This window comes from Puntigrus tetrazona, chromosome 14 (assembly GCF_018831695.1).
Source record: "Puntigrus tetrazona isolate hp1 chromosome 14, ASM1883169v1, whole genome shotgun sequence".
Classification (NCBI taxonomy): domain Eukaryota; kingdom Metazoa; phylum Chordata; class Actinopteri; order Cypriniformes; family Cyprinidae; genus Puntigrus; species Puntigrus tetrazona.
Window position 1 is genome coordinate 4,018,739 of NC_056712.1, and position 72,089 is coordinate 4,090,827.

Genomic DNA, 72,089 nt, shown 5'->3' on the forward strand with positions numbered 1-72,089 from the left:
TGGGCATGAGTTTAACTTTCCAGTCACATAACACACAAACGAGAATTCGTAATAATGAAACAAAATTTATTAAACAGTACCTACTAGTTGACAAGACTACGCTGAGAAGACTAAACACACACACACACATGCACATACATTCACGGGTTGGAAGGGAAAATGGATAATTGTCTGTCCAAAGTCTGTAAGCTAGTTCTGAGATCGCACTAAGAGCACCAACAAAGCAAAGTTAGGGTTTAGCTTTGCTTATATGTGTCTGCGCCGATTCAGTCAAGAGATGAAAAGGTAGTTTTACCACTCGGCTTGTCTGGGGAAATCCCGGCTTGCTGATTGGGCAGGCTCGTCCGTGGGATGACGTGGTCGGGCTTTCCCGGGCCGTTCGAATGGAGTCTCTCTCTAGCTTGGTGGTTCGCTTTGGATGAACCGAGTTGGTTATGGAAAGAGCAGTGAGTGTCCGTGGAGTGATGTGACGGAGCGGACCGGAGTCGAGGGTATCGGGTCGTTCTTGTTCAGAGTCTTCTAACTTCTCCAAGTTCCGAAGTTTCTCCGTTTCCGTGGCAATTCCTGCAGCGACCCGAATTCCCCTGCGACTCCCGGTGGTTCCGAAGAAGTTCTTCTCGACTCGACTCAGAGAGCTCTGTTCCTGCGTTTTGAGGTGCAAGTTTTGGGCCGTGCCCTGGGCAGTTGTCCAATCCCGAGGTTGAAGGGGCATGTCCACGCCTGCTTTCGACTCCGGTTTCGTGCATACTTTATCCCAGTTAGAATTGACATTCTGCACTTCTGTTCCCTATCAAAAGCTTATAAGTGGAATACACTGTTGTGCATTGCACAAACACACATATTCATTCACCACGATATTGGAAACATCGTAAGCTTCAATTTGATATCAAACATGCATTATCTAGCGCTTATGGAACGCTCTCTGTTAGAGGATTATTTAAAGAGTATATAGCGGTTCCTACATACATCCCAAAACATTTATTAAGCAGTTATTTACAGATGAACCTTTATTTGTTTGAAAGGAAGGCATTTAGATTGTTCGTTTAGTAGTTTTATGTGTGTCCTGGCAGTTCCTTTGTTGTAGCGAAAAGGAAAAGGCGTGCTTTTGAGGAATGTGTCTTGGGACCGAGCAAGCCTCCCTGGGGGGGGGTTGAAAGTGTGAGGCTGTCCTGACCACGTTGATTCACCGCGGGAGTCTTATCACCTTTTGACTTGGTGGCTCGGTAGAACGGGTCCCAGATCAGTGCGCAGAACGGGTTATCGTGCTGTCGACCAGTGTTACGAGCCTCCCCGTTTGTCTAGGGGGCACGTGAGGCTGTAACAAATAAAAGTCAACAAAAAAAAAAAAAAAAAAAAAAAACGTCTGACGGTCACATCAGTCCCCTGATCCAGAAAAGCACAAACGCAATCTTGTATAAATCTTTCATTTATTTAACAAAAGAATGACAGAGGAAGCAAATCTTCAGGAGAGGGCAAGGCCAACATAAACAAAACTCTATAACTACGTTGAATATTATAAATAACCTACTCAAAAGAAAATAAATAAATAACAGAGTCTTACCTTACTCCCTAACTAATAGAAACATAGGCAAAACCTCAATTTCAAAAGAAAATGGCACCCTCTCCCTACGCTTCCAAAAAACAAAGTTTAAAAGAAAACTGAACACAAATCAAACACCAGAGCATCCACATGCTCTCCCATAGTTTGCGAGAGAACAATTCCCTAACAATACCAAGGGATAAAGACCATAATCAGCCACTCTAAGTACACCACTTTCTGGATCAGGGAATAGCGTGAACACGAAGCCGTCAGCGTCCATCATGGTTCCTCTGCGATCTTTATGCAGAGCGCTGATCAACGATGAGCATCAGCTGGGCCCCAATTAACAATCTGCAACAAGAGGGAGAGAGAAAGACATGCAACCCCAAACATGCCCTATAGGTGACATCACCCTCTCAAGATCACACATTACCCAAAACACGTCCACAGGACGTAACACCCCCACCATGAAGACTACAAATATATATAAAAAAAAAAGGTCAACTATTTGACTCTTAGTTAGTGGACAACATTTTGGTAGTTCTCATACTCTCGAAAGGGCATCCGCCATAACATTTTCCACCCCTTTCTTGTGCCGGATATCCAAGTTATACTCTTGTAGAGTAAGGGACCACCGTAGCAAGCGTTGATTTGCACCTGACATACGAAAAAGGAACACCAAAGGGTTATGATCAGTATAAACCACCACAGGGGTAACACTGTTTCCCAAATACACATCAAAATGTTTAAGAGCTAATAATAGTGCAAGGGCCTCTTTTTCGATCACACTATAATTCCGTTGAGCTCCAATGAACTTTCTAGAAAAATAGGAAACGGGATGTTCAACACAATCTTGATCTTCCTGTAACAACACTGCTCCAGCACCATTATCGCTTGCATCCACCTGCAACTTAAAAGATCTTGAAAAATCAGGAGCAGAGAGAACAGGAGCCTGACAAAGGAGATCCTTTGCGGCTTCGAAGGAAAGTTGACAGTATAAAACGGGAGTTTGTGTGGTCCACTGACTAAGGAGGTCAGTGAGTGGACAGACCAAAGTAGAAAAATTCGGACAGAAGGCTCGATAGTAACCACTCATCCCCAGAAAACATCTCAATTCACTCTTATTACATGGAACTGGGAACTGGAGTATGGCTGCTATCTTAGCATCAATTGGTTTCACATATCCCTGACCAACTTGCTTGCCCAAGTAAGTTATCGTACCTTTAGCAAATTCACACTTTGCCAGGTTCAGTGTTAATGATGCTGTCTCTAAGCGTCCACAAACATCTCTAAGAGTCCTCAAATGTTGTTCCCAATCATTTGAATGAATCACAATGTCATCCAGGTACACTTCACAATCTGGAACTCCAGACAATACGTGGTGCATCATCCTCTGAAATGTAGCAGGTGCATTTCTCATCCCGAAAGCTAAAACTGTATATTGTAGAAAACTATCGGGGGTTACAAATGCAGATATTTCAGAGGCTCGTTGAGTAAGAGGCACCTGCCAATATCCCTTCAATAAATCCAGCTGAACCAACCTTATCAACACAATCCTCGATTCTAGGAAGAGGGAAAGAGTCAGGCTTTGTTATACTATTGACTTTACGGTAGTCCGTACAAAATCGAAAGGTTGAATCAGGTTTAGGTACCAACAGACAGGGGGAGCTCCATGGGCTCTGACTGGGTACAACCATACCATGCCTTATCAAGTAGTCAACTTCTGCTTTCATAACTTCACGTTTTCGTGGATTTAATCTGTATGGATGCTGCTTGATTGGATTAGCAGTCCCCACATCAATGTCATGGGCACAGACAGAGGTTCTACCAGGCACATCACTAAACAAGGTCGAAAAGTTACTCAACAACTCCAACAAGTCCTGGGACTGTTCTGCAGTAAGATGTGAAAGAAAACTAGAAAGATCTTGCAGTATAACAGAATTCTGAAGGCGGGCAGGGGAAATAGGGCAGTCTCCGCCTGGGAATTCACCTTCCTCTGCAGAAAACTTAGCCACTGTGCTCACCGTAACAGCAGCACAAGTGAAGGGAGGATCAACTAGATTGCTATGGTCGTCACATGAAGTCCTACTCACATACGCTTTAAGCCGATTTACATGGCAAACACGACTCTTGCACCTTCGGTCCGGCGTAGCGACGACATAATTTGTTTCATTCAACTTCCTTTGAATCAAATATGGACCTGCGAACTTGGCATGCAGAATCGACCCAGGCATAGGCAACAAAACCAATACTCGATCACCAGGCACAAAGTCTCGTTTCACGCTTTTAGTTTCAAATCGTTGCTTCATTTCTGACTGGGATTCAGACAGATGTAGCTTAGCCAAATCGCGTGCTTTACATAACTTGTCACGAATGGAGGTAACATACTCATCAACAGGCACAGGCTTAGGGGACTGACTTAACAGTTGATCACTCAATTTTAATGGACCACGCACAGTATGTCCAAAAACGAGTTCAGCAGGGCTGAAGCCAAGAGACTCCTGCACAGTCTCTCTTGCTGCAAACATCAAATAAGAAAGACCCTCAGCCCAATCTCTACCAGTCTCAAAACAGTATCGTCGTAACATCACCTTGAGAGTCTGGTGGAACCTCTCTAAAGCCCCCTGTGATTCAGGATGGCAAACACTGGACATTTGATGACCAATTCCAAGCATCTCCAAAGCTTGCCTGAAAACTTTGGAGGTAAAATTTGAGCCCTGGTCACTTTGAATGACTCTTGGTAGCCCAAAAGTAGTACAGAACTTAAGAAGCTCCTTAACCACCACCTTAGCCCTCAATGTACGTATTGGAATCGCTTCAACAAAACGAGTTGCTGCACACATTATTGTTAAAATGTACTGATGTCCTGCTTTCCCTTTTGGCATCGGCCCGACACAGTCAATAATCAGTCGGTCGAATGGATCATTCACCACAGGAATTGGACAAAGAGGCGCAGGAGGAATTTTCTGATTTGGTTTGCTTGCTATCTGACAAACATGGCAGGATTTACAGTGTTTGGAAACAGAGCTTTTAAGCCCAGGCCAGAAAAAGTACCTAGAAATACGGTAATAAGTTTTTGTTATACCAAGATGTCCCGAAAGAAAATTTTCATGGGCGAGTTTCAAAACCTGTGACCGATAGGTAGATGTCAAAACTATTTGCTGAACCTCCTGCCATCCTAGCTCTTCTTTTGAGGGTTTCCATTTGCGCATTAGCAAGCCCTCTTCCCAAAAATATACCACTCCTGATGTAGAATCATGGGCACCACTCTCAGCAGCCTTTACACATTTCGCCAAAGAAGGGTCTGCTCTCTGTGCTGCAGCTAAAGACTTTCTGCCAACCTTCAAAGAAGTCTCCACATCACCCTCCTCCCCCAAAGAGGGCACATCAGCATCAGAATCTGGTGATACAAACAAGGTACATTCTACAGAATTAGACATGTCCTTAGCTAAAAAAGTTTTCGACAGGTCTACCACTTCTTTAAACTTCTGTGCTTGAGCACGAGTAACCGCACAACAGGGAAACACAGAAGGAAACTTTTCAGCTATATCACCGCGTAAATAGGTATTAGGCATGCGAGTCACAATCGGTGTAGGGAAGACTATGCCACCTGCAAGATCATTCCCAAGAATCAAGTCAACACCATCCACAGGTAATCCACGTTCACGCACAGCTAAATTGACTATCCCACTAACGATATCCGACTTTAAATATACAGCATGAAGCGGCACGTTCACACAGTGCATCTCAATTCCTCGTACCAGTACATCATTACCAGTAAAGGAAGAATCAGAGAACGGCAAGACGCCTGCAGATATAAACGATTGAGCTGCGCCCGTATCACGCAAAATTACTACAGGTTTAAACTCTGAATCAGATGATAACGAGACTGTACCCGCAAACAAAAAAGGCTGATAAGGCTCTTCTTCATTAACAGAGTGTACGGACTCAACAAGAGCGACATTTTTAGGTTTAAAAGCGCCATTCTTAGATTTAAAAGCGCCATTCTTCTGATTCCACGCTTTGCAATCTGCAATTAAATGATTCGGATCGAGGCAAAAGAAACAAACTTGCTTATTATCACCCCCACTTGATTTACGCACCGTTTCACCCTTAAACGAACGTGTAACACGCGGCGTCGAATTTTCTACGTCCCCCACTGGAGTTTTGACCGTCGCACCGAAAAAAAAAAAAATCTTGTGTGTCAACACAAATTCATCTGCCAAAACAGCAGCAGTAGCAAGAGAAGTAACTTTTCGTTCGTTTAAATATACGCCAATATTAGTTGGTACGCAATTTTTAAACTCTTCTAATAAGATTAACTCCTGTAACTCCTCCAATGATGTAACCTTGCTAGAAATGCACCACTTCTCGAAGAGCACTCTCTTTTCTCTCACGAACTCTATATAAGTTTGTTTGACTGTTTTCACATGCCCCCGAAACTTTTGTCTATAGGCCTCAGGGACCAACTCATACGCAAAACAGCAGACTTTACAGTTTCATAGTCAAGGGAAGCTTCAATAGGTAAGGCTGAACAGACCTCTTGAGCTTTCCCTGTGAGGCTGCATTGTAACAGCAAAGCCCACATCTCTTTTGGCCATTTTAGCTTAGTCGCAATTCTCTCGAACGCAATAAAGTAAGAATCGACTTCAGCCTCCCTAAATAGAGGCACAAGTCGAATATACTTACTAACGTCAAACACTTCACCCGAATCAACTTGAGAATAATCCTCAGTCACAGTGCTATCTGTCGTAATTATGGGCGAGGATACCGACCTAGGTTGAGCACATGGAACAGAAATTGGCCCTCGGGCCAACCGTTCAGATTCCAAATCCAATTTACGCATTTCAATATCTCTTTCTGCCTGCTTTTCTAACATACGAAATCTAATCCTCTCTGCCTCACATTCTTGTTTCTTAATTAGGAGATCCATCTCTTTTAATTTTAAAACAATCCTTGGATCCTGAGGTCCAGAATCAAAATTCAAAACTCACCTCTTGTGCCATAACACCCACTGCATCAGTATCCCCTGCCGCACCCATCTGAAGCTCATCATCGTCACCAGATTGCCTAGGTAGAATGCCTGCAGCTAACAATTTCTCATATAGATCTTCTTTAAGCACCTGTTTAGTGGTATCCTTTTGAATCTTAATATCAAAGAACTCCGCGATCAAAATTAAGTCTTTTTTTCTACAACTATTAAAAACTTCGACCGTAGGCGCAAGCGTGAATGCCGTTAGATCAAATTCCATAATGCGTCTCCCTATTCTTTCCCCACCCACAGATGAAAACAGTCAAAAAAGGAAGTACTCACCACAATATGCGGTTTATCAAATCCCGATCGTTACAGATTTCAATTTAGGGCGAATGGAATAAATCGTCCACTTTACGATCCATAACTTAAACAAACTCTCTTTATGAGGAGAAAAAGAGAAACGGACGAGCCCCCACTTGTTACGAGCCTCCCCGTTTGTCTAGGGGGCACGTGAGGCTGTAACAAATAAAGTCAACAAAAACAGAAAAAAAAAAAAAAAAAAAAAACGTCTGACGGTCACATCAATCCCCTGATCCAGAAAAGCACAAACGCAATCTTGTATAAATCTTTCATTTATTTAACAAAAGAATGACAGAGGAAGCAAATCTTCAGGAGAGGGCAAGGCCAACATAATAAACAAAACTCTATAACTACGTTGAATATTATAAATAACCTACTCAAAAGAAAATAAATAAATAACAGAGTCTTACCTTACTCCCTAACTAATAGAAACATAGGCAAAACCTCAATTTCAAAGAAAATGGCACCCTCTCCCTACCGCTTCCAAAAAACAAAGTTTAAAAGAAAACTGAACACAAATCAAACACCAGAGCATCCACATGCTCTCCCATAGTTTGCGAGAGAACAATTCCCTAACAATACCAAGGGATAAAGACCATAATCAGCCACTCTAAGTACACCACTTTCTGGATCAGGGAATAGCGTGAACACGAAGCCGTCAGCGTCCATCATGGTTCCTCTGCGATCTTTATGCAGAGCGCTGATCAACGATGAGCATCAGCTGGGCCCCAATTAACAATCTGCAACAAGAGGGAGAGAGAAAGACATGCAACCCCAAACATGCCCTATAGGTGACATCACCCTCTCAAGATCACACATTACCCAAAATACGTCCACAGGACGTAACAACCAGATGTTGCATTTCAATCATCCCAATCTTGACGTGGGTACGCTCGGATTGGCCGAGCTCACTGCAGCGACAGTCCCTTGTGAACACCTGGCAGACTTTGCGGCGCTCTGCAGACCATTTTGATTGCCTTTATGGTCCGAGGCGTGGAGGATGCACGGTTTTACGATCCGGTTTTAGGGTGATTCCCCCTTTTATGGTTCGTGTCTGTTCATCAAGGCCTCACAATGCTGTGGTGGTCTTTCTTTCTACTATTCAATAAAGTGAATACAATACCATGTGTACTGTGTATCTTATAAATACTTATCGAATAAAAGAATAAAATATTCTGTGTGGTCTCTTCACAATGTGTTTACAATACAAGGTATCACTCAAATAAATAAGGCAAACTTACAAAATTGGGAAAACGTCCCGTTTTCCTCAACAATATATATCAAAAAGTTGATTTATTTCACTAATTCCGTTCAAAAAGTGAAACTTGTATATTAATTACACACAGATATTTCAAATATTTATTTCTTTTAATTTTGATGATTATAACTGACAACTAATAAAAATCCCAAATACAGTATCTCAAAAATATTAATATTACTTAGGACCAATACAAAAAGAATTTTTAGAACTGAAAAGGATGAACATGAAAAGTATGAGCACGTACAGCACTCAATACTTAGTTGGGGCTCCTTTTGCCTGAATTACTGCAGCAATATGGCATGGCATGGAGTCGATTAGTCTGTGGCACTGCTCAGGTGTTATAAAGAACTCTGATAGTGGCCTTTAGCTCTTCTGCATTGTTGGGTCTGGCATACTGCTACTTTCTCTTCACAATACCCCATAGATTGTCTATGAGGTTAAGATCAGGCCAGTTTGCTGGACAATTAAGAACAAGTACTGGTAGCTTTGGCACTGCGTGCAGCTGCCAAATCCTGTTGGAAAATTAAACAGCTGCATTGACCTTAGACCTCAGAAAAAACAGTGGACGAATGCCAGCAGATGATATGACAGACCAAACCACCACTAACTGTGGAAACTTTACACTCTCTTCCTCCAGATTCTGGGACCCTGATTTCCAAAAGGAAATGCAAAATTTACTTCATCAGAGAACATAACATTTTTGTCTTTAGCCCAGACGAGACGCTTCTGAAGCTGTCTGTTGTTCAAGAGTGGCTTGACAAGAAATGTGACAACTGAAACCCATGTCTTGTATACATCAGTGGTTCTTGAGACACAGCTGCAGTCAACTCTTTGTGAATCTCCCCCACATCTTAAAACGGGTTTTCTTTGTCTTCAATCCTCTCCAGGGTGCACTTATCTCTATTGCTTGTACATTTTTTTTCTACCACATCTTTTCCTTCCCTTCGCCTCTGTATTAATGTGTTTGGACACAAAGCTCTGTGAAAAGCCACTCTTTTTCAATGATCTTTGGTGTCTTGCCCTCCCTGTGCAAGGTGTCAACGATCATCTTTTGGACAACTGCCAAGTCAGCAGTCTTTCCCATTTTTTTTTTAACAATCATTAAGATTACAAATAAAAGGGAGTAATGGGGTATAGTCTGAGTACTAGAGAATGCTGCATACTATAATATGTAAGCTCAATTTAAAATCTTAACCCTGTAAAGCCAACATGAAATAACATTGAGAAAGTAACCAGGAAGAGAAAACAGCTCCAATGTAACATTTTGTTCATATCAAGGTCTTGAAAGCATAGTATGTTTAGTAGTTATATAAATGCTATATTAAATAACTGACAATCATTTGGGTCATTCCAGTTTAATATTTATTTTCAAATTAACAAGTCAAAAAAAAAAAAAAAAAAAAAAATCTAAAAGAACGCTTAAAAACAAAACCTATTTAACATTGGAAATTTGTTGTGAACCCTCTCTGAGATCCAAAAAAAATTTGATAAATACAAGAGAAATGTTCACGGAGCAATAAATGGATTACCACAATAGAAAATTCAACAATTACAAGATTTACACATTTACATTTTCTTTTGCAAAGACCCAATAAGGAAAAGATGGAAAGAACATGTTGAATTCAGTGATATGGACAAAGCATTCTCTTTAAGAAGCTGTCAAAACCTGTGCTACCAATAAAACAAGAACCTGTTGAAAGCATTTCACAATAATGCTCCAAAAATAAAGACAAACAGTGTATTAAAACAATTCAGCTGCTCAGAAGCTCTCTCATAGAGCCTTGGACCTCATTGTAGCTGCTCAAGACATTTCAGCATCCTCAATTTTCATCATCTTTTTAGGGGTTCCTGTAAATGAATCCTGTAACACAAGATGACATAGGTAAAACACACAAAAAAATACTTAAAGTAATGTGTACCTAGATCTTTGGTATTGTGACGTCCCCAGTTGTACAAGACCAACCTAATAATTCCCTTTTCCAAAGATACTTTAACCATGTCTTAAGTCTTTGTCTTGTAAGACTTCCAGACTTCAAAAGAGTCTATTAGCCTATTAGACCACCTCGAACCTGGGAGTGCAGCTTGATTCTGTGATGGTTTGGAAGTCAGCAGTTATTATTACAATAAATAGAATCGAAAAAGAATAGAGCTATAAAACAGAATTAGAATAGAGAGTGGCTATGCATTCAGCTGCTCAGATTGAGTTGGGCAGGTCATTCAATCAGAAGGGAACATTTAATAAAAAAAAAAACAAAAACAACAACAACAACAACAACCACAACAACAAACTTAAGGAATTTAAGTAAAGGAGTGCAAACATTTTGTAGGCAAACATTAATTTTTTTTTTTTTTTTTTTTAAAGAGGAGCTATTGGTAGCCAGTGTAAAATTGATAAAAACGGAAGTGTGACATTCATTCTATTTGGCTCTTTAAAAAAATAATCTTGTTGCTGCATTCTGTATTAACTGTAAAGGTTTGATGGAACTAGCCGGAAGACCTTCCAAGAAAACATTGCCAGGACAGAACAAGAGTTTGAAAAAAGGAGTTGTGAAGAATGTTCCGAACAAAAGAGCCTAATCTTTAATCATGTTAAAAAGAGAAAATCTGCAATGTGGTCTGAAAATGTCAGCTGATCAATTAATTTTCTATCTATTTTATGCTTGATAGTTATGGTTGAACTGAATACTGAAATTGCTTGTGATTCCATTAAACCCATAGTTTCATCACTGTTGTCTTGGCAAGGTTGAGTTGAAGGTGATGATCCTTGATCCATTAAGAAATATCTATTAGACAAGCTGAGATACTAGCAGCTATATTCGGATCATCAGGATTGTAAAAGAGATAAGTGTCATTAGCACAGCAGTGATGTAAAAAGGCTTGTTTCTAAACAACAAAAAGTAGTGATGCCATGTAAATGGAATAGAAGTGTTCCAAGAACTGAGCCCTGAGGCACCCCAGTAGTCCGATGTTGCAATTTGGACACCTCACCTTTTTAAGATACCTAAAAGGAGCTCTCAAACGACTGGAGTATGGTCCACACACACACACACACACACACACACAGCTCAAACTGCCTGTTAATCAGGTAAAAGTAAGGCAAAGTTTTGAAATAACTGGGTCTAAGAAAAATAAATCCAGTTAATGTCATATCCTGAACTTTTTAATAAATAATTTGGAGAGACCAATCATGTGGTTTAAACAATAAATATTAATTAAAAAATATATGATCACATTTTTGTCGCTGAAATATCACTGCTAAGGTATGCTTATATGATTTTTTTTATCAGTTTAATGAAATTCACAGAAATAGAGTCTGATAACATGCACTTTTACTTATGTAACCCGAGTTTCCGGAGGGGGAATGGGAAAAACACTATAGGAAACCTCCTTTTTTCGCCTCGTAACGGATTCCTTTTTTCCCAATCCTGCAGTAAGAATAGCATTTGGTTCATGCAGTGATAAGAACTATTAACTAGCGAGAACTATTAACAGGGAACATACTAAGTCAGCTCAAGATGCTATGGTAACACATTCCAATTCACGCCGTGCTACACTAGAAAGACTACCATAATGTATATGTGCACTGGCAGCTTGGGGCCAGGAGAACAAAATCAGTAGTAGGCCATGGGCTAAACTCAGGTCATACCCAGCCCAGATAATCATCATAACTGCTTTTCACACTTGAAATTGTTAACACTGGGTTATCCTAAACCCTGCATAAACCAAATCCTGGGTTTTTGATTATTATCTGGTAAACACGTTTCAAACTGCTCATACTAAACCTACATAATCATTAACAAAAAATGCAAAAAGGCCTACACACTTTCAGTTGACAACAAACATTGGAATTTAAATCATGGAAATTAAGTATCAAAATATTAGATTCCTTAAACTTGAATAAATAGTAAATATACATTTTCCTACAAGTAGAAAAAACAAATGGACAAAGAGCTTTTGAAAAGTAAGGGTGCACACTATTGTAAACATTGAAAAACAATCCCCATTTTGCGGTCAGATCTCCGTTTGCACAAAGGCACAGATTTCTAAACAAGGCCATATCTGCAGATTAAACTTTTAAACCTTTTTTAAAAAATTGAATTAGCACTTCATGACTATACCACGTTATGTACGAGAAGCTCCAAAATACAGTGGTTTTTTTATGTAAATATCATGGACAATATATTACATCACCAAAAATGATTGAGGTCATGTACATATATTGTACGATAAGTCAACATATTGGTTATTGTGACCGCAAGTTTTAGTTTAGTTTCTGAATGACTTTATTGACGTTCCAGTCTTCGGTAGATTGTTGTTGCGTCTCTCATTCTTTTTATTTGCACCTTGTGAACAAACTAATTAATGCCAAATAAAGTGCGATCTGTGCATGTTCTTCCCCCGGGCCACCGATTGAAAAGCCCTGGTTTATGACCACTTGTGTGATTTTAATCATCATGCAGTAATCCAAACAGCTTCACCCCAAAAAAACAAAACAAAACATACAGATCTACGTAAATCACATGGGTCACCAATCAGGTAAAAAAAAAAAAAAAAAAAAAAAAAAACAGAAATCCTTATTTACACAGAAAAGATTCATATCCCTGATACACACAGAAATCCTATTGGCACTGATCTTGCTGGGAATGGACTTATACACTGAGACAATTACCTCTGCCAAAGACAGCAATGCTCCACTGGATGTTGGACACTGCGATTCAGTATCCGCTGAACACTCCACATCCAACTCAAAGTCCATTACTTCACCAAGGTCAATCTCTTCTCTGTTTCAATGACAAGAGGAGTTAAATGAACACTAAATTACATTCAAACTTGTCTTATACATGTGTTTTCAGATGTTATGTTTTACTCATCTTCAAGAACTTTAAGTGTATGTGACTTTTCATTTTCAGGTGAATCCAATCAGAATTATTAAAAAATATGTCTCTCACATGGGGGCCTCCTGCAGTGAATCCTGAAGTTTAAGATAAATATAAATACCCATATTTCAAACGTAATGAGGTTGGAAAGGTTGAATGGTTGGTTGTCCAAGACAGAACTAAAAGAGTGCGTTTACCTTTTACTGTTCTCTTCTCCCTTTAATATATTGCATGCATTTACTACAATCACGAGTTGTGATTAAACATGCCTGTCTTCCCTTCTAGGTCAAATTTCTTCTTTTGCACTTGTTTAAAAACACTGAGGTTACATGATTCAGGGGCGGCTTTAAAACGTGCATGTGGTGTGCCAACTGCAGTCCTGAGGCATAACATCCTGGAGGCCAGATTGGACACCTTTGTGGGCAGTATTCAGCCTGTGGGACACCCCTGGTTTAAATGATTTTGTTCAGTCACAATGACTCACTTATTAACAATGATTACTGCCACCTACTAGTGGTTTTACATTTTATATTTAAAGTATCTTTATTTTTTTTATAATTTTAAATATCAGTATTCAACGTTTTATGTTTACAGTATTAAAACATTATATATATGCATGTTTAACTACAGGTTAAATGTATTTATGTCGTGCATTAAGCAGCATGTAAATGCATCTAAATGACAAACACTTTTGTTGATACTTTTTATTTGCTTGAAAACAACTCAAATGTCTTATTCTAGTTGACTGATTAAATGTAAGAAACAACGGCTTAATTGTAAAAGTAAAAATGTACAAATCCATTTAAAATGTTAAAGAGTTAAAGCTATAATTTTTTGCCAATATCAGTATCAGCCGTTCTGTGCAGTTAGAAACACCATCCTAACTCTTGCCAAAGAGGAGCTCTCCCTCTCTCTCTCTGCATTTAACCAAACTCATATAAACTTAGGTGGTTTGCAAAATAAATCTGTCAGTGTTCATTTTCTCTCTTCTTCAGCCCTTTGCATTTCCTACAGTAGTTAGCTCCTGTCACCTAGCAACGGAAAAGCAGTGACTTGGTGACTGACAGCTAAAATTAACCAATCTGCATTAAATTTAAGTTTTAAAGTTGGGAGCAACAATGCTACCAAGCAAAAATGTATATTTTGAGCCCGAGCTGACTGTGGTACGTGGAAGCAGTTGCGGTGGAAGACGTTAGAAACAAAACTGAGGTCACGAATTGAGGATTTGTGAAGAAAAACATCAGATTTTCATATAGGCCAAGAAGAGACTTCATTGTTTCCTTCTCTCCAAGTATAATTTAACTCCAATTAGATGCATTTGAAAGAAGAAAGTCACATACACCTATGATGCTTTAAAAGAAAGTAAAACAGGCTAGTTTTATTTTCGCATGAACTAAACCTTTAACAAATGATTCGTCTAACATTTTCATTGTGTTAACAACTTTGTGAGGTGAAATAGAATTTTTAAAGGTGCTGTATGAAGGATTGACAATAATAATTGTTGTATATTGTATGCTGTATTGATGTGCGCATGCCCAGTAGAGCCTTACGTTTGCCTTCTAGCCTCAACCAAAATAGAGAGGCTGTGTTTTTTTAGCCAACTGACAACCCAGGGTGCTGAAGTATAATTGAGTAAACTGGCAGTGGGTAGGTTATACAGATCAAAAGACATTTCGACACAACATACATTTTCAAAGTGGAATAGCTGACTGTAGCATTGTTTGTCAAATAAAACAAGTGTGTTAACATATGGTTAATAAATAAAAAAAATACTTGAATCATGTTGCAGTTACACTTTCAAGATGACTATTTACTTTTTCTCCTCATCTCAGTCAATAAAGATAATTATCACGATAAATGCCAATGTGCTGAGTTATACTGTTTCAAATTACTAACATGTCTGTGTTCACTAATAACATCTCTTAGAAACACACATTTGATAGTAGCTTTAGTTGGAATACTGATGCAAATTCATTATATAATGAACATAAGATGTTTTATAAGTCAGTAATATCTGTAAACAAATATTTACAGATGTTTTGATGAAACTACTGGTCTTCTATAGTATCCTACATTTAGTTCTAGAACATTGTAATCACAGCTAAAATCCCAAATTTAGTATAAACATTAAAGACTATAGACTCACTACCGTGGTGCAAATGGTGGCGATTTGTAGATTAAAGTCTTCTGACTATAGTTGCGAACAGAGACCGAGTGAGACTTCTCAGCAATTAAGGAATGCAAGCGCTGTTTGAACTTTGATCAGAGCAAATAAATGGTCCAAGTGGTGCGCTTCAAATGACTAGCACTCTTTTGTTTCGCATTTTCCTCAAACATTACATAGAACACATTACATTATTGTATTAAGGGAATTTAGATCGCTCAATTACTGTTATTGATTTATCAGCCAGCCCTAACTTAGCAGTCAACAGGGCAGTCACAAACCTGTCGGTTTTCATCCAAAATATTTTAAAGATAAACTAAGCTTTTACAGTTTTAGAACGACACGAGGGTAAGTGATTAATGATGAAATTTTGGGGTAGAGCAACCCTTTAAAATGCAAGACAGATCTATATTAAGACCTACTGTAATGCATGCATCTAATACATAGTGTTACACATCAGATTTGTCCCAACCATTGACTAAATGTTTATGCAAGACAACATTATGTGTGACTCTCACCAAGACTTATCACCATAATATACTTGTTATATTGCAATATCCTATATTCTATTCTTTGGAGATTGCATGCTCTTGGAGATGCACATCTCATGCACAAACCTGGAATGCTGCGCTTTGCAACAACAGACTTGTTAATTAAAAGTAATATTAATGTTGCCACTATCCTGGATCATTCATAAAAATGATTGTGCCTTCAGGACATTGTAGCAGCTTAGTTTATATGAAAATCAAGCTTACATCTGCTGCAAGTCGCTTCCCTCTTCTGCAGGGGGATCCCATGCATGAAGTTTGACCCGCCACAGTTTAATCTGCTGGTCCCAGGAGCGTCGGCTGTACTTCTTAAATTTGTTTGGAGTCTTTGGATGAACACCGGGCTGTCTCATATGCCTAAAATAATTGTTGAAATATTGTTAAAAGGTGCATTAAGTAAGATTGTCAGCTAGAAAATTAAATAAGTACTGCAAAAACAGAGACAAGCCTTTATGTGTTTGAATTTTAACAATTATGGATTAAAAAAAAAAAAAAAAAAAAAAAATTTCACAAAAATCATGACAAAGTTCAATATGGCACATAGGGAGCCTACAAACTAGTCAGCTAATTAATGCAAAACACAGTCAGTGATGGTTTGGGGAGTCATGTCATCTGCTGGTGTGGGTCTGTTGTCTGTCCACAGTCTAGCACTTCATGCTTCCCGCTGACAACAAGCTTTTTGGAGTTAAAGATTTTATTTTCCAGCAGGACTTGGCACCTGCCCACAAAGCCAGTACCTGGTTTAATAGTCATGGAATAACTGTACTCGAATGGCTGGCAAATTCAACTGACTTTAAATACCCCATAGATTTTCAATGGGGTATTTTCAAAAAAAAGAAGATGAGGGAACAGAGAGCCCAAAATGCAGATGATCTGAAAGCCAATATCAAAGCAACTTGGGCTACCATAACACCTCAACTGTGTAAAAGGCTGATCACCTCCATGCCACGCCGCCTGATGCCGTAATTAGTGCAAAAGGAGGGCCAACAAAAGTACTGAGGACATAGGTTTTTTTTTTGTCTTTAATCCATCAAAATTGTAACAAATAAAGGCTTGAAGTATTTCACCTTGTGTGTAGTGAACTCACTTTTCAAAACAAATTACTGAATAAAATCAACAATCATGATCTCACTTACTTGGGAACTTCTTTAATGTATCTATCATATGCAAGAGTGTTTTTTCCATAGTTAATCTGTTTTTGTCTCCTAATGAGAGTAGTCTCATCTGTCTCGATGTCACCTTTAGCAGGAGATTCTTTGGAATCTCTTGAGTCTCTGGAGTCAGAACTGGGGGAACAAGAAAAGCTTGGGTTACAACTCAAGACATGACAGTACAAGTGATACCCAATGGAACGGTTTAAAAAAACAAAACAAAAAAAAACAAACACCAGGTTTCCAAAAACTTTCTGGTTTGAAACTGCTCAGGCAAACTGACAGCCCCAGTGTTCCTAAATTTAGCTGGTCAAGATGCTTAAGCACAGCAATTTTTTAATAGCACCACAGTGTATAGTCTTTATGGAAACAATATATACATTTTTCACATGCATAATAGCAGAACATTTAGACACAGAAAGGTTATTCTTACTTTTTGAAATCACAAACCTTTCAGATGAGATTTTTCTGTCTCTTTGAGGAAAATCTGTTTCAAGAATCCTTCTTCTGTATCTGAAAAAGAGCTCACTAATTAACAGTTTATAAAGGATATCAATTATGTCATAATTTACATTAAAAGAAATCCCATTAATATTTACACAGCCATCAAAACAGATAAAATAAAATCAAGAGAGGCAACTAACCGATGCATATCACGTCGGACATTTGAACGCATTTCCTCTGCCTCTACCTCATCTCCCCAGTTTTTTACTCTGGATACAGGCCCCTCACTCTCAGGGGTTGTGAAGCTACAGACAATAAGACAAATCTAAATTTTGCCAGTCAAATCTTTCATTGTTTGTACGCCAGGACCAGATTAGATCTCATCATAGAATAAAACTGATTAATTGTGTTTGTTTTAAGAATGATGCCAACCACAAAATACAAGTCTTTTGAGAAAAATAAGTGTCCATTATGCAAACTATTTGAATCAAATAAGGAACGTATAATGATCATCATTACCTTTCTGGTCTGCGTAAGTTCTGTGAACATTTGCCAGGCTCTTCAACTTCATGCGATTTTCTCAGGTTACCATCTGCACCGCGTTTCCTACAATGGGACCATCTGGAAACTCCTTTGTTCCTTCAAGACAAAAGATGAGTAGCATCTTATTTTTTTATATATATATATATATATATATATATATATATATATATATATATATATATATATATATATATGTATAATATGTCATGTAAAAATGTCTTCTTGCAACAACATGGAACACACCCATTAAAAAGAAGATTAGCAAAATTTGATTTTTTTTAGCAATTCATGCTAAAACGTATTACATGTTTTATACACAACCGTGAATATGTTGTATTATAAATATTTTCTACCAGATTTCTACACCAAAACAGCAACCTTTTCGTCCAACATTAAAAAAATGCTCGTCTTCTAAGTAAGCGAAACTGTTTTCAAGGCGCCAAAACAACCCATTATCAACACACACGAGATCAAGCTGCTCACTAAAACATAAAAAAAAAAACAACAACAACAACTACATTAAACGGCATATTGAGAACTTGTGTAGCCCTAACTGTTAGATTTATAAGTTAGGTTATGTTCTTTATCTTGATGTTGTCGCGGCATCAACATGCTCATTTACGCTCTAAAAACAACACTGGCATGATCCTTCATAGCCCCGTTCTGCAATCAACGAAGTAAACTATTAAAAAGACGTTAAAATGGGTGCAGAAATACGTTTTGAACAGAACCTAAACCTTAAGAGCTCTATAAAAAACTACTTCTCTCTCGCTTTGCTAGCAAACCGCTAAACCAAAGGGTATTAAAAGACAAAACACAAATAACTATAACCACGAAACATTGTACAAATTCTTACCTGTTTTCATCAGGTTTGCTTTTGTTTTCGTATTTACTTTTTTGAAGGGCAGACATTGTTTCGAATAAAAAAAGGAGAAAGATTACGCACAAAATGCTGCCGGGTCTAGATTAAACCGCGCCAATGTCCCTCGGTATACGTCAACATTAAGGTCACATGACACTGGAGGGGCAAGTGTTGACCCGCCCACATCTGCAGATTTTCAAATCATCTGCATTTTTCATTTCTATCAGTCTATTATATGTAGATCACTTCAAGCGTTTTAGCGCATAATGTTACGTAAATCTTTTTTAATGCTGTGGCGGGAATACACACAGACAAAGCCCACTAAACGCCGGCCGGACACAGTACACTGTATGTTAAAAATGTTGAGCTAAAACAACCCAGCTCTGGGTAAATACCTAGACATGCTGTTTTTTTTTGCCCCAGCTGGTTGGATTAAATGTTTTTACGCAATATCCCAGCATACACAAAACCTTTTTACAACGTTTCACAACGTTGTATGTTGCTTACAATTAGGTAATGTTGCAGAACAACGTTTAAAAACTTTTTTTAGTAAAAGAAAGATATATCAATAATAATAATAATGTAACTTCGTGAAAATACCAGCGTTGTACGTTTTCTTAAGTAGTCAAAAAAGTAAGTATAATTTGTCGTAAATGTCGTTTGTCTACGAAAATGAAACCAGACCAAACTGCAACTTTTAGGACGCTTTATGCAGATGTTGAAATAACATAAGATGCACGTATTAAAAACGTTGTGAACATACCCAAATGCAACCTTCTGCGTAAAAACATCAGTAAAATAACAATGAGATTTTATCATTAAAGCAATCCAGTGACTGAGTAACCGGTACCATGAGCAATATCAAAAGGACTTAAAAGTAATAGCATATTTGAATGTTTTTGTTTTTGTTCATTTAATGGATATATTCGAATGTAATAATCCACTTATTTATTATTGTTGTTTCATAGTTAATTGTCATCACGAGCAAAGTATAAACCAGACTATAGCGTAAACCAATGAAAGACGGGGGAGGGGTATCGACGCATGAACAGGAATGTTTACAAAATGTTTATTTATTTATTTAAAAGAAAAACTGCCATTGTACGTACTGTTTTTTGTTCATGTGTTTTGCAATAGATAGCATACTTTAATTTCACACTGTTCACCATTTATGGTATTTTCCTTAGGAAGTAAATATATATTTTATTCTATTCTATTACACAATACGTTATCATATTTCAGAACATTTTATCTGTCGTTCTGATAATTTACTTGTAACATTTTACCACTACATCTAGCTCTTTATTAATGTAAATGGTAGTTTTTTGGCATGCGCATGAAGACGTATTTAAAGGTGCTGTATGTATGACTTTTCTAAAGAAAAAAAAAACATAATATGTTTGTAGATATTTAGGAAACACGTTTACATGGCTGTTACATAACTGTTTCTTAAATAATGCTATATCCAGTAATTCCACAGGAGAGCATGGATTTCCACAGAGCATGCTGCATCTCTCATTTGTTGCGTGTCCTATTTCAAGATTGGAATCCCTCTCCCGTTAATGCATTTCAAAGGCTGCCATAACCCCAGCCTCCCCATTACTGCAGCTCGGTCTCCTTCATATGTGCTCTCTGCAATACTGGCTGCAGATTCCCACATTTGAGGGATCACCATGTCTGTCATTGAGACGTCTCTTCACATTGACATTGTGCATCCTAGGGTGGGCTCAGTACAACCTGTGATAAATTTGAGCAACTGCCATTCCGGGCAAACTCAACCAGGGCACGGACATGCTGTCATGAAATAAAATTCCCTCAAATGAGTGGACTCTTCATCCCCAGATGACATACATCTGAAGGACGTTTGGCAAGGCCAGAGATAGACCTCTTCGCCTCAGAGAGCAATACTCACTTCCCTGCTTTTTTCTTAAATGAGATGAACATGTGGCCCAAGTATGCCCAGCCTCCTCCTCTATGCGTTTCTTCTGATTGCGCTGATCCTTCAGGTCATTTGACGAATCGGAGAGGAACGCCACAAGTCCTGCTGGTAGCCCCTTTTTGACAGACCAGGAATGTATAGCCAATCTGTATCAGATGCTGATAACAGCTCAGTGACCCATCCCCCTGAGATGTGATCTTCTTTCTCAGGCCAAGGGCATGATCTTCATGTCTGTTCGCTCAACAAGAGCCTATTTGCCTCCCAAGCACGTCTTAAATACCATTTTACAAGCTAGAGCCCCATTAACGAGACATGAATATGCTCTGAAACGGTCTGTATGCTTGGTGTACTATCCAAAATGAAAACCCCTTTTCAAGCTATGCATGTTTTCTGCTGGATAAAGGACACTCCCCTTCCACTCTCAAGATCTACGTGGCAGACAGAGCAGCCTCACGCAATTTTATTGCGAGACAACTTCATTGTCTGTTTCATGAGGGGAGCTAAGTGTGTGAGACTCCCTCGCCCCCTCACCATTCCCACATGGGATTTGCCTACTGTACTTAATGGATAGTTCACATTGAAACTAAAATTTTAAGTTTATCAGCTTACCCCAAGGGCATCTAAGGTGTAAGTGTCTTATTTTCCTCATTAGATCCAATTTTGAGATGTTTATTTCTAGATTTTAAGGCAATGAGTGATGTGTGTACATTCCCTGGCAGTCTGTGCCAGCACCAAAATCTCAGAAAGTGCTGAAAAATTTCATGTATGTGTTTTACTCATTGTTTACGCAGAGTCTTACCTTTCAGTGTGAATATCTACACATATTTAGACATACAGGACATTACAATAGAAGACTCTGATTTTGATATATCAACAGACAACGTTGAACGATTTAGATTTAGATTTATGGCAGATCATAAACATTTTTCATAAGAAGATGTTTTAAAACAACAGCATAAGATAGTTGTAGTCTAACACAACAGGTTTAAAAGTAGAGTCTGATGCAGATTAATAAAAAGTTAAATAAAAAGGAACTGACCAGCTTACCATAATTTGAAAACAAAAGAAAAAAGACGATTGTTAAAAACAATAAGAAAAAATAGTAAACATCTATGTTGCAGTTTAAAAAAGTAGTTTGTCACAAATGAGAAAATAAAAGAAAAACAATCTCACCATGATCTAAAAAATATATTTGGTTATTGTTAAAACAACAGCATACTCCACTAATCAAAATCTCGTACCATTAAAATTTAGGAAAAGCTAACCTTTGTCACGAGTTAGAAAAGTTAAACAAAGAGAAATCCTGCAGAGGAATAGTCAGATACACTGGGTTCTCAAAACACAGAATGAACAAGCGTTCGCCCCCAAACCACATCCACTAACTCCTGCCTCTAGCACATAAACCTGTTAAGAAAGACCCGCACAAAGACAGATTTTAAACAAACAGATGTTTTAACATTAGAACAAAGGTTAAAAGGGCAGAAAAAGAAGAAAGTTAGAGCTTTTCATTTTAAAGATAATACCATTTTCTTTTTACACAAAACAAATTTAAACCACAAGAAAATGTTGTTATTTTGTAATGTAATGAAATGTTTTTAGGACTCTTTGATTTTCATGTAACCATTGCACTAGTGTTATCTATCTGTTGAAACAGAACGTTAAAACAAAATGCAAAATATTGTGAATCACGCACCATAATGAAAAGTGAGATTGTTTGAACATGGATGCAGAACTGTAACATGTCAATATCAGACGGTCTATGCTGTAGGAAAACACAATTTCATCATACTTAATTTTGTAATTTCTTTATTCATTCATAGATTTTTCTATGAATAAGCATCAACATGCACACACACAAAATCACAAACAAATGTGAACACAAACACTCAATCACACACACAAACATGCATTTAGAGATGATTTTTACAAATTAAAACTTTATGGAATTACAGAGGGCTATCTCTTCAAGATGATGAAAAGCAATATGAATAAACAATGATATAATTTCTTTTCAACAAAATAATTCTTAAACAAAGTGCTACAAATGTCTTACAGAAGATTTACAACAGATTAGACTTTCTCACTTTTAAAATGGTATGATTAAATATGTTTTTTAAATGCAACATATTCATTGTTCCTGTCACGTCCACACATGAATTCACATTCAAAGAATGTTCTAGTTCAGGAAGTAGTACTTTCCATAACACAGACATTGGTAAATCCTTAAGTTCACAAAGAGTAGGAGTTCCCCGGAGCACAGGGAGACAAGGAGCAAACGAAGAAGAAAATCAGAGCAATAGTGTCAATGTAACTTTGATTTGTAATTAGTACTCAGGTGATGGTTCACGGGTGTGGCGTGTCAGGGACTGAGTGGACAGTGACTGATCCTGGTGACTAGGACTGGGTGAACGTGCTGAGGGTGTGACAGTTCCACAGTATATAGGTTGATTTTTAATAAGATTTTATGAAATAATTGTAAAGACTGAGTTTACTCATTTCTCTTAAATATGTATACTGTAACCAAGTCGGTATCTGAACCAATAATTACTGTGATAGATGTGGCCAGGTGCTCCTCGTCGGTAACCAGGGTGACATTAATGGTCACACTACCCTGACCCCCCACCCCCCTAAACATCGTTCGTCCTGGTCCTGCAAAGCCCGCCAACCCCAACAAAGCTTGTACCTTGGTCTTTGTGAGGGGCCTCTGAGCCTTTCGTACTGCTTCCACCTTCTTTTCCTAGGGCAGGATGAGGCCCCTCCCGACCTGGTAACCCAGGTACTTCGCCTCTGACAGCTTTTGTGAGAGATGGCGGTGAGCCCAGTCCTCCGGAGCTCTGACAGCACCCTCCGCAGGCACTCCAGGAGGTCCTCCCATGCCTCAGAGTGGACAACCATGTTGTCGAGAGTAAGCGAGAGATGTTAGATGTGGTTTCAGTCTAATAAATATCATCATAACCAACAAGAGGTCTGTGCTTCTAGTTTCAAATGTTTCAAATTTAATGATAAGCCCACCAATTTCACTGTTCAACCCAGAAAAATATGTTCAGTCCTGGGCAAGACATCATCGCACTGCAAATGACCCTCAGTCCAGGAATTTAAATCTGTGAATATGACAATAAATAGTAAATCTATTTGGAACATACTGTAACTGACAAAACAATGCATACTTGACAAAATGTATAAAAATATATGCAAAAAAAATACAGATTGTGAATGTAATTCATGTGTAATATAAATTGATATATTCCTAATAAACCAAATAAACGTTTACTTCTGCCATTTTTTGGCCACTTTTATTTCAGACGGGTTTGGATGGGTGGGGGGGTGGTGGGAGTGAATAGTAAACCACTCGTGAATGATTATAAGATTCATTAATAACTACTATGAGACTCATGGTAACCCACTATTAATTACTCAAGTGTTACTTCATCCTTCTGAAAGAATTATCTAAAAGTCCACTATTTAAAAAAATAACCAAAAACCTCAAATGTGAAATTACCTTTTTTTAATCATGACTAAAATTGCTGTAAATATTTGGCATGGAACAAACAACTTTTAAACATTTATTCACTTTATAACTATTTATTAAGTGCCTAGTAGCAGTCTTATTTGTAACAGCTTCAAATAAACATCAAACCATATGATGCCTGAACTGGGGGAAAAAGAAAAGAAGATGTCTTTTTCAATACAACACCAACTGACTAAATAATTAATAGCTTTGACTTTTGTGAGCTCATAAAATTAATAATAATATCCATATTTGACCTTTTGATCTGAAAATAATATTCGAAAACACTAACTAACTTTAATGTTTAAATGAACAGATTCCCCTAGACGTACAAAGGGGTAGGACTTTATTTTTTGTTATATTTTGAACCAAACGATTTAGATTGTTTAAAACTTTAATTATTTAACTCATCATCTTGGCTGTTCGCAATTGCTTTTAATGGTTAATGGTTAACGCGTGAGTGTTGCGGTTCAGCTGGTTGTTTTGATTACGTCTGAGATGGGTGGGTTTTGACCTTTTTATTTATTTAACTAAAATGCATTGACACTAGTTTTAGGTAACAGACATTTTGTAATGGCGAAACAGCAACAAAAAGTTAACAGCAAACATTTTATTCAACAGGCCAAGCGATATCGTCCCCTGACATGACAGGCAGAACATTTCCACATTATATTTAATATCTTTATCTATATTTAATATCACATTTTGGTAAATCATTTGGAGTATTTCTACACTATGGTATGATCTTTACTGTACAAACTGTAAACAATGCCCATCATGCAAAAATTTGCATACAGATATTTTTAAGTAATCTACTCAACCATTTCAAGCTAAAGAAAGGACTATCTCTTTTTTAAAGAATATGGAAATTTAGAATTATATATGACCGCATGTCACTATCATGTTACTTAAGAAAAATATTTATCATACATTTTTAAAGTATGCAAAATTTTGATAATAATATAACATTTAATTATATGTATAACTTATTCTGGGAGCAATGATGTTCATGCCACAAATGAAATGTCTCAACAAAATGAGTTACTCTTACTCACAAAAGTGAATTGTCAATCTGAGCAGGGTGAAACACACACACACGTCGGGTTGTGTTTTCATGTTTTATGGGGACATAGGCATAATGATTTTGTACTGTACAAACTGTACAAGATGACCTGAATTATTAGGACTCAATATATTTTCACCATAAACTTGCACTGGCTCCCTATCAAACATCGAATATATTTTAAAAATCTTATTAATTACTTATAAATCCCTGAATGGTTTAGCTCCTCAATACATGAATGAGCTTTTATCACATTATAGTCCTGCCCGTCCGCTGCGTTCTCAAAACTCTGGCCATTTGATAATACCTAGAATATCAAAATCGACTGCGGATGGCAGATCCTTTTCCTATCTAGCACCTAAACTTTGAAAAAAAATGTAGTGGCTGCAAACAATTTTAACTACATTTTTGTTTAAAGAATAAACAAATTTGTTTAATTGTAGCTAAAATAAATTGATTGCAACCACTTTCTATGAAAAATGGAGCCTAGTAAATTTAATGAATAATTTTCCCAGTGAAATATACATATACTGTATTAAATATATTTACTATTGTTTATGCATTTATTTGATTAGCTTATAAATAGTTATAATAACCTACAGCCATATACTATTTAAGCATATTTTCTCCAAAATGTTATTTAAAACAAAACAAACTAAAAAAAAAACAAAAACAACAACAACAAAAAAAACCAGTAAGAGTAAAAGGTTGCTTCAAGTCTGTTTAATGCAGTCATGTCTGATATGTGGTGTTACATAAAAATTCATTATTTAAATAAAGTGAACAGCATCAAAAATGATGTTGTTTGTACAGTTTAGTGATTATGTCCCACAAACAGATTCTGTGTTTTAGTGTTTATTTGTTTTTTTTCTTTCTTTTTTTGGAGATGTACAGCAAAATATATCCTGACCTGAACATGTATGCAGTGTCTCCTAATGTATTTGCTGTCTATCCACAATCACTCAAATGCAAATTATTAGGTCTATGGACATACTGTGTGTCATTCCACTTCCAAACAATATTGAAATACACTTATACTTGCTTACACTTTTTAAATCATATCACTGACAAAATATTGAGGATCACATAGAAATAAAGACTAATTTAATCATCCTATTTGCTTGAATGTCAAGTCAACATTAATGCTAATTTTGCTTTAAAATGCATGGCTAGAGTTCTAAACGTAAACCACATGATCACAAACGGAAATCACTTCCGTGAAGTGACCATCCCATGGTTCCTTTGCTGACGGACTTCGTAAAGGGGTTTAGTTGCTCGCTTTCGTTTGGAAAAAAAACCCGTCTGGGATTCGCTCCTTATCTCCATAAACGTATTTGTTACCTAAGTATGATTACACCTGTACAACGTTACGAAAGAAATGTTGCTGTCCAAGTAGGCAGTTCACTCGGATTTGAGACACAGCCAGAGTTCTCTTTTCCTATTGGCTCTGGTCTCCTTATGCTATGCTAATTCCTGTATATATATATGTGCTTAACCGAGGATTAACTAACATACTCTTTAAAATAGGTGTCTTCCTATAATATGTATGTTATTGGACTGAAGGTTAATATTTGCGATTATGGAGATGTTATTATTAGCGGGCCTGAGCGCTAACGTTAGTTGTGTAACGTTACTGCCTGTTAACAACAGTTAACGTTAGCCTGTTAGCAATAGTGTAAAATCAGATGATGGAGGATGCAGTGGATGTTAAACTAAATCACTGGAATAAATGACGACCTAAATGTTTTCATGTTACAATGGCAGGTAAGTCTCATCCTAGTGTTATGTTGTCACGTGTGTGCCATTTATAATTGAATACTATTTGTATCTAGACGTTATTCTGCTAATTATTATTCGTTTGTCTTTTTATTTCATAGACTAGACCGTAGTACAGATGTAACCTAAGCCTACTTTGCCTTTGAGATGAACAGGTAAACTCTCAGATTTACTATATTTTTTGTTAACAATATAATTATGTTACTTTCCATATCATCTTTCTAATGTGTATTTTATTTGTTGTCGAGGAGGAATGTTGGTTAGATGTGGAAATGCCTCACGCTTTAGGGGGATCACAGAGGGGACAGACTGACACCAAAACAAACACACACACACACACATGCTAGCAGGTGCCATGTTCACCTTTTAATCTTTTTGTCACGTGGCTTATTGTCTTTAAAAGAGGATACTGTCACTAATGCTACCTTCACGTGCTCGGAAATGTTCTATTTCCCATGTATGAAGTCGCAAAAACGGGCTTGTCGTAATCAAGTGTTTTAATGTCGTAAATAATAAAATGTAGCATCCCATTGTGACAGTCATGAATATTATTCGCGCTTCTTATTTACAATCCAGGAATTTCGGCCAATACATGATTATTTCAGTGCTTTTAAAACATACAATATGCCGGGAATGATCGTTCATATCTAGCCTCTGTAGCGACAAGATAGAGGGATGTAGTTGTTTTTGTTTTCTCTTTTTTTTTATTTGCAGTAATAATAGTGGAACAGTCAAACAACAGTATAAAATGCATCTGTAAAACAATACCATTCACAAATTGCACTTTTTTTTTTTTTTAATCAAAGATCAATCTAATACATCTAGTATCCTCTTTAGTAGGGATGTCTTAACAGCTTTACGATTGTTCTGTACTGTTAGAGATTAAACAAGAATTTAAATTATGTTGTCCACTTGGATATGCATCACAATCCAAAAAGTAACAAAGACATATGGGACCAAAATATTTTAGTATAATTGCAACTGAAAATTGCATTAAAATAGCTTTCAATTTTTCTTTACAAAAACAGCATAAGGGTAAGAAACCTTCTTTTAACTTACTAGTAAAATCATTACATGGATAATATCTGTGCATAAAAAGAATATAAAGGTTATTACTTTTTTCTTTTCTTTTTTTATCCCTGAAAGAAAGTCCCCCGACTGTAAATTCTGAAAGAGAATCAGCCACAGGCTTGTACATTATTTCAAATTTAAAAAGATGAAGTAGTTTTGGAAATGCAATGAATTATTTTTGTATGTTCCCTGGACGATACATTTAATCCACAATTATTAATAAACTCTGTGTGATTATATAAATAACCTCAATGGTTTAATAAATCTGTTAAAAACAATGAACCTTGAAAAAAAGGTCCTTCCTATTATTAAGTAGTATTGCCGTATACTATAAAACAATATGCATTACGTCTATATCAGCTCATATAAGTCAAATATAATTACATAAACAATTATGAGCAAAACAGCATCATGTACTTATGCACTGCTTCATACAAACTGAACAAACAAAGGTTTGTTTATTGTATACTTTTCAAATTCTACAGCAGCAGTATGGTGTGATATTTATTTTCTTACTACCTTTCCTTTCATGACTTTGAAAAACTTGTATCTCGTGTTTCTCTAAGTTGCTTTTTGCATAACTGTGGGTCATTGACACCAAGCTTTGTTGTAATTTCTTAATAGGAAATAATTGCTTTCGCTGAACATTTAAAGTCAAGCGATTGTTAAGGTGCAGATATATCTGTTACAGTTCAGCTGTGTATATAGTGACTTCGAGATGTTGCTTCTTTGCCATACCTCGGCTATATGAGAAACCCCAACTGGGAAGAAATCCTGCAAAGTGAAATTTCAGAATATACCCACTTATTGTGTAATCACCTCGTACCAATGGTAGCGCAAAAGGTGTTTTTTTATTCAAACCGATTTTGTTAAAAAATATGTAATTTTAATTTCTTTTTTTGTTGTTTGAAGTATGTCAAGCCCGTAAAACATGCAAAAGTAAAAGAAAACCAAACTGATCCAAAACGGCTATTACTTCTTGCCCAGCTTGTTAATGAAAACAAGGACATTGAGGAAGTTGTTGTCTACTTAATATCTACTAACACACCACTGTATTGCCGAAATAATTTACAGCATGTTACTTGCCATTACTCTTTTCGTCACTGCACATCAGTGAAGTCTCATGTAAATTTTTTTCAATATTTCTAGAATTAGGAACCAAGATGTTCTCACCTATATATATATATATATATATATATATATATATATATATATATATATATATATATATATATATATATATATATATATATATATATATATATATATATATATATATATATATATATATAATAATAATAATAATAATAATAATAATTAATTTTTTTTGCTGATGTTTGCTTAATGTGTTTTTCACAGAGGATGCAAAGTTACTGTTCAGAAATATTTCCTGGGGAATTTATTTGAAATTACAAATATGATGGTGAGTTTTGTGTTTAGTCTTCTTAAAAAAAATTAATTGATGTTTTATACATCACTTGAATGCAGAGGTCATTACTCTGTTAGTATAATAGTCTAAGTATAATAGTATAAGGAGTAAAAAAAATAAAATAAAATCCAGAGGCCCTGGTCGAAGGTTTAATGCGTGTTCGGTCTTTCCTTGTGCTTTTGACCTTATCAGAATTTAGTTTAAATTTTGATCTTGCTCCATGCTTAATCTGACTCCAATTTCAAGTGATTGTTAATTTTAGGTACCATTCATAATTGCAAATTTTAGAAGAATTTAGATATTTGAAATATTCTAGAAAACTCATCACTTCTTTTTTTTTTTTTTTTTCATTACGGACCCAGTGTCACTTAGGAATTCAGGTGGCCGTTTACTGAACCCTCGACATGGCTGGACAGTTCCAACATTACTCAGAGGTTGAAGGGTGGTTATAATGCCTTAATTGAACTACCCTCTGGCATGTTCTAAACAAAGAGGACATTTAACTATATAACAACAAAATACCAAACACTTTCACCATGTAATTATTATTAGTCAGGTAATGTTGTATCCATTTACCAATTATGCAAACATTTAGAAGCCAATTCAGAGTTACATTGGTGTCAATACAAAACATCAAATTCTCAAAGATAAACCTAGAGTAAAAGATGCATACTTGACCTTTAGAAAGTACATAGTGTGGTGTGTGGAGAGACACTACATAATCGCACCTTGTCAGGTTTTGTCACTCTCCTTATATACTCAGACCAGACCATGAGGTTTTCGGATTGGTTGTAAAACCATAAAACTACCCTTTTGTTTTTTAGGTTCCCGTGCTCCAGGGTCCCAGGGTCACATTTTCAGAGACCTTAAAGGAGATTTTTCAAGATTCAAGAGTTTATATGTTGCATACAATTTGTGCAAGTACAACTTGTAGTGAAATGTTAGTCTGGTACAAGACAAAGAAAGAAAGAAATGTACTTAAATGTAGAGTGTAGAATAAATACTTAAAACAAAAAATATACATCAAAATAACAATAATATATGACAATAAAATAAAATGTTAAATATATGTATGTACAATGTAAACATGTAAATGTTGCTATGTAGAGGTAGACAGTATGTGCAAATGTACAAAAAAGGATGTTATTAAAGTGCAGATGCAATAAGTAGCGCAGTTCTTATAGTGCGGCAATTGTCTATGTAGAGGAGTCTGATGGCCTGGGGGAAAAAGCTTTTTTTGATTCTCTCTGTTTTGGCCAATAGACTGCAGTATCGTCTACCAGAGTGCAGCAGACAGAAGAGAGGATTTGCAGGGTGTTTATTGTCTTTGATGATTTTTGTAGCTTTGAATACGCAACGCCTGTTGTAAATGTCTTGCAGAGTGGGCTGAGCAGAACCAGAGATTCTAGCGTTCAGCTAAGCGAACCACTCTCTGAAGGGCTTTGCGGTCATTGACAGAACAATTTCCATACCATGATGAGATGCACGTCAGTCAGTACGCTTTCTATGGCACCAGTATAGAAAGTTTTCTCAATCCCAGGTGTGATCCCGAGGTGGTATAGACATTGCCTGGCTTTCTTTACCTGTATCTGTGTGTACCGAGTCCAGGTTAAGTGCTCAGAGATATGTACTCCTATGTACTTGACACTACTTACTTTCTCCACCGGTCTCTGATCACTTAGTGGAGTATAGTTTCGCTGTCCTCTCCTAAAGCCACCATTTCCTTGGTTTTGCTGACATTCAGAGAGAGACAGTTCAACTCACACCACATTGTCACCTTCTCCACCTCATCAAGATAAGCTGCCTCGTTGTTGGATATGAGGAAGTACAACTGTATCATCCGCAAACTTGATGATGGAGGTGGAGCTGTGAGAGGACACACCATCATGTGTATAAAGAGAGTACAGTAGTGGGCTTAGGACACATCCCTGGGGCGCACCTGTACTCCGGGGTCTGCTCGACCTTCACAACCTGGGTTCTGTCCAAGAGAAAGTTCAGAACCCAGTCACAGAGGAAGAAATTCAGACCAAGGTTCCTGAGTTTGGATGACAGTCTCTGAGGGTCAGTGGTGTTGAAGGCTGAGCTGTAGTCTATAAACTATGGCCTGATGTAGTTTCCAGGTTTATCAAAATGGGTGAGAGTGGAGTGTACAATGTGAGAGATCCTATGTGGATCTGTTAGGATGGTATGCAAACTGTAGTGAGTCTATGTTGTCCTGGATGGAAGAGCAGACGTTGTTTTTAATGATCCTCTCAAAGACCCTCATGGCAGCTTTCTTGGTGTTCACTCTCTTCAGCGTGGGCCTAGGGAATGCCATGTTATTGCAGCCCAAACCATCACTGATCCACCCCCATGCTTCAATTTGGGCATGCAAGAGCCTGGCTGGTACCCTTTTTTGGGGGCTTCTCCACACCATAACTCTCCTGGATGTGGGAAAGACATGTGAGGTGGACTCATCAGAGAACAATACATGTTTCACATTGTCCACAGCCCAAGATTTTCATGACACAGAGGCCTAATTCTCTTACCCACTTGTCAACATGGCAAAGACAGTAGAACAGTTTATCTTGCCATAACGCACAGTGAGGAGGATGGTAAGAGTGGTAATAAAGATCACTTTCACAGAATTTTATCAAAGAGTGGCATCTTGGTGTCACAAAGTCTTCATAACAACCATCAGGTGCTCTCTACATGCCAACCTTTTCACACTAACACTCACAAATGTAAATGTTTGGAGTTTGCTAAGCGGTACTGGGACCTTATTTGGTGTGTGTGTATAATACAGTGTCTCGTAATCATACCCCATATTCCACATCTTATGTTGCTGCCTTAATAAAAGTTTTAACAGTTGATAGTGCATATCAGAGTAAAAACCATGCATTGAGGTCAAAAGGAACTGCCTAAGGGCCAAGCCTTCAGGAAAAAAAGAATTCAGAAAAAAAATCTGCTTCACTGAATGGTCACAGAAGTATGTAGTCTCTGTTAACCTTAACAGAGAATAGTTGACCCAAAAATGAAAATTATGGCATATTTTACTCACCCCCAAACCATCTTAGGTGTCAGAGCATTCAGAAAATCTGTGTTTACCTTTCAACAGGACAATGACCTTCAAAGCAATTAAAGCAGTTTAACACAAGGCTTCTTTTTGAAGAACCGTTCCATTCCATGGCGATCCGAGCCGGCAAGTACAGTTACAGATTTGTTTTCTACTGCGGGGCTGATAACGGATTCAATTCAAATGCGTCAGTTGTTGCTGTGGTAACACAAATGTTTACACATGATATGAGGTCTTAACTATCATGAGTTTTATAATTGAAGATGTTAGCTAGGGCGTGTGGAACCTGCAGTAAAGTTCTTGGGATGTCTGTCTTTTCTCTGAGCATTACATGGTCTAATCTTTGGGTGAATTTGCTGGAACATCCATTCTTGGGAGGATTGGTGTCTGTTTTGAATGTCTTCCGCTTGTGGATAATCTACCTCCCTGTAGAATGTTGAACTTTAGATTGTTTGGAAATAGCCTTATTACTTTTCCCAGATTTCTTCTCTAAGATAATTGCTGATGTTTACCTGCTTGGCGTTGTGTTAAAGAAAAAAAAACACCACTGTCTTTCCATTAGTGGCCCCTCCAGGATTTTTTTTTTTTTTTTTTTATGGATTGGCCGAAAGGGTTCATTAAAAATATTAAGGTGCCACTGGCGCAATACATGTTGCCATGTCTAAAGCCAATGTTTTTACAATAATTAATTTTGGCGTTACTATTAATTATTTCTGGGAGCATATCACATTATAATCAAAACTTTTTTGAAGTAATTGTAAACAATAATCTACAAATGTTTAACTCAGTGGTGTACTCACCTCATCTGTCATCCTAGGTCGCTGTACTCATATTAAAAAGTAAACATGGCCAACAAAATAGCTTATGCTCAGTACTAGCTGTTAGCCACTCATAGCACTCAGTTGTAATCTTTGAAATTGCTCATAAAAACTTTGCTGGCCTTGTTAACTAATTTAGTTTACATTTCCTTTCTCAGTTATTTTAGTAGATCGACAACAAGCTCTGGTGTGGGTGGCGATGACTGCCGCTATCATTTTCTTTTCATTGAATTTCACTTTTGGTCCTCGAAAATCACTGATTAAAGGGGCAGTCTAATGCTGGGTGAAGCACTGGGCACGTTGCAGGGCCCAGAGGGCGACCTGTTATTGAAAGTCAAACTTTGATTGGCTGATGATTCTGTCACTAATGCTCATCAGGTTTTTTTAGATACAGAGGTCCTAAAATGTATATTGTTAGGGGGGTACGGCGGCATGCTCCAACGAGAAAATTTAGATTTTCCTGCCTTAAATTTGTGTACATTTTAGATGTAACAGAAGATAACAGATTTTTAAACATGAGAATCAGATTAAATGTTGCAATGAATGATCTATGCTACAAACTGGAAATAGAGATAGTTCTCGAAAATGTGAATTTAAAACCATCAATAGGGGGCAGAAAATAATAGTCATTGTGTCAAAGTGAGTCATTGTAATTGAACCAAATCATTTAAACAGTTGATTCAATCAGAAATGAAACACCATCATCTCACTCAGTCTCTCACTCTCTCAGGAATGAGAGACTCAAAACAGTGCTGTGGCTGTGGAATTATTTTTGTTGGCAAAACTGAGCAAAAACAGGCAAAGGTCTCTTAATTAACCTTTTTTGTATATTGATCTGTTGTAAAACATCAATATTACGTTTATAATCCAGTAAATCTTTGGACAAAAATGGCACTCCTCATTGATTCTAAATGGTTTAAATGTTCTGTCCCTTGTCTTGAATTTGTGATCATTCTAAATGTATCTTAATAAACCGAATCATGCAGTGAAAGAACATAATGTAAACGCGCATGCACTACATAATGTAACATTATGCTTGCATGCTCTGTATGCAGCACCAAAGCAGGATTCATATATTTAATATAAGGTAATTATTTTAACAATAAGGCAAATACCAAGGTGCGGATCTCAGGGACCATAATGGTGGGTTCGGCCCTGCTTGCAATGTGGCGTCTTTCAACAAGACACGGTAATTTGATGACATACACAAACGTTCGCTTCAGTGCAAATCGAACAGGCCTACTATCTGTAGTGCTGGATGCAGACTGGCCAATGGGGTGGCCAGTGTCATTTTAGAGGTGGCCGTAGTCCCCCTTGGAGGCGCCACTGCTTTCCATAATTACGTTATGTTCTTCCCTCAATTTAGATGAGTTGAAGTGTTTGCACTTAATCACTCTAGCGGTATGCGGTGGTACTTTTATCTTTTAACTTAGCTCCATTCATTCATTAGGATCCAAATAGGGATGAATGAAAAAAACACCAAATACTTCCACGTTTTCCCTATTTAAAGATGGTTACACAAATAGTTACAGGAGTAAGTAATTCTAATGTATGGCAGAAGGGTACTTTTGCAGTACTTCACAGCACTTCAACCTTGGCGCAGTAATATCATCAGTCCTGGAAACTCCGCCTCTCTCTCTCCCTCTCACTTTTGTCAATACAACCAGCATGACTTTCAGTTCTACTTGTGCTACTATCAAGTTGCTTCAGGACTTTGTGGTGGCGTTTGTGTGCTTTCAACTCATAAATCTGGTGTATCCAGGCATAACTTGAATGCACCATAAGATAGGAGTGGTACTTATCAACTCCTCTAAATTGAGAGAAGAACATAGAGAAATGTGGAAAGACGGTGGATGTTCTTTGTCTTTGATTTTACGGCCTAGTAGTGTATAGTGTATGATACATTATAAAGTTATACATTATAAACACCTTATAAACTAACTATTATTATTACATTATAAAGACCTTATAAAGTTTGCAAGTGAATGATGACTAGCTTTTAAAAATCTGTTTAAATGTCAAACTTTTTTATTAGAATTGAGCCTTTACAGAAGTTTTTTTTTTCTTGTTAAAAGTTTATTCAGCCATTCATTCATTTTCCCAACCACTTTTCCTATATAAATAAAATAAAAAAAACTCCACATATGGTATTTAATTTGACCTCTGCGAATTTTATAGTTTTTTTCTGATGAATTTCAGAAAAAGGACAAAAAGCATGACAAGCAAATGATTTTATTGTTGCAAACCCTGTTTTATATAAGTTTCCACTTAAAGATTGTAGTTTATATTTTGCATTTCTGTTTCCTCCCAGCTTCCTGGTACCAAGGTCCATTCACCAAATCTCTCCAAAGGCCAGAGGCTCTGTTTCACAACAGTTTTAACCCCAGCCTGAAGTGGCTCATGGGTCAGAAGGACAAAGATGGTAGTTGGGACTCTGAGATTGACAGCATCACTTCCTGTTCCTCCAGAAATATCCAACGTCTTGGACAAACTTTACAAAACCTCAGCTCTCAGTGCCACACATTCCATGATTCTGCATCAGGAGACAGGCTATTTGGTAGTGTCATAGGTCTTTCTTCCTCTGCAGAAGATGATTTTTACCACCACCATCAGTTTGCAGCCTTCAGCCAGCATTACTGTCAGCTACAACACCTGATGGATCACAGAGCTCAACTGCTCTTTCTCCATGAGTACAGCCATCGCACACATATGGCAGCCTGCTTTGTGGTACAACTAAACTCAGTATTGGAGAAGACACATCTTCTTTTAACTGACAAGGGGCAAGTAGCTGAGCAGACCAACTCCACATGGAACCTCAGCCTTAGAGCTTTGTGCCAAGAAATGCAGGTTCACATCAACCATTGGGATCTGCTCTGGGCCAATGCACAATCTGACTTCCATCTCCGGCGTGTTCTTTTTAGCCGTGTGAAGACCCTTGCTTCCATGCAGCAAACTCTACACTTGCTGGGCTTCCAGGCCTTGTGTCTGATGGAGCTGTGCATCCATACTGCACTTTCTGCTTTGGTTGCTGTCCAGTTAGATAGTGTGCCCAGAGATGCTTTAGTGGACCTGTTTTGTGCGGTTGAGCTGTACAACCAGATCGTAGAAGACAAGTGGATCCAGAGCACAACATCTGCCTTTGACTTAGAGCTTATGTTTAGCTCATATGGGCCACAGTTAGGACCTGTTTTTCTTCAAAACAGAACTGGTCCTAAAACATTCTCAGTTGAGCAGCTGATGAAGATTCTGGCCCAGAGTCAGGCTCAGAAAGCAGCCAAACAACTTTACACATGTTCTTCCCAGCAGAATAACCACCTCCACATGGCAAAAAATACCAACAAACTTAAGAGTCACTTTGCACGCCCTAATCTCAACAGTCAGCTTTTGTCCTCTCTTGAAATAAACATTCATACAGTACAACTTAAACCTCAAGCTTCTGTTAATGAGGTTCCCCAAAAGCCCTTGCACAGCCTCCGTTCCTTGAATCTTCCATTCTCTTTGTTTATCTTTCAAGACCAAGAGTGTATTGACACCCTCTTTCAAGTCCTAGTGACCTCAACAAATCTCCTAGCTTCACTTATTCACAAAAAAACTCTTTTAGACAGGACATCTGATCTGGAGGAATATGTGTTGATTTGTCGTGGGGCCAGTGAAGGAGAAGATGGACTGCTAAACAGCCCCAGAATGTCCTCCAGGACCCACAGTGTGGCCTCGATGGATCTTAGGAAGTTAGACGCATATATGAAGCTCTCCTCTTATTACAAGAAACTGCTGTGGAGGGAATTTGGAAAAGCAGTTGTAAGACACTTTTACTGTCAGTCATACAACAGCACTCTGGGAAGTATCAACCAGTGGAACAATGAAATGGTGCTTCATTTTGTTACCTGGCTCAAAAATGTGTATATTGAAGGTACTGATATGCAGGTTGAAGTATAAATATTTAAATAAAGTGTTTAAATGTTCAGAAAGGATATGTAATTTTAATGCTTTTATGTCACAATGAATCTGGATCATATTTCACCTCTATAGAAATGTTAAATATCTTTTTACATTTAAGTATAACCATGATATAGACATCCCTACAAAATTTTGCTCAGTGTTGTACTGCTTAAAAATTTTGAGGTAACTTGATAGATTTTTTTTCAGTATACTTGGTTTTAATGTTAAAAAGCACCTTATTTATTTGAAATAGAAATATTTTGTAATAAAATAATAATAATTTATAACATTTTAACAGTTTAATGCTTCCTTGCTGAATGATCCTTGGTGAAGTATTAATTTCTTTCAAAGAAAAAAGATCTTAACTTAAATTCTAGAATGGTATTGCATATTTTCATTGTTTTTTACAAATTAACATCACAAATAATTATAAGCGAATAACTAAAACATTCACATCTCTTAAAGAGACTTGCTATAGAAGGTATTTGCTAACACCTATAGAGCTACTTTATATTGTGCATTTCTGGTATTTTAAGTTGAAGTGCTCTTTCCTGGATTCTGTCTTTTCTTAGTCTGAAGCTAAAGAGGGGTTTTCAAGATTTTTTTCCACAATTTTTTTCACTTCTTTTTTTTGTCTTTGTAGACTTTATTTCACAGGAATGTAAAGGAAATTTGAGCAATGTCTGCTCTTATATTTTATCTGCTGCTGCCTTCACACAGTGGGATGAAAGTGAGTTATAATAACCAAATTATGACTATTCAGTGAAACAAGTAATGGTTGAAGTGTTGATGTTTTTGATTTTGTCTTGTTTTATAGTGATGTGTTTGTCGCTGGGCTCAGGGCTAAAAGAGAGGTGTGTCCTTGGATTTAAACAGGAAAGATGTGCAGTGAGGACTGCCACCATGGATCTCATTCTCCAGCTCTTCCCACCTCTGCATATTGTTCTTCAGCTACTGCAATGCCCAGATGTAGAGTCAGGTACTCAACTTTACCAGGTCTTGTACACTTTTTGCACATAGTACTGGTGCTGCAGAATGTTTTGTAGCACAGGACAAACAGTTGTAGCTCAAGTTATTTTGGGCGATATGGCAAAAATATAATGTTGCCATTTTATTTAAGAACATCACAGCCTAGATGCCCTATTAAATAAAAAAAGCCTTTCAAAGTATGTAAAATAAAAAAAGAACGGCATACAAAGTGGCCAAAGTGGGCCAAGACAAATATTTTTGTTATTAGAAATACACTAGTTTGCCACCATGCAGTTACTGGTCCATAGCAATTTCCAGTCATTTTTTCCTACTGTCATAGTCAGTGTGAACTAGCAACTGTTTGGTTATCCACATTCTTTAAAATATATTCTTTTGTGTTCAGCGCAAGAAAATAATACAGATTTTGGCATAAAATGTGAGGGAGTAAACAATAAATGAAATGTAATTCTTGGGTCAACTATCCCTTTAATAATGGCATGTTTGGTGCTGTCCTTTTAAGACCTGCAAACATCTGTTTCTCTAAAATGTTTACTTTCATTGTAGACATAACTAGCCTTGTTTATATGAAATTATATGTAAACGGAGCTTGTGATTCATGTGTACATCCTCAGGAGTAAATCAGAACAGCACGTGAATTAAATGTTTAGCTTGCAAGGCTTTAAAGTGTAATTCTACTCCTGAGATAACATTTCTTCAAAAGTTTATTGTGTAGACATTTTAAACATCCACTATCAAAAATAGTCATATCACACACTCCTACCATACAAAAGTTGAAGATGAAGTTTTTGAATGTTGATGTTTCTTGCTCACCAGGCATTAAAGTATTCTTAAAGCGCTGTAATGAATGCATAATGCATTATAAATCACTTTATAATATATTGTATCATCTCATTATTATTCATAAGAACCATTTTATTTATTTGTGGTTATAGATTACATTGAATTTCATATTTTGTGACGGGGTGAAGGAAACACACGGCAAGGAGTGCTCAAAATAAATACCCTGGAGGGTGGATTTATTAAACAGAGAAAATAGTACGGTAGAACGGGTGAACCAGTGTCCCAAGGTGCGTTTAGTGCTGCGGTGCTCTTCTCCTTCCTGGGTGATGTGCTGTAGCTGTGAGTCCGTGCCGGAGTGTGGGCTGCTGTCTGTAAGGGAGAAAAGGGGAGAGTCGCATTAATGGCAGCTTGTGCGGAGTTCGGGTTGCCCCTTCCTGGTCAGATCTGTCAGAGGCAACTAAAGAGGAGAAGTTGGGGATAAAACAGCGTTAATAGCCTGCCAACCCAAAGAATGCTCCCCCCGGAGCTCTGAGAGCACCCTCTGCAACTGGTCCAGATGGTCGTCCCATGACTCGGAGTGGATCACAATGTCATCCAAATTGGCCGCTTCGTACGCTTGGTAGGGTCGTAATATGATGTCCATAATTCTTTGGAATGTCGCTGGGGCCCCGCGGAGGCCGAAGGGAAGGGTCTGGTATTGCCAGTGGCCACTAGGGGTAGAGAAGGCAATTTTAGCTTTTGCAGTTTTAGACAGTGGTACTTGCCAGTAGTCCTTGGTCAGGTCAAGGGTGGAGATCTACCAGGCCCTTCCCAGACGGTCCAGTAGCTCATCCAACAGAGGCATGGGGTATCCGTTGAATTCTGACACTCCATTCAGGCATCGGAAGTCATTGCTGAAACAGAGGGTGCCATCCGGTTTCGGGACCATCACTATTGGGCTGGACCATGGGCTGCGAGATGATTTGATTACCCCCAACTTCAGCATTTGTTGAATCTCTTTCTCTATAGCATGCCGAAGAGCACCTCCCGGATCCCGAACAAGATGTACGGGAGCATCAGATCCCAGTCCCTGCGGTCCCAGCCACCACTCTGTATAACATCTGGTCATCCCTGGTCAGTCAAGATCTCTTTTGGGATGCCGACTTGGCTGAACAACAGAAACAGCTCCTTTGCGATGTTCTTCGTGGTGTGGAGAAAAACTGCTTCTGGATACTGGGTGGCATAGTCGACGATCACCAAGATGCTTTCATGTTCCCGGGCAGACTTTGGCAGCGGCCCCACTAGGTCCATCCTGATGTGCTCGAAGGGCACCTGAATTTTTTTAATATCAGTTTTTAATAATATCAGTTTAATTACTTTGATGGTACCCTTTAGACAGCTGTTGACAAGTAACTCTGCAACTATATGCCATTTTCCAGTTAAAAGTATTATTTAGCTAGCATTAGCCTCACAGGAACACAAATTACTGTGCAGATCTTAAATAAACAATGTCAAGATATGATGTAGTCCATTATAAATTAAGTAGACTTAATATGTTGTTCATTATGTATGTAGATATGTAAAAATATGTGAATGGTATAATGTATTTTCATTGTTTTTATGATTATTCATGAGATGGTATAACACATTATAAGGTTTTTTATAATGCATTATGCATTCATTAATACTGCCTAAAAATGCCCTTATTGTGCATTCTAAATATAAACGTGTTACCGCATTTCTTTTTGTTATCAATGTTGAAAACAGCGCTGCTTAATATTTTTGTAGAAACAATTTTTTTTTTTTTTTTTACATTTTAAATTTTTTTAAGAAAAGCTGCAGTCTGTAAGTTTTGCCTCTTTGTTGCCATCTATGTTTGAAAACCTGTAATTGCAGTCCCTTAGGGAATTATATTATATGTGGGGGTGTGCTCTGCTGTGGCTCCAGCGTCTATGAATCTAATGTGTTGAGGTGATTGTGAAGCTGTTAGTCACTGCACCATTGTGAATCCTGTACTAAGTATCACAAATTTTTGTCTGCATCTTGCAATATATGAAGAATTTTCTCAGTGTGCTGTCATATGAACAAGTATCAAGCCTGCTATGCTTTGTTCTGACTAACTGAGGAAAAAAGCATTACCAGAAGTTGTGCTACCAATAGTGATTAAATCTAACCATCAGTTAGCTCGTATTACATATTCTCAAATTATTAATGTTAACAACATCAGCATTGCTTGACTATGTGTATAGTGTGTAGATTTCAATTTATGTACTGTCTAATCTCAAGCACATATAAAACTGGAATTGAATTTAATTGTTTTTCCTATAATCCTTTATAGATTACAATCCACCATCAAAATGATTTTTTATGACATTTAATTATTCCAGCTACTGTGAGAAAAGAGGCTAAAATGAAACAATGCGCCTTCGGCTGGATCCTCACGGGTGAATGAGGTTTACCAGGACTCAGTCTTTATGTTTACAGAATGTGACGTAATGACACAGTGCCCTGCTTGAATTTCCAGAGAAAATCTACTCAAATCTACGTACTACTCAAATTAGAAAACATTTTTCAAAAACTGTTGTAAATGTATTTACTGCCACATTTAATCAGTTAATGTGTACTTGCTGAATGGAAATATTAAATGATTAAATTCTTTCTATTTAAAGTTATTACAATTTTTTTAATACCAGTTTCACAGCAAAAGTAAATAAAATTATAAAAAATAATGAATATGGTTTCATTTTATATTTGTAATATTTGTATATAAGTAGCAAGTACCACTACTTTAATATCCCTTCTTTGGACACTGTTCAAGGTATATAAGATCACATATCCTCATCCTGCTGGTTAATTAAATATGTGATGTCTTTCACTAGTTGACAGTGGATCCAAGAGAGTCGAGAAAAATCATTTGGGATTGCTATGTAGATCTGTTGCAACTGTCCAGTCCTCTACTCTCTGGGTTATGAGTAAAGCTTTCCAGTTTCTGGCTTCCTGGTCCCTTACTAAGTTCTTGCTGGTCACACAAGGCGATCTTAAGGTAAACTGATCTTTAAAATTTACTGAACTGCCCCCATGCATGTATATGCATCTTTTTGATTCCGGATATATTCTGATTTGTCTTTGTTTTAAGGATCTCAAGGAGTCAGTGGAACGCTTGGTCCATCTCACTCTAACTGCTGGCAGAAATTCAGCTCACCCACTGATAATTCAGGAGACAGCCTCCCTCTCTAAGGCACTTACAGATCTACAAGTAAGAAATTCTAGAATCATTTCACAATCTTTGAATAATTATATAACAGATCGCAATGTGAACACAATTGCCCTGAAGGCAACAGAATCTTCTTCTGCACGCACACTTAACAGCGATGCTAACGCTAATGTCAGTATTAAAGTATTATTAAAGTATGCATAAAATCAAAATTGACTAGCAAATTTTTGTGGTGAACAATTCATCCATGCAAGTCAATCCACAAAAAAAAAAAAATTCTATATCTACATTCTCTCTTTTTCTCATTCAATATTCTGAAGTATGTTACAATGGGGAAGTAAAATTGGTTGCATACTTCTGATTCACACAAAATTTAAGTGAAAACACAATTAATTAGCATAGTAACAAGATCGGCAGTTTAAGACATTAACTTGTAAGCACAAAAAACAAGATATTTCTCAATATAAATAAGGATTTATTGTATAAATCTAAGACATATAAAGTAATCTAACACATAAATCCACGCGCTCACACATTCATACAAGTTGCAAGAAGAGAGAAAGTGAGAAAAGATAAGAGGTAGGTTAAGAGTAAAAATGTGAAATCCCAAGTATATAGCAATATATATAATTGTAAAGCCTTGAACAACCATCAACTAGTTAATTAGCTCTCACATTTGAGTTCTCAAATGAAGTTAAAATGTATATTAAATTCACCAGTTTAGCAGGAATCTGGAGGTTTGTACTTTTTTGTGCTGGTTTAAGTTTTGATGCAGTCAAGTTTAAATCGGTCACACAGCAGGCAATAATTAACTTACACATCTCTCACACAAAGAAAAGTAAAGAAATGGAAGTAACAAGACTAGAAAGTGTTCTGACCGGGAACTCTATTGTTTTGCTAGGGGAATTCAACGCTCACGTTTGTGATGCTAGTGACACCTGGAGGGTCGTGGTTGGGAGTATGTTAAGTGGGAAGTGTTTTATAACACCCCCCAACCCCTTTCATGATCTAAACCAAAGGGGTGTTCTGTTGTTGGACTTCTGTGCTAGTCACGGTCCATAACAAACACCATGTTCAAGCATAAGGGTGTCCAACAGTACACGTGGCTCCAGGACACCCTAGGGCGGAGGTTGATGATCAACTTTGTGGTTGTATCATCTGATCTCCAGCCGCATGTCTTGGACACTTGCGTAAAGAGTGGGGCGGAGCTGTGAACTGATCACCACCTGGTGGTGAGTTGGATCAGTTGGCGGGGGAGGAAGCCAGACAGACTTGGCAAGCCCAAACGTACCATGAGGATCTGTTGGGAACATTTGGCAGAGACCCCTGTCAGGGAGATCTTCAACTCCCGCCTCCGGCAGAGCTTTGACCGGATCCCGAGAGAGGCTAGAGACAGTGAGTCCAAGTAGACTATGTTCTTTACCTCTATTGTTGACACGGCCTTCCGGAGATGTGGCCGTAAAGTCTCTTGCCCGTCGTGGCGGCAACCCCCAAACCCGGTGGTGGACACCAGAAGTAAGGGATGCTGTCAAGCTAAAGAAGGTTGGCCCGTGGGACTCCTGAGGCAGATGATAGGTACTGGTGGGCTAAGCGGACTGCTGCCCGGGTGGTTTTGGAGGCAAAAACCCAGGTCTGGGAGGAGTTCAGTGAGGCCATGGAAAAGGACTATCGGTCGGCCTCGAAGAGGTTCTGGCAAACCATCCGACTCCTCAGAAGGGGAAAGCAGTGCCCTGCCAACACTGTATATAGTGCTGGTGGGAATCTGCTAACCTCGACTGGGGACATTCTCGGGGGGTGGAAGAAATACTTTGAGGTTCTTCTCAGTCCCGCCAATGCGTCTTCCACTGAGGCAGCAGAGGCCGGAGACCCAGGGAAGGACTCGACCATAACCCTGGATGAGGTCACCAAGTTTGTTAAGAAACTCCTCAGTGGCAAAGCACCGGGGGTGGACGAGATCCGCCCCAAGTACCTCAGCCCTTGACACGTCTCTGCAGCATCGCGTTCCATACAATAGAATTGCCAAATACTAGAGCACTTTTATCAGGTTTCTTAGTGAGTGCTAAGAGAGAAGAGCTGTGTTTTGACCCGTGACTAGTTTTCCTCAAAGTCACCCAGTTGCCCTGCTGCACAGGCTCTAATGCCCGAACCGAACAATGTAAATGATTCTCTGAACTGGCGTGTCCAATGCAGTGTCTACAGCACTTACATTCTTACTGTGCTCAATTAAACTTTGGATGCGTGTCTCTAATTCTAAAACATTCTGTCATCTTAGCTATTTCCCTGCGTTTATCACATGTGAATCCCTGGTCGCCCTGGTCCCTGGTCAGAAAGAGATGATGGACTATATACATGTAGCAGGTGACAATGCAAGGAGAAGCCATTTGCTCACCGTAAGTGTGAACAAATGAACAGTTCACTTACTACTGTTTAATAAACTTGGAAAAGTGGGGCAAATGGGAAATGAAATGGAGGAGAAAAAAGAAAACAATAGGCACAAAATAGAAATGTGAGTGATACGCAGACGAGCTTAAGGGGTGCTAACACACTGCATGGTTTTTAGATGAAAACCGAACAAGCAACAGTGAAATTAGTCAGATTAGTTTGATAGACAGTATCAGAAATATGGAGGGAATTAAGTTCACAGGAACAATCGAGCTGTGATCAGCAGCAGCTGCATGCAATCATCACATGCTAATGGGCATCCCAATTCGTCAGTCCCCGACTTGACTTGGAGTGACCAACAGGATTTAAATATTGTGATTTAAATCTTTAAAATATTGTCTAATGTCTTTGCGGGACAGAGCACACTCTGCTCCTCTTCCCAGTATCCTCCTTGCAAACGTCCTGTCGCTTTATAAAAAAGATGGACAACCTCAGTGCCAGGATACGTTCTCAACGGGATATGAGAGACTGTAACATCCTTTGTCTGACTGAAACATGGCCGACCCTTGGTCAGCAAAACCAAGGAAATGGTGGTTGACTGCAGTGAGGAAAGGACAGCGAAACTATACTCCACTAGTGATCAGAGACACACCGGTGTAGAGTAAGTAGTGTCAAGTACCTAGGAGTATGCATCTCTAAAGACTTAACCTGGACGAAAGCCAGGCAATGTCTATACCACCTGAGACAACTGAGGAAATTCAGGATCCCACCTGGGATTCAGAAAACTTTCTATACTGGTGCCATAGAAAGCGTACTGACTGCATCTCATCATGGTATGGGAATTGTTCTGTTAATGACTGCAAAGCCCTTCAGTGAGTGGTTCACTTAACTGATTGCATCTCTGGTTCTGCTCTACCCTCTCTGCAAAACATTTACAACAGGCAAAATAAACAAGGACAATACACACCCTGCAAATCCTCTCTTCTGTCTGCTGCACTCTGCTAGACGATACCGCAGTCTGACAGAGAGACTCAAAAGAAGCTTCTTCCACCAGGCCATCAGACTCCTCCATATAGACAATTGCCTAACTCTGATAGCATAATGCCATTGCTACTCATTGCATCTGCACTTTAATCGATAGATTTTAAATTCTCTATTTTATTATTATATATTATTATTTGATGTATATTTCTGTTATTTCTACATTTAAATAATTTTTTTCTCTTTTGCACAGTCTTTGGAATGTACCAGACTAACATTTCATTACAAGTTGTGCTTGTACAAAATGTATGTGACAAATAAAATGTTGAATGTTGAATCTTGAATTGCAATCTCGCGTTTCTCCATTTCCATTGCTGGAAGCACGGTGTCTCCCACCTTTCTTTCCTCTTGTGGAACATTTGCATAGTCTAAACACAAAGTTAGTCAAAGTGTCACTAAAGGTGCATTTCTCACTTACCAAACCATAAACAGAATGCATCTGACAATGTTACAAACACACTGAGAATATTTCTATGAATAAGTATAAGAAGTATGTGTTGTAATTTGCATCAGTAAAAGGTTTGAGAACATAGTTATGAATAGATTTGAATGGAACTTTGTGATCTCTTTGTTTCACCCACTTCTGCTGCATCCAAAGGTTCTAAGGAATTTTTATGGTAGTCACAAGCGGAATCAGTCTGTTGGTAGGTGAAGGATAGAAACTGCATTTTGACCAATGAAAGTCCTTTCATTCCTGGGCTTTTTACCAAAGGTTGTCTTCTTGCCCTTTAAGAGGTATCTGGCCATTGTCCTGGTATCTTTATCTGATGGCGTTGAACAGTGTTCTTATGTTAGTTTGCTAAGATCCAATCAAAATGTAGCAAACATTTGTCCACAATAGTGGAATGTGCTCTTCTCTACAACAGTTTAAACAGTTTTAAATTATTAATAACAATACTAATTCACAGTAACATCAATATTCACTATTTTAGCTGTTTTCAATCAAAATAATGCAGCCTTGGTTATGAAACAAGACTTCTTTCAAAAGTTTTAAAGACTCAAAAGAAAAAATTAACTAAATCAATAGATGGTGAATACAGGTGGCATTAACATTATATTGTAACAACAGGGAATTAAAATGAAAACTAACACATGAAATTAACTCTTTAAAGATCTCTTTCTGTATGTCCAACGCTGTTTGTTTGATATTGCAGGTTTTCTCTGATCTTGTCCTGAGGACCTTTTCTGTAGACTGCAAGAAAATGTCTGTGGAGATCTTTGAGCAAACCATGCCATCAGCAAAGCATTGGAGGATTAATCACAAAACTGGTACAGATGCAATGAATGAAAATACTGTGTACTGTCTGCTTGTAGATTGCTAAATTCTCCTAAAAATATTAAATGCTGTGCATTATTTTTAGAGCTGCCCAGCAGTCCTAGTGATTATGCAGCCTCTGCTGCTCAGATTGTTATTGGTCAGGTCCTGGAGGGGGTTCTGCCTCTGCCTGATGATGCTCGTATTCTTGCTCTCACTGAGACTATGACAGCATTTATGGAGGCCTGGATGGAGCACATCCTTAAACAGAAGATCAAGTTTAGGTTAGTAAACATGTGGTGGAGCAGTACTGTCTTACTGTAGTGTTTCATGTTCTATTCTCACTGTTCATGTTTGTGAATTCTTCATTTACACTAGCATTCAGGGAGCTCTGCAACTGAAGCAGGACTTCGACTTGATTCGAGATCTCATTCGTTCAGAGGAATATAGCCTCTCAGACGAGCTGTACCAGAAGCTGCTGTCACTCCGTGTTTTTCATCAGATGGATAATGCAATCGTGTGCCTGCTTCAGCAGCCTATGGCCAAACCTTACCTGCCCTCTCACAGCTGGGAACCCTTCAGACACTGCTGTGAGTTCATTCAAGTAAAAATAGGGGGAAGCATTAACTGCTTTTAAAAATGTTTTCATGTTTTCTGGGGTGCACTTATAATGTTAGTCATTTTTTAAAGATAAAATTACATGAAACTCACACATTTAAGAAGTAAAATGCCATTTTAGCCCTCTGATTTGAACATTCTTTCAGAAGAGGCATTACTGAGTCTTCAATGTAAATGCTGACTGCTATAATTGCCTACAGATTTTTAGAGTATTACATGTATAGACTTTACTACAGCTGGCAACATTTAATTGTGAAAAGTGTTAAATTTATAGTTATAGGCTATATACACTAACTGCACCATGTCATTGTGAAAGAAAAGTGACAAATTTATTGCATTTTACTATTAATGTAGACATTGAAGAAGTTTTGGAATGCAGACCTGCCAGCCTGTATGCATTTTGCACAGTGGGTATGCATTTTGACTTTAAAGTATGCTGGTATTATTCGTCACTCCACAGTAAGCAAAAACCTGGTGACGCCTTTGTGCACACACATTACTTAAATCAAGCAACAGCAATGATAGAGGAGTTCGACCAATCAGAGCTTTCCCATGACTGACACATGCAGAAAATCAGTTGAGTTAACTTAAACCTCTGGCAGTTGAAGTGATCATGTTGATCTAAACGAACTGTGAATAGAATAAAAGCATACATTCATATTTCACTACATCTGCTGCAGTTTATGTGTGCATAGCTGCATTGTGCATACTTGAATAAATACTGATATTGCTGCACTACAGCTGCACGTTTAGATAATTTTTAAAATGACAACAATTAACCCGTTTCTAATAACCCTTCAGCATGTAAACGCAGGAACCTGCTTTCTGTTAGCTTATTAAAGCGCTTGTAGATACATGACAGGAATGCATTGCATCGTTAGTGGAAATTAAAGCACATCTAGACAGAGCAAACATCTTGCAGTACTGAAAGGAAATATATGCTATCACAAAAACTTTTTCATGACTTTTTCTTATCTGAGGAAAATCCTGGCTTCTCTGATTGGTTGTGGCGCTTGTCTTGGGTGACGTCTTTGGGATTCCCCATGCCATTTGAATGGGCATTCGTGAAAGTCTCCCGTCGCTGGGCTGCTCAGCTTTTCCAGAGTTGAAGCTGCAGAGGGTCAATGGAGTTCTCGCTGACGGAACGCTGGAGCAGTTCAGTGATTCGCATTGCAGCAGCTTGCGCTGTGTCCTTGGCAACTTCCAGTCGTTCCGTACAGCGAGTGTATGGAGTTGTTGTAGCGCAAGTAATGGAATGCTCAATGCAAAGCTCAAAGCAAGGCGCTGCAATGGGTGCTAGATCAGTTTTAATGGCTTGTGAACAGTTCTAGGCCCAGGCACGAGGGAATTTCTCTGAAAGAGGGGTTCTTTTGTAGCTTGTGTGTTTGTTCACCCAGATCACCGAGTGTTGAGTGCATCATTAACGAATTATCATATTGATGGTGAGATTATTAAACTGTTGTCACTGATTAACAGGGCTGTTCTTGGGGTGTTGTATATTCTGGACAATTATCAAAAGAAATTGCAAATTGTATTTTAATTTGTATTTTCCATACAGTCACTGTGACTGTCAAATTAAAATGAAAAAGCAAAGTCCATTTTCAACTGTATTTCCCATTTCCTACAACTACATATTGCTTTTTCAATCAATCAATCAATCAATCACTTTTATTTATATAGCACTTTTAACAATACAGATTGTATCAAAGCACTGAACTGTATCAAATAGGAGAATAGAGTGATAGTGATGTATAATGACAAGATTAACACTTAAACACGCTAAAATCGACAACTAGAAACCCCCCTTTGAACTAAAAGAAACAGAAAGATAAAAATAAAAATCAACTTTAGATAAATGTACTATAGGTAAAAAACACCTATTCATTAAAAACAAAAGCAATAAAAAAAAAGAATAAATACCAACAGTGCTGAGGTTCCCAAATGGCAAAAGAGCAATGTAGAGTTAGCTTTTAACACACACCAACATGCACTCTGATCACTATCAAACACTCAAAAAGCCACAAAGACCTCAGCTCATGCCACAAAAGAACAATTTATAAAAAGGACTTGGACAATGCTTCATGGATATTACCTAATAAAGCAACCTTTCACAACAGTGGATATCAAAATCAGACAAATATAAAAGAATGAACCCTGAAGCAAAATTTAACTGATTAATCACCACTGAAAGTCAGCTGTAATTATTCAAAGAAGTTAATCTGCATTAGTTAAAGATGAATGTTATAAAACTGAAACACAAACAAATAATTAAAAATAAAAAAATCCAAACCTTTTACCAGAAAAAAAGGAAACTAAAACAAAACAAAAAGAGAACCTGGCTTTATCTCTCATACCCATGAAGAGACAGAAAAGTCCCTTATAACAAAATTGGAAGCGGAACTCTAGAAGGGTGTGACACAAGACAAGCAAGCAGTCCCCCTTTTTTAAAGTAATGTCAGTGTCTTCAAAGCCGCATATGACAGCAGCACTAGCGTCACAAAGAATAAGACAGCGATTTAAGCAAGAGACAAATAAATAGTGAACAAGAGGGAGTTTTCCTTCAGAACTCACGTGGCAAAAGCACATTAAAGGCACAAGTTTAATCAAAGCCATGAAAATAATGAAAGGAAAGATAGCAAGCAAATAAATATTACATCATAGTGCTGCTGTTCTTCTTCTTTCAAAATTAATTTCAAAGGTGTACAATAAATAAACCTTTGTTTTTATCAAAATTATAGGCTATGTGCAAGCGTCATCTAGTCTCCGTGTCCGAATTTTTGGGAACAGTTTACTGTCGCTCAACCTTTTCAATTATCTTTTTGTCCTCAAATGAAGAAAAACTTTAAGTATATTGGGGCCTTGAATCATTATTTTGCGAAAAATAAGCCATCATTTTTTGTGGCGATCAAGCTGGCAGCTTACACGCTGATGTGGTATCATACAAGCAATAAACTTGAGTTGCTTTATAGTTGATATATTTTCTCTGTTTGAAACTGTCCTCTCAGCTGTATTCATGAAAAGAGAATTACTGCTCTTGCCTGGAAAATAGATTTGGAAAATAGCAGCTGATGCTCCAATCTGTGGCTCCTAGGCTTTTCCAGAAAAATCAGAGGGCAATGATGCATGTACATTTTTAGAAAGCTGGTTACCTGAAGCGCTGGACGTGGAACTATTGCTGAAGCCACTGCCCATCGAGTGGGCCCAAATGTTCGGTTATATTTGCGAAAGACTGCAGCGGACACACAATCTACCCCGAGAGTGATGATTTGTGAAATTCTAGACCATAAAGAGAATCATGTGATGCAATCAACCAGAGCAAAGATGTACTTTTCCAAAATCACAGAATAATGTTCTTTCTGGACCTTTCTGCTGACGTAAACAAGCAATAGAGGCATTTCGAAAATGTAAAGAAGAAGCTACAAACTAAGAGACTAATGTATGATTCATCTTTCCAGCACACCTGCAAGTGACCATTGATGGTGTTGTTTTTTCAGCTCTTTGTTCACTTATAAATATATTAAAATTATTCCAGATTTAAACCTTGATGAAATATGGATTACACCCCAAGGACATCCAGTATTCTTGCTTCTCCAAAACACATCAGTCTTATTTTAGAATTGATTACTTCCTTATTTCTGGAGCAATTATTTCATATATTACTAATTGTTCTTATGTTTATATTGATTTCAGACCATGCCCCTATATCGCTCAACCTAATTGACCCTAAATTACTAGTTAATTACATATAATTAACCATTTGCCAAAACAGCGGCAACTAGTCTAATGATGTTGACTAGTGACGAAACTATTTTGATCAAGGTGAAAAGGCAGGGAAATTATTAGCTTGGATAATTAGGATAGCATCCTGACAACTGGGCATGTGTACTGGCCCTGCTGCTTACTGGAGAGGCACAACAGGCGTATTTCTCATTTTCCCGTAATACCGCTGAGAAGTACCCCGAAGTGCACCTTGGCCTATACTCTATTCCGGCGGCTCAACTTTTGCATGACTGGGAATACAATCCCTGAAACCCAGCGAGCTCAAGCCGCGGAACTGACACGACTGGCCCAACATTGGCTGCTTGAAGAGACCCCGAGTGCTAGTCAGGCCATTGGTAATACCAGACCCTTCCCTTTGGCCTCCACAGGGCCCCAGCGACGTTCCAACGAATGATGGACATCATCTTATGGCCTCACCAAGACTATGCAACGGCCTATTTGGATGACGTTGTAATCTACTTCAAGGCATAGGATGACCACCTTGACCGGTTACGGAGGGTGCTTTCAGAGCTCCGGAGGGGGCTGGACTCACTGCCAACCCCCGCAAATGTCATCTCGCGCTCTCTGAAGCGAAGTACCTGGGTTTCCAGATTGGGAGGGGTCTCATTCGGCCTCCAAAGAAGAAAGTGGAAGCGGTCAGACTCCCAGACCCCTCACCAAGACCCAGGTATGTGTGTTCTTGGGGTTGGCGGGATATTATCGCTGTTTTATCCCCAAATTCTCCTCTTTAGCTGCCTCCCTGACAGATCTGACCAGGAAGGGGCAACCGGAGAAAGTGGAGTGGACACCAGCAGCAGAGGAGGCCATTCAAAAGGTGAAGTCATCCCAAACCTCGGAGCCAATCCTCCCCGACTTCAACTGCCTGTCTTGGTGCAAACAGATGCTTCCGACACAGGACTAGGAGCTGTCCTGTCACAAGTCCAGGAGGGCAAGGAGCATCCGATATTGTAATGGTGGAAAAGGAGGCCCTGGCCTACTATCTCTTGGGCCGGCGGTTTACCCTGGTTACCCACCATGCTCTGCTACAGTGAATGACCCGGGCCAAGGATACCAACGCCAGGGTGACCAGATAGTTCCTTGCACTCCAGGACTTTGTTGTGCGTCACAGAGCTGGAGCAGCGAACGCCAATGCAGACGGCCTCTTTCGGATCTGTGCAGTTTTCGCTGGTCTGTCAGGGGTGATTCCCCACCCATCCCCTATTTCTTCCCTAATACCACATCTCATTAGAGGACCAGGACAACGGGTGGGGAGTGTGATGAGCGTCCCGATTAGCGTTGCCCTGGAAACAAACAAGGAGCACCTGACCACACCCCACGCAGGCTGATCAGTCGCACCTTCATCTCATCAAGGACTGGTTTTAAAAACAGCAGGAAGACGCCACTGTCTGAGAAACATCTCCAATGCAGCCTAAAGTAACGCTTGTATCTATTCTCCATTCTCAGACAGCAGTGTGTGACCGATCAGCCTCACTCCTTACAGCACGGACCCACTGCAGCACACAGGGACACCAGAGTACAAGATCACCACAGCACCGGGATTTTCATTTGGAGCCACCTCACCGCATATTTTCATTTATTGTTAATAAATCCACTCTCCAGAGTATTTTTCTCCTTGTTGTGTGATTCTTCCTGTCACGATATATTTAAAGAATCCTTTGCGAATGATGTGTTGAACCTTAAAGTCACACTCTTATCACGCTAAACTTAAACCTAATAAGATAAACACAAAAAGTGAATAATTTCAATTTCATTACTTAATACAGATAATACAGCTTAATACAGCTCATATTAAAATACATTCCATTCCTTCTCTAATACAGATTTTTTTTTTTTCATTTACTGAATAATGGTGATAGACAAATGCCGGATGTAACAAAATTGAATGTGGTAGATTGATTTTGTTTATGAATTAAAATAATGGCTAACATAGATCATATATCTCAGTTCATTACCAACCTCTTTTGAACACTATCTTTAAATTTATTGAAAGATGGATCGCTAATTGGACGTGCAAATACAATAAAAAAATTTGTATTATCTAAAATATTATATCTGTTTCAAAATATCCCTCTCTGCCCTCCATCTTCCTATTTTACAATACTTAGAAAATTATTCACTTGGAATATTATTTCATCTGGAATAATAAAAGAGCTTGTGTTTGGTTATTATTATTATTATTATTATACTTGCTTTATTATAGTGGTGGTCTCCAGTTTCCAAATCTCCAATCGTACTACTGGACAACACGGTTACAATCTACTTTATAATATTTCTCTTCAGAATCTTATACATCTTGGTTGAACATTGAATAAAGTCAAAGTTACCCTAAATATTTTCCTCTATACAGCAGGCATTAAATCTCTTAGAAAAAAAAAGATACGGTGTCTTTTTTTAATTTGGGAATTATTCCTGAGAATATTGTTCAACATGTCATTACAACTTAAAATGGTTGTTACTAGTATATTCTAAGCAAAACTTCTGATAGCTTTACACTAGAAAAAGGTGGAAAGGCCATCTATTGTACAGTGGATCAATAACATGTCCTTGTGTTTAGTGATGGAAAAAATAACTTATGTTAAAAGGTGAGATTTCTTCTTTTCTTAGAAAATGTGGATACCCTTTATATCTTTTATATCAAATTCAGATTGTAGCAATGTACTGAATGAGACAGGAGCAAACTAAATGACTTGACACTTGGCTTATCTCCTTACCCCCTTTTCATTCATTTATTTAAATGAACCATTGTTAAAAATGATTAATCCATTCTGGAGTGTGCGTCTTGTGGCACCTTAGCGTCATGGTTGCCACAAGATCTCTCTCTGATGAGATATGCATGGTAATCGTATTTGATTAATTGTACAACTAGTGAGTGACAACACAAACACTGCTCATTCTGTAGTCCCACCCCTGATAGGGATTGAAAGGCTAATGGAATTGTGATTCCAGGTTTGGCAGGTTACATGGGAAATACAGTTGCAAATGGACTTTTGCATTTCAAGTTTTGCAGTCACAGAACATTGGTGAAATCAAAAACACATATATAATGAAAGATTTGTAATTGTGTTTGGATTATGTCTAATTTAGGCATCCACATTGGAAAATGCAATTCAATACAATCCTTTGTTGCTCTGCTCTCTTTCTCACCTTTTTTTTTTGCTCTCTGGAATGACATTCCTTCAGTTTGATGGTTTGGCCAGAACATCCTTAAACACACCTCTTCAACCGTTAGGTTGCTATGAGCAAAAGACATGGAGTAGGAGTGACCTCTTCAATATTCCGTTTCAGCTGAAATTGTCACTACACTGAGAACCACTTAACGCCGACAAACGTAAAGTTTTATAACTATAATATTTAGAATTTTTATTTTGATTTGAAGTTGTTAATGTACAACATTGGTCAATAGACTGGTTAATAATCTAATAGACTAATGCAGCGAATCTCAATCCCACACACCTGGTTTAGATAACCAGCTCGTTACAAGAAAGCTTTGTGCATGAACTGTGTCCCATTTGATATCATCCCTATACAGGTTCATTGCTCCCTATTCCTTGGGCAGGGAATTTCACTTCAAAACATTCATTCATGGTCTTCACACACAGAGAAACTTACTACAGAAGTGTAAAATGTGTCATAATATGCCTGCGTAAATGAACGTACTATTTCATTTACATAGTGCATGCTTTAATGTCCTTTGAATGGAACACTCATTTCGAATTAGAATCATGGCTGAAAATCCAGTGATGTCCACTTTGCAGGGCACTCCCAGTCAAATACAGTATAACAAACTTGCATGATAAGAGATACATACAAAATATGCATTGCATTAGGGTGTGAGGATTGGGATTAGGAAATGCTGGACTAATGCTGGAGTCGTTTTACCTGAAGGTGCACTCTGTCATTTATTGCACCGGGCAAAATAATGCTGAAAATAATACTAATACTGATACTAAATATATGTCTTTCTTTCTCCTTTGCAGTCTTGGAATGTACCAAAATAACATTTCACTACAAGTTGTACTTGTACAAATTGTATGTGACAAATAAAACCTTGAATCTTAAAAGCAAGAGTTTGCAGCATTGTACAAAATGTGTTATTGGCGGTCAGCCAAGATTAAATTTTACTTTGAGGCATAGTGTCTAACAAAAGCAGGATAAAAAGTGAAGAGTATTTACTATGTCATGTGACAGTTTACCTACTTTATATAAAAATTAAACTTTAGTCTTTGCATCAGTAGCTTTATGTTAATATCTGTGTGTCTTGTTTCCTCAGGTCCAAGCAGTGGACAGGTCATGGACCAGGCAGCAGGGAGTCTTAATAATCTGGAGAGTATGAACATACAGGCAGCGTACCAGGAGGCCCTGACACAAGTTGAGAGCTCAGTGACCCCTGAGCTGCTGTCCTCCTCCCCACCTGAGTCCTACTTGGCCGTGGCTCAGCAGGAGTGGCTAGACCTGCGGATACACAGCGGCTCACGCTGGAAGCTCCCAGTGCTGCATTGTTTCACTAAATCTGAACCTTAGTCCAGTTCAGGTTTCTTGCTAGATGGCGTTAAAAATTCACTGGGTCATTATGTGAAAATCAACTCTGAAACCTTTGTGTAGCATTCATATTTTCTGTGAAAAATGTCACTGCTGATGCCTTTCTGAATAAATATGTATATTTATCTATTTATAAAATTTTCTTCATTGCCAAAGTAATTGTGGACTTTAACTACAGATTTAATGTGTACTAAATGCATGATACAAATTTGTTGCATCCAAACTGGCAAACGTAGTAGGTTATTAATTTCAGTAAACACTTAATATGCATTAAAAGAGTATGAACCCTACAGTCAAATATTGTTGAGTATGAATGCGATCCACAATATTGACATTATGTGCTCTGATATTCTTCTTGGTTTTTAACGGTGGCTGGCAACCAACATAAATATGTGACCAATAAATAGCAAGTGCAATATGAGCGAAAGATTTAATTTATTTGTCTGTAAAAATATTTATGTAAAACACAAGTACCAAAATACAACCAAGCATTTTTTTTACATGCTTTGCAATATAGCATATTTTTATTTAATAAATATACTTTCTTAACTGGGACCTGCTCCTTTTCAAGTTTTAATTTATTTGATCTGTAATTCAAGTTTTAATTCTACATGTATGCAGGGTTGGGAGGGTTACTTTTAAAATGTATAATGTTACAGTTACAAATTACTTATTCAGTAACATAAACCAAGTACCACAATATAAAAGTAATGTACTCTGATTACTTGTGTATTGCATTAAGTAGCTAAAAATATGATTTATTTAAAATTCGTCAATTCATGATCTAGATTTTATACAGCTGTAGTGGTTCCAGTTTAGTATTCCAGTTTACTATTATTATTATTATTATTATTATTAACATGTACAAGTAAAATATAAAACATAACACAAAATAGAAAATGTACACCATATAGACCAGGGTTCCTCAAATCTTACCCTGGAGGTCCAATGCACTGTAGAGTTTAGCTCCAACCCTGATAAAACTCACTTACCTGTGATTTTCTAATAATCCTGAAGACACTGATTAGCATGCTCAGGTGTGTTTGATTAGGGTTTAGGCTAAACTCTGCAGAAAAATGGATCTCGAAATCTAGATTTGAGGATCACTGATAAAGGCCCTACATATGAGCAGGCAGGACTGTAGCAGGCAGGGTTTCTTTCTGGGTTTAAGCAGAAACCAAGAACGATGAAGTATGATGAAGCGGCACTAAAAAAGCATTTTTATGTTAAAACAACTCTCATCTGTTTAATCTTAAAAGAAACAAATTCTGATAGTATTCCTACTTTATACAAAATCTAACTAATCTGAATGTAATTGTACGATTGACCGTTTGCAAACCCACATTTTTTAGTTACTGTTGCCATGGCGGACAAACAATGCCACTCTCACACTACAAGTGTTCAGAGCAAAGAGAAAACTGATAACACACCGACATAGAAAACAGATCAGGTTACTTCTGATACTAAAAAGGTCTCTTTATATTTAAAATATAAATATTCAAAATATGAATAGCGTTTTGTGGCTCTTTAATGCTTTGTGACAGATCACTGTATTGCCTCAGATGAAATGAAAATAATTTAACATCAAAAAGTAATTTATTTCAATCATGGAACACACCATATTAGGTTTAAGTCTACCAAAGTTAATCTACTTTTCTTCAGCAACAATATAATCTGAAACCTATGAAAATGTTTTTTTTTTTAAAGCCCATGGCGTCATAGTTTCATTACTTAAGAGTGTCACAGTAATGGTCTGTATGCATTAAAGGACCTGCCATAGTTTAATGAGTGAGAAGATGAGATGAAGCGACGCGAGGAGAGCTGCATTGAAATGGATGATGACAGGATTTTGTCCACAGAATAGGTGCACATGAATCAACAGATTATTATTTAACTCCAGCGTAGGATTTAACTTCAGCACTGAAATACTTGCAAACAGTTCCAGGCATGACAGGTCCGCAAAACAAGTACTTTAAATGAATTATTTAGCTTATCAATAATTTTTATGTATATAGCGCTTTTAACAACACAGGTTGTATCAGTATAAAGAAGAAGTATAAAGAAGAAGAATACAGTGATAGGGATGTATAATGTCGAGATTGAACAATTTGTTATTAGTTGCAGAGACAGTCTCTGTAATCAATTTGACGATAATCGCTAGAAGTTAAGTGTCCCCAACAAAGCAAGACAGAGGCAACAGTGGCAAGGAACCAAAACTCCATCCACACAGAATGAAGAAAAAAAACCTTGGGAGAAACCAGACTCAGTTGGGGCCAGTTCTCATCTGGTAGGACGCCCAGCCCTTAACTCCAGTTCAATTTTAAAACACAGCTGTTTCAGATTGTGTAAAGGTGTGTGTGCATCTGAATCTGTCAACGGGGCTCATCTAGATGTTCTGGTCTCTGATGATCCACCATCTAATCTGGATACGAACTCATAAACAGAATAAGAAAGAAACAGACTAATATTAGCGTAGATGCCATTCTTTTTATGATGTCACGAGTACATCTTGTTTGCCGATCTAATTAATGCAGCCTAGCAAATCTTTAATAGATCTGAATAATAAAAACGTATTAGTGTGTTTTGTGTAGACTATTGTAGCGTGGCCACAGGAACTAATTCAGATTACAGTACGATTTTCAAAAACCTAGGAATTAATGCTGACTACGCCACCCCTTTAAAGTAAGGGGAACTAAGTGTTTAAATTGAGACACACAGGTTCGTGACCATGAAGGGCAGAGACAAGGACATTAGTATAAAAACATGTTTGTTTATTAAATCCAAATAAAAAAACATTTACGACCAGAATAAAAAAAATAGAACCACAACAAGTCAAACAGGGACTAAAACGTACAAACAGACTAGGCTAGCTGTAAAGTGAATGTTAAACCACACGCGCACACACACACACACACCAGTGGAGTGAGTGATCAGACGGCAGTCCACACTTCGTGCTCCAAACACCACCACTAGGATATCATAACAGCTAGCCTTCTCATACAGGGCCTAAAACACACATGCAAGAAACAATCAATAAATACCTCAATTATACTAGAACTGGGTTGAGAGAATTCTCCAGTAATCACAATATAGCGATAAAATATAATAAAGATATGAAAAAAAGAGACTTAACCACAAGACTATTACAAAAGATGTAAATAAACAGTCACAAGAAAAAAACAAATGAAAACATGCAATAACTAAACAACGAAACTCAAATTAAGTAGGTCGCACTGAACACTTGCAGGAAGCCGATCACTGAATGGGAGCCGGTCAACGCTCGCCAAACGCGCACAGTGATGAACCGACCATCTCTATTTCCATAGCCTTATGTTTCAGCATTAAACAAGGAGCAGAGGAAATAGCAGCAAAACAGCAGCACAGTCTTAATCTGTAGGCTGCAATCGAAGCGTTTCCACGGAATATCCTGCTAAAATTTAACAATTCGTTAACCAAATTAACAAATGTAATAAAAATACACTGATACATACCCAAATCTTCGTCACAATAACCTAAGTTGTATGATTGCTCACAGCATAATGTTTGACAATTCACACAAAAAGTGGACTCAACCCAGCTGAAATAAAAACATGCGACTTAAACAGATGTAATTTTTTTATATAAACCGTTTATCAAACTGGGCTTACCGGGGATCAATGACAGCCTGCGCACCACTGCAAACCCGCAAACCAGAAGCTATTCCAGCTACAAGAGTGAATTCAATTAATTGATATACACTAACTAAACTTTAACACCAGACAAACTGCCACCAAAACATACCTTTTCCATGTGGAAACCCACACACACCAAGGGGCGGAGCTAGCGATGACGCATCCCGGGTAGCACAACAAGCGGCTTTTATATACGCAGCACTCTGCTCTAATAGGCTGTCTTCTAACTACAGGGGAGGAACGTACTCACTCTGTCACACTATGTTAAAAAGATGTGTCTTTAATCTAAATTTTAACTGACAGAGTGTGTCTACTTCCTGAACAGTGTTAGGGAGATTGTTCCAGAGTTTGGGTGCCAGATAAGAAAAAGATGTGCTGATTTTGATATTCTAGGCATTATTAAACTGTTTTGAATGCAGCATACGTGCAGGACTATAATGTGATAAGAGCTCGCTCAAATATTGAGGAGCTAAACCATTCAGGGCTTTATAAGTAATGAACAAGATTTTAAAATCTATCCAATGTTTAATAGGGAGCCAATGCAGTGTTGACAGAACTGGGCTAATATGGTCATACTTCCTAGTTCTAGTAAGGACTCTAGCTGCTGCGTTTTGGACTAGCTGAAGTTTGTTTATCAAGCGTGCAGAACAACCACCCAATAAAGCATCACAATAATCTAACCTCGAGGTCATAAACACTTTCTGTTAGATTGTCAATTTGGTGTGTATAACCGGGCTACAAAGAAGTATACAGCTGAGTATCATCAGCATAGCAGTGAAAGCTAATACCATATCTCCTGATAATATCTCCCAGAGGTAACATGTATAAGTTGAAAGGTAACGGTCCTAGCACAAAGCCTTGAGGAGCTCCATATTTCACTTGTGAGCGATATGATACCTCCTCATTTACTGCTACAAACTGATAGCGGTCAGATAGATATGATTTAAACCATGCTAAGCGCTTCCACTAATGCCAACATAGTTTTCTAGTCTATCCAAGAGAATGTTGTGATCGATAGTATTAAACGCTGTGCTAAGATCTAATAGCACTAATAACGAGATAAAACCACGATCAGATGATAGAAGCAGGTCATTAGTAACTCTAATGAGAGCAGTATCAGTACTATGGTACGGTCTAAATCCTGATTGGAAATCCTCGCAGAGACCATTTTTCTCTAAGAATGATTATAGTTGTGAGGATATTTCCTTTTCTAATATCTTTGACAGAAAAGGGAGACTAAAGATTGGTCTGTAATTTAGTCTTTGGGGTCAAGATGTGGATTCTTAATAAGAGGCTTAACTACAACCAGTTTGAAGGTTTTGGGAACATATCCTAATGACAATGATGAATTAATAATGGTCAAAATAGGATCTATGACTTCTGGAAGAGGATCATTAAATAGTTTAGATGGAATATGGTCTAACATACATGTTGCTCGTTTAGATGATTTAACATATTCTTCCTCTCCTATAATAGAGAATGAATATAATTTTTCCTCAGGGGATCTATAGCTCACTAACTGATGTGAAGCTAGTTACAATTTTATTTCTGTATGACAGGATACTCTCCCGCCAGGCAATACAAAATACCTCTAATTTTGTTTTTTCTCCACCTCTCCATTTTCTGGGCTGCTCTCTTTAGGGTGCGAAAAAAAAATGATAATTAAAAATACATTTAATTACAAAACTACCATAATAATAATAATAATTTATTAGATAATAGTTTTTAAGATGTCTCTGGCTATAGTTCAAATAGAATGTCATCGTCCGCGCAAACACAACCCTTGTATTTCACACGTCTAGCGTGAGCAGTAGCAGCTCAAGGTTTTTTTTTTAAGGGGGGTCTTAACAGTTCAGAGGGGGTGCTTAAAAACGAATTAAATTAAGAAAATGTAATGTAACAACTAAACTTTATTTGTAATTTATTATATACAGCAGCTTCGAAATAGGCACATTTATTTTTTTCTGTGGTTTTACCTTTTCATATGTCCCTGTTATTAGTAATATACTATTGCTAACTGCGCCAGTGGTTGCCAACTTCCCTGTGCTGATTTGCATGGTATCATGTGTCGATAATAGGCAGAGATAAGCATCAACAATCTGCAATATTAAGAGGATTCAGCATTTCAAATTAATGTCGGCCTGTAGGTATAATATAATATATAAATAATTATTAAGTTTACATCACTCATAAAAATGGAAAAAAGAAAAAAACACTATAGCCACTTAGTGGATGTCATGCTGAATGGTTTTGTTTGAAGAATTGTTATATTTCGCGCTAATCGGAGCCGGCCAGTACAGTTACAGTTTTGTTTTCCACTACGAGGCTGATTACGGCTCAGTTTAAATGCGCCAGTGGTTGCTGTGGTAACGTAAATGTTTACATATGTAATGAATGCTGGTTCACAAGAAATGTGTATCTCTAGAGGTTGATTGAGGGGCACCACAGGGTTTATAAAGGCCATCCTCCAAAATAGAGGTATGGCACTTTATCACGTCACTGTCATTTTTCTGGGATCTCGCCAGTCTGAATTTGAGGTATGTGTTTTTGGCGTTTAGTGTACGGTCGGTATGTCTTATCTTATCATTTTTCTTATCATTTTTATTTATATAGCGCTTTTAACAACACAGGTTGCATCAAAGCACTGTATGGTATGGTATGTGAATCATGGTGTCTAATAAGTTTCTTTGCAGCTGGTGTTGAACCATGGGACTTTGTGTAACTGTCGAGAGGGCTGGTTTTCAGCAATGCTGTTATATTGCTTGGTGTTCGGGAAGAAAACAAACGCATTTACATATTAAACAACGAGAGTGATGACCGTATATATTTAGCGACGAGAGTGACTGCTCTTCTACTTGGCAGGTAACGTGGTTTTGTTAGTACAGGCATATGAGATGCATATGAGTTGGATAGAATGCATAAGAGTTGGGGGTACGTTTGAATGATGTGCTCTTCCTGTCCAGTGATCTTCATAAGGGACTGGTTTGCCAAATATCTGAAGTCCAGCTGAGGGTATATAAAATTTATATCCCTGTGGGCAAAGAAACGTATTTTGGTGTACAGGGATATTCTCCATGAAAACATTGCTGTTTTGCTTAGGTTTTTCTTATTATTTTCTGCTTTTGTGGAATCATATTCGTTTGGTGCTTTTTGTCTTTGTTTTATGTTCCTGATTGGAGTTTTAATTTATGAAGTGGTTTTGTTTGTGCAAGTGTCATCTTTGTGTTGTTGTTAAATTAGAGATTGACTATTTGTTTGTCTTGATTTTTTTTTTGTGTGTCCATCGGTTTGTTTTAGTGAACCTATTCAATTCTGTGGTATGTGTATTGTTCATTTTCAGGAGAGTGCGAACGAGAGCGAAAGAGACTCTAGCCACTTTTTGGGATTAGTAGTGTTCTTTTATTGTTGTTGCTTTGTGTCATTGGTCATAATTTTACTATCGTCTTTTGCCGTACTCTCTGTTTTACAATTTCTGACGTACTAAAATGTCATGTTTGTATCCATGTCTCTGTTTTGGTGATTTGTGGAAGTTTGCAAGATTGCGTGCCTTTTTTAAAATGTTGTATTTCCCCAGATGTGTAGCCAGGGGTGGCATAGTCGCTATTAGTGATAATTTTATAATCTTAGTTTACACACCTTTTATTTGGCGTAGTTGGCAGGGTCTTCTCCCTCATAACACCTCAACTTGAGAGAGGGATGTTTAGTTTAGTTTACTCCTTTATTATTTTTTTCATGTGTTGTTGTTTTTTGTTGTTTTTTTCTTTCCCTCCCTTTCTTTTTGTTTAGTGGATTTCTTGTTCTCTTCTAGTAAGCAAAACAGCAGTGTCCATTTATTTGGGAGTGTTTCTTTGGGCTGAGTTTCATCTCTACCAGTGATACACCACTTTGTTAAAGATTTTGGTAAGTGGTGTTCATGGAAGACGAATTAAAGGAATTGGATTGAAGAAGTGCCGGCTTGTAACCTGGCTTATCCAAGGCATACTAGTCCTCTTTGTTTGATTGCTTGGAGGGGGAGGCATGTGAGGAAATTAAGTACAGGCCAGTAAGTGAGCGGGAGGATCCAGATAAGATTTTTGCCACCCTAAATGAACTGTATGGGTGTACTCAGTCATGTTGTTTTGTAGTAAGCTTTCTTCTCCAGAAGGCAACAGGAGGGAGAAACACGTTTTTAGAGTTCTCTTTTGTTCTGATGGGCCTCCTGCAGAAGGTTAAGCAGCGGTCGCCCGTTACGCTGTCAAATGCGGACACGTGGTTGTGTGATCAGTTTTTGGAACACCTTCTTGATAGTACACTCCATCGTGAGTTAAAGCAGTTGGTTCATCGACAACTTGAAGCAACATTACTAGACATTCACAGTGAAGCCTATGGGAACGGGAGGGCATGCCAGGGGGTGTAAAAAGCTGTAGTCATTCTGTTTACATGGCTTTCAATATAAGCACCTTCATTCAGTTCCTGAAGTTGAGTGAGTTTAGAGAAATGTTAAAATGGCAACTAACTCAGCTTGCCTTAAGTGTTGTCAGTTACAAATCCCACAGCGTGTTTGAGCGGCCGGTGGTGGCTTTGAGATATGTAGATGCTGTCGAAAGATTGTGAGATTGTGACTGGGAATGGGTCCCCCCCTTGCTCTCCCTTGGTTACTCGACCTTAGCAGATGCCTTTTGTCAAAGGGTTTGCCAGGATTGCAGCTCCTTAGCACAGGTTAGCAGCAGAGGTTTCTAATAATAGGGTCGGGCCTGGGAGGCAAATTGGGTTAGGGTTTATGGCGGCCTGGAGCGAACTATGCCAGCAGTGTTTTGAGGAGCTAAAGGTTAAGCTTACCTCTGCCCCAGTGCTTGCACATGATGACTTTTTCCAACCTTTCATTCTAGAGGTGGACGCTAACCATGGTGGCTTGGGGGTGGTACTGTCCCAAGAACTGGAAGGGGAAAGTATGCCTTTACAAACTACCAAGCTCAGGGCAGCATAACATAAAAGGGGAGGCCATAGACAAAAAAGAGGTGGTTTTGGTTTTTTTTTATATAGTGTATATAATATAATTTATAGTTTTGTTTTCCACTGAAAGGCTGATTAATGGATTCAATTCAAATGTGTCAGCTGTTGCTGTGGTAACTCAAATGTTTACATATGATACGAGGTGTAAATAACACCGCATTATGGAGGATGCTAAAATAAATATTTAGATTTTTATTACTAACTTGTGTTTATTGTTCAAAACGTTGCGCTTGGCAAGCTATGGACAAACTAGCAACCAGACAACAGGCAAACGAGAGATACAGAGTAACGACGTCATGCACACAAACTCTACCAGCACAGTTGAGCACAACCGTGCTGAGAATTTTGGGCCGAGAACAGTTTGTAATCGTGCTGCTCCATTCCAGGCTCACGTGGAAACAACTGGAACCATACCTGACAATTCTTAGAATCATTTGGCCCGATAGTGGAAAAGCAGCTTTTAATGACCATTCTTTATGCAATATTGTGTAGATATAGAGTTGAATCTTATGTAGAAACGTTATGTGCCATCTTTTTCCGACCAAAGTGACTTGAACACTCCCGATGTCGTAGTAAGCCACTAGTAAGAACAAACTTCAGAGAACTTGAATGCAGCACAATGACCACATGATGCGTAAGGACAATATAACGTCTTACTCATTGAATGCTTTTAAAAATATATTTTTAAAATGGTTCTCTTAATTTATACAATGAATTACATGCCTATAATTACAATTATTAACACTGCAGACATCACTAAAATTGAGCAATCCTTTATTTCAGGCACTCAAAAAAAACCAAAACAACAAAAACAATCTGTTGCCGTATATTTTTGTTTTTCAACAAGTGAGCCACAAAAGAAATATTTAGGGAATAGTTTAAAACCATTACAGAGTGTCATAATTATGTTAAAGTGGATTTCTCTCGTTGACTAGCTTGACTGCTTCCCCATAGTATAGTTTGTTTATAAGCCACATATTAGGCAGTTTTTAAATGTTTCCATGTTAATGAGAGTGATACCAAGATCTAAAAACATGAAAATAATTTGGAAATTGGGCACATGTGAAACAAGCCATCTTTCCTGCTCCACCTGGAACACTTTTTAAATGTAGTGTAATTTGATAACGCCTCTGAGCCAAATTGTTTTGGCATTCACAGTAAGTGTGTTCAGTTCAGTCTTACATAGTTTTTAAGTGTGTATCATTAACTACAGAATTTTTATTTATTTATTTTTTTGATAAATACCTCTTAGGCTGTTAGCCTAACAGGTATTTGCAATGACATGTTCTTTTTCATGATGTGTCTTTCCAAGGGGACTGTTGCGGCTAGAATGTGTTTTGTTTTTGTTTCATCTGTCCACTAGGTGGCGTTGTGCGCTTTCATCATTTCCAGAGAGATTCAGATACAGGTGTGGATACCCGTGATTGACCTTCGGCCTTAAGAGATGGAGATTCAGCCAGCAATAGTGGGGCTTTGGACTTTGGGGCCGTTTTTTTACTCTCTTTAGTTCTGGATTGTTTTCTTTTTATACTTTGTATTTTTTACTTGTGGAATTTAGTTTCATTTGTGGCCTCCTCTTTTTTGTTACTTCACCCAGAGCCAGGTGGTTTTAACAGGGACAAAGAAATAGAAGTTAACAATCGAAGTCCACACCAGAAGCAGAATATATCAAATTAAAATGTCTGTGTCAAAATATTAATCAAAATAAACAAAGAAATTGAACTGTAAAAAAAATTATTTTATAGAAATAAAAGAAGAAATTCTATGTTTGTGATATTACTGACTAATATTAGAGAACTCTCTATTAGATCACAGTTAACACTAAACTAACAGTTTAACAGAATGATATGACAGTGAGAGATACCTCACATTATGAACATAGTAGGAGCACACAGTGAGTGTGTGGTTTACACTTTTAGCTCACTGTGATACACACCTTGTGACCACACCATGAGTAACATGTGAACACATTTTGACATTGTGACATCAAATTGTTGACTGGGAGGGAAGCATGCCATTTTGGACAAAGCCATTGTCCGTTAAGGCCGGAAAATAACTGCAGTGCAAAAACAAGAACAAAAAACTTTAACATCGATTATTTTAAAAAATCACTTACAGTCTATGATTCATTGTGGAATTGTTTTGACATCATCAGCATGTAACATCACAGCATTCCTTAAAATCAAGAGACGCGTGCATTTTTGGCAAAGATCTTATATTTTTAAAGGGGTCTCCAGCACACCCTAAATATTTTTAATAGGGTTAAGCTCAGGCCAATTCAAGAAAAAGATTCCTCATGTTCACTGAACTGTTTCACAAACTGAGGTGGGTGAATCTTGACATTGTCATCCTGGAATATGTAGCCTCTGTACTTAACATTGTTGTTTGAGAAGTAAAAAGCTACACACACAAGCAATACAAACATGTTGATCACGGAAATAATGATCCAGTCCTACTCTATCGTATCTGAATTTGTACATCAAAATGGTGACTTTCTTGGCCAGGCAGTTATAGAATCAGTTATTCTGCTGTTAAATGTAAAGTTGTTTATAATGTATTTAAGAAATATATATATATTATTATAAAATGGATAAAAGAGTAGTCAATCTCGCGGGTAACTGATAACATATATAAAGAATTTATATGTTATGTTTAAATGATTTTTAGGTTCAGTGTACCATTTATGAGGTGTGGTTATATCTCGTATAACCGAAAGGTGGTGACAAAACATCATGAAATGAACACGTCAGCCGTAACAACGTCGGTGGTTGATCATTAAAATGATTTCTTGTAGTAAATGCAGGTTGTTTAATACAACCGTCCTGTTCACTCTTGAAAGTGTTTCTACTTAGTGTTCATTAACGAAAAAAAGGATATGAGTAATAGAGAAATGGAATAAATACCGACATTCGCTTTTTTTTTTTTTTTTTTTTTGTTTAATGAGATGTTTGTTTTAGGTTGGTTTCTCATCTTTGTTCACACACACACACACACACACACACACACACACACACACACACACACACACACACACACACACACACACACACACACACATATATATATATATATATATATATATATATATATATATATATATATATATATATATATATATATATATATACATTAACTTATTTACATTAACTTATTTTTACCATAAAGATATTACTTCAAAACAGCGAACACATTCTAACAAAGTTTATTAGTGTGACTTCACCTTAGTGCAGGTGGGTTGCATAGACTGACCCACCTCCTGCAGCCCTTCACTTGTAATTAATTTAAATTGGCCATTACGACTGTGAGGGAGACTTATGATGAATTTGCCCAATATCTTGCTCCCCAGAAGCCCTGTTGTACACCTGGGAAATGTATGATAATATCTGATTGGCAGGGAGGGGGCTGTGGCCATTGTTGAGCTCCCTCCCCAGCATGCATAGCTGCTGAGTTATGGCTGCATGGCCCACCTTACTGTTTGGTGGCATGTAATTTGAATACAGATTAGTTGGCCCCAGTGTTCCAGTGCTTTGGCTCTACCATTACTGGGGACAGTAATTTGACTGATGAACACAAGGGTTATCACAAGGTCATCACCTTCAGCGAGGTAAGAGGGGGATAGCGTGCCAGCCAACCCATTTTTGGAGCCACCAGCCAAGAAGTCTTTCGATAGCATAATTAGTTCCTTTAATTAAGAGGTGAGCTAGCTGATTGAATAAATCCGCTGCTAATGGAGCATCCGATTTCCCATTCCAATAGCTCATGCATACTTCTGTCACCGTTTACTCCCTCAGGATGTAGCGAAAATGTTACATTAGATTTTTATTAGACTTTTAAGTTTGAGACACTAAAAAAATTGTTTCTGTTCAGAAACAGATTTGTAATGACAGGCTGTGAATGAAACGTGACTATAACATTTTGAAGGTACGTAAAATGGAAATTTTGCTATTGTCTGTTTTATAATAATGGTGTCATTTTAGCAGCTATGAGTATCTACTGTCTGTGGGTCATTACTACATGCAGAACATTTCATGACAAGAAATGTATGTGTGTGTGTATGTATTTATTCATTTTTAAGTATTATATAAATATTTTATTTATATATGTTTATTGCGTAAATCCATGGAGTTCAAAAGGCATCGCGAAACATTGAATGACCCTGTCCTGTCTATCATATTATAGCTCTCGTTTAAGTGTGGAGTGCTGCATGGGGTATATCTAGCCTAACCATTTCTGCATTTTATGGTGTTTAGCACACCTCTTGACTCATGTGATCTTTTAATCCCTTTGGGCTATTATTATTGCCATGAGCCTCTTCTCTACCCCCACTCCTTATTTCACCATTGGCTTTATATGTTTGAAGAGTAAGTGCATCTTTGGTTATAGACAAACAAAAATATGCCACATAGCCAATTATCAAAACATTTTTTCAAGCTTTCTTTTAGTGTGTCAGAAGATTAAATATTTTGAAAGATAAAAGAACATTACAATATTTGAAAAGCAGCCGTGTGTGCTGGAATAAGACTTATCTTTCTGATATCCTTTCTAGCCCTTTCACTTGGAGATAACAGCATGTTATCTACTCCAAAATCCACCTGACATAATTAAACAGCAATGATCAACTGATAGCCATAAAAAACAAAACTGCCCACTTTCAGCAGTCCTTCAGTTCACTAAAGTGATACATTTCCCAACACGACTCAATCAAAGACATTTTACACAAAATTACAAATTTTAGATTAGATTTCCCTTTTCCCTCTCTCAATAACTGTTGTTTCTGTTCATAAAAAAACAGCTTTGTCAGAATTATAGAGGTAATACAGAGAAAATGTACCTAAAATTCTACACTAAACAGAATTATTGAAATTATGGTTAGACAAATATATATGATCCTGCATAAAAATCACAACTGTTGTATCGTGTTGGTTGGTATGTTTTAACAGATCAATGTTTTGCTCATAGCACATTTTAGACGTTTTATCATGTTCATTTTTTGTAATGTTCGTGTACATTTTTTATAAAGCCTCAAATGTTCTTATAAGCAAGAAGAAATTTTGCACCACTGCAGGCAAATACCCATAAGTAAGTGTTGAATGTAAAGATTGAAAAACATTGCTCCGTAAGAGTTATGTTCCTCTTCTTTGTGTAAAATGCATATATGATTTATTTAGCAGCGTCTTATTGTGTTGAAAATCTCATTTCAATCATACATGGCAGTGCGTGATTTAAGAATGCGTTGTTTAATAGGCTTGCCATTCCCAAATTTAAACTAATTCAATTAATCAGCAAAGCATTCAGTGTGCCTGTCTGAAACTCACTTAGGCAAACAAAGGTCTTTTAATATAAATTTTCCACAAGATTTCTTTATTGATTTGGTGCAAAATGATTTGTGTGAAACATTCACACAAATCAATAAAGGCCAAGTCAATAGTGTTTATAAAAAATCATAGTACCATAGATGAAGTGTCAAGCAACTTCAGCTTAGCATTGACCCGCAGCGTATACTACGTTGAAAAATACACTCATAAAAATCCACTTGGCACATCATTTCCCGAATGACCTGTTTGATGGGTCTGACCAGTGCAATGCCTTTATTGGTTAACTGATAAAGCAAACTTTTTATACCTGTAATGATTATGGTAGTAAAGTTATAAAACTCCAGCTACAAAGTGAAAGTAGCAAAAGTTTGTGTTATTAACAGAGCTATCTTGGAGGAAAGAATTGATATATAATTTAGATATTTATATAATATATAATTATATATTTTCACTATTATGGAATGATGTTCCTATAAATGTATGTCAGTGTTTCTTCATCTGGACCTCAGCAAGCTTCCAAGATGACTTAAAATTATTCAGTTTAATATATTATCATAAATACATTCCATATGATAATAAAATATTATCTGAGACAAAGTTTATATTTCAATAATAAACAGTTAGGAACTCAATGCTATATACTTGGAGTGACTAGAGCTATGAAAGACAGCAAGACCTTATTCTATAGCATAACTTCATAACACTTCTGTCTTGTTTACTTATTTTTTGGAAAATCTTTCAAATATTTATGTAGTGTATAACATTTAGATGTTTTTTATATAGCGTAGATGCCAAAACCTTGTCTGAATCCTTGTTTCCATCTGAGAAAATAGACACAACTGAACTGTGGACAGAGGATTGTGGGAGCCACTTTTTGGGTCAGAGACTGGCCACACAGCCAATTGCACTGTGCCTGCTTGGCTGGGTTTGGTAGGGTAAAGTAATGTCAGCATGAGGAGGATGATAAATTGTGTTTGTTTAAGCTATCATTACATTGTACTTTTCTTCATGGAGGTCACTATTTAATAACACTTGAAGTTGATTGAGGCATGGGCGTGACCCACCAGGCGTCCCCACTGGTCAGCTGGGGTGACAGGCCATGACTGCAAACATGGAGATATTACAGAGCCAACGCTGCTCCGGGATGTTGTCGTAATCTCACACAATCTGCTGCCTGCTCTAGTGTGTAATGTCCTGCTGAAAACTTTCGCTCAGGGAAACCAATGAAGGTTAGGAGGAAAAGTGGGCAGAAATTTAAGGGCTAGTTGTTTTAAATTACGGCCAACCAGTGCACTAAGTGAATAACCTTTTCACCTCACCACTTTATGAAGTTGTCAGGATTATTCAGCTCTGTCTCTGAGAATTGTGGGCATTAATGTGTCAGACTTCTCTTGAAACACCTAAAGCCACAAAAGAGTTTTTTTTGTGCTAAATGACTATTAAAGCAAAGAAAATAGTACAGGAGGGATTGTTTCATTTATATTTTTGTACAAAAAATCATATTGTGCAGATGCATAAAAACTCAGAAGTGCTTAAAATAGTTGTGCATCTCTGGAAACTGGCGTGTATAAATGAATGAACAATAGAAAATTCAATAAACTTAGTATCCTGCCTCCTTTCTGTTATGGTGTGGCCAATTTTCATGATCCAGTCATATGTTTCTTCTTGTTTAATGTCCTGTTCTGTTTGAAAAAGTAGTGAGAAAAGTGTGCACTATGCAGACGTTTTATGTAAAAGTGATACCAAGTGATGCATCTTTCTCTGATACACTGCATGTATAAGGCAATCTTACCAGCTCTGGTTATGATGACACATTGACATAGTTAGGCTGACAGTACCATTACTTATACCAGACTCTAGCAATGCAAACATAAGTTAAAAAGTAACTGGGGACTAATAGAGGCTTCTCCCTAGGAAATGGCTGTCAGTGGCCTGTCACCTGTTCCCTATCCAATCACCATCTAAACAGTGTACTTCTGCTCGGGACATATTCTCCGCTTGAGTGGAAGGTGATGGAGATCTAACCGAGTCATCAACTTCCCTCAAATGATGTGACCTGTGAGATATCCTTTAGCACCTCCACCACAAAATGGGCTCACACAATGGTCATCTACCAACTACAAAATAAACAAGCAGATATCAGCCTGCTTGAGGGAGTTTTAGAACAGGAAAGTGATTCTTTTGAGCTGTCAGATGAAATCATGTGTTTT

At 37.7% G+C, this 72,089-nt stretch overlaps 2 protein-coding genes across 6 annotated transcripts; one reads left to right on the plus strand and one right to left on the minus strand.

Annotated features, from left to right (window-relative positions):
- Positions 1-9,475: 9,475 nt before the first annotated feature.
- On the minus strand, positions 9,476-18,853 carry LOC122358281 (stem-loop binding protein). The gene is made up of 8 exons (XM_043258092.1): positions 18,720-18,853; positions 17,840-17,959; positions 17,521-17,625; positions 17,327-17,389; positions 16,862-17,011; positions 15,933-16,082; positions 12,806-12,917; positions 9,476-9,997 (listed from the first exon to the last, which is right to left on the minus strand). Exons 1-8 carry the CDS (start codon positions 18,773-18,775, stop codon positions 9,938-9,940), a joined length of 816 nt encoding a protein of 271 aa, XP_043114027.1. The 5' UTR covers positions 18,776-18,853; the 3' UTR covers positions 9,476-9,937.
- Positions 18,854-26,453: 7,600 nt separating this feature from the next.
- Positions 26,454-56,034, plus strand: ccdc142 (coiled-coil domain containing 142). Of its 5 annotated transcripts, XM_043257075.1 has the most exons (14): positions 26,454-26,999; positions 27,113-27,166; positions 29,442-29,505; positions 29,874-29,945; positions 32,609-32,692; positions 35,696-37,294; positions 37,967-38,053; positions 38,141-38,302; positions 41,952-42,115; positions 42,209-42,328; positions 46,864-46,978; positions 47,071-47,248; positions 47,343-47,554; positions 55,633-56,034. In XM_043257075.1, the coding sequence occupies exons 5-14, from the start codon at positions 32,677-32,679 to the stop codon at positions 55,881-55,883; spliced, it is 2,904 nt and encodes a 967-aa protein (XP_043113010.1). In that variant the 5' UTR covers positions 26,454-26,999; positions 27,113-27,166; positions 29,442-29,505; positions 29,874-29,945; positions 32,609-32,676; the 3' UTR covers positions 55,884-56,034. The 5 variants fall into 5 exon arrangements, with proteins under 5 accessions (XP_043113010.1, XP_043113012.1, XP_043113015.1 ...); XM_043257077.1 differs by lacking the exon at positions 29,874-29,945; XM_043257080.1 differs by lacking the exons at positions 29,874-29,945; positions 32,609-32,692.
- The last annotated feature ends 16,055 nt before the right edge of the window (positions 56,035-72,089 follow it).

Coding starts and splice junctions, on each gene's coding strand:
- LOC122358281 (XM_043258092.1), bottom strand. CDS start 18,775: ATGTCTGCCCTTCAAAAAAGTAAATACGAAAACAAAAGCAAACCTGAT. Junction 17,390..17,520: donor GTCCGACGTGATATGCATCG/GTTAGTTGCCTC, acceptor GCTCTTTTTCAG/ATACAGAAGAAGGATTCTTG. Junction 17,012..17,326: donor AGAAAAATCTCATCTGAAAG/GTTTGTGATTTC, acceptor TTGTTCCCCCAG/TTCTGACTCCAGAGACTCAA.
- ccdc142 (XM_043257075.1), top strand. Junction 38,303..41,951: donor ATGCCCAGATGTAGAGTCAG/GTACTCAACTTT, acceptor GTCTTTCACTAG/TTGACAGTGGATCCAAGAGA. Junction 47,555..55,632: donor GGAACCCTTCAGACACTGCT/GTGAGTTCATTC, acceptor TTGTTTCCTCAG/GTCCAAGCAGTGGACAGGTC.